General features: G+C 42.8%; 2 protein-coding genes across 3 annotated transcripts; both read left to right on the plus strand.

Moving 5' to 3' along the window:
* The first annotated feature begins 2,763 nt into the window (after nt 1-2,763).
* Nucleotides 2,764-42,643, plus strand: ACSL3 (acyl-CoA synthetase long chain family member 3). 2 transcript variants are annotated; one of them, XM_072344543.1, is made up of 15 exons: nt 2,764-2,903; nt 13,700-14,121; nt 18,958-19,135; nt 23,382-23,491; nt 25,161-25,299; nt 26,903-27,053; nt 27,625-27,748; nt 27,979-28,050; nt 28,858-28,997; nt 29,139-29,311; nt 30,380-30,454; nt 31,397-31,588; nt 33,980-34,094; nt 36,613-36,770; nt 38,618-42,643. In XM_072344543.1, the coding sequence occupies exons 2-15, from the start codon at nt 13,771-13,773 to the stop codon at nt 38,779-38,781; spliced, it is 2,142 nt and encodes a 713-aa protein (XP_072200644.1). In that variant the 5' UTR covers nt 2,764-2,903; nt 13,700-13,770; the 3' UTR covers nt 38,782-42,643. The 2 variants fall into 2 exon arrangements, with proteins under 2 accessions (XP_072200644.1, XP_072200645.1); XM_072344544.1 differs by lacking the exons at nt 36,613-36,770; nt 38,618-42,643 and adding an exon at nt 36,218-36,392.
* A 17,078-nt stretch (nt 42,644-59,721) lies between these two features.
* KCNE4 (potassium voltage-gated channel subfamily E regulatory subunit 4) lies at nt 59,722-62,708 on the plus strand. Its single transcript, XM_072344545.1, has 2 exons — nt 59,722-59,802; nt 60,198-62,708. The coding sequence occupies exon 2, from the start codon at nt 60,224-60,226 to the stop codon at nt 60,713-60,715; it is 492 nt and encodes a 163-aa protein (XP_072200646.1). The 5' UTR covers nt 59,722-59,802; nt 60,198-60,223; the 3' UTR covers nt 60,716-62,708.
* The last annotated feature ends 8,144 nt before the right edge of the window (nt 62,709-70,852 follow it).

Genomic DNA, 70,852 nt, shown 5'->3' on the forward strand with positions numbered 1-70,852 from the left:
GAGGCTGCACCAGGTTGTGGTGTGCCATGGAACTGAGACATGCTGCAGGTGTCAGCTGTCTGCATGCTCACACTGTGTGGCTGACCTCAAATAAGTGCCATGGGCTCAGACCTGGGCTTGGCCAAGTCGATCATTGCTGTTTCTGGAGCTTGTAAGGATCACCTTTTTTCCTGCAGGCTGGAGCCACTGTTAGATGCTTGTGATTCCTCTTGGCTGCCTTGAGTGCTGTCAGCTCAACTGTAAAGTTTCACTGGCCTAGAAAATGACAGGAGGCTTTCGAGCAAGAAAGTTCAAGAGCAGAAATAAAACCTAGTTTTAATCCCGCCTCTATTTTCCGTGGGCGACACAATTTCTCATAGCATGGCTATGTTCCGGAGCACTTGGTGTCACACTGTGCTCCTGGTGGGTTGTTGTGCAGATTTACACGCTTTCCCCCCAGCTGGAAATTTCAGTCTGGAGGAGGTTATCGTATTGCTAATACTTACATGGCACTCTGATTTATTGCAGTAGGTTGGCAATATATATGGAGTAACAGAAAATGTAAGAGAGGCATTTAAAGGAGTACTCGAGCATTAACAAAGCTGAACTGTGTCAAGCGATGATGAATTTTACGCTATAGCCCTGATCACCCTATTATTAATGTCATCCATCTCTCTCTGTGAAAAGTGGCAGTATTTATTAGCTCTGGCTACGACCACAATACCAAGTGTTCTACTAAATAATTAATCATTTGAGGTACGACGCCACGGTTTGCCTCTTTTTAATCTAACTGTATCAACTTACTCATTTGTTCCTTTATTTGGAAACAAAAAGCTTCATGGACCAAAATGAGTCAAATGTACTGGTGTGTACGTGCAGGCTATTCAGCATCGAAATCTCATGCTGTTTCTTTTAGGGTAAAACAAAAAGCCAAAATACAATCCGTCCTTTAAAACAACACCCCCAAATTAATAGTTCTGGGGATGATGATCTTAGGAACACGAGCTGTCCCTGCTGCCACAGCCCCATCCCAGCTGGCATCCCCTGCCTGTGCACCACCAGTTCAATCCTCTCCCTGTTTTAAGAGGGCATCTGGAATGCCACGCTCCTGGGATATCCTTAGAGACAGAGCGCTGCAAAGCCAATGTGGTTGTTTAATTAAGAAAATCAGGGGGTAAATGCCCCCTTGTTAAACTGGTTATCGTTTGTAGCTGACAAAATAGGTTCTAAAAGAAAAACAACAGTTTAAAAACATCATCTTCTTTTTAGTGAAGGTCCATTTAATTTAGAGTAATGGCATATTAATTTGTTGTTCTCAGTTATGCAGTGAGTCATGGAGAAAGATTACTAATTGTAGGGTCAGTTATTTGTCACAAGTTTGAAGGCACACAAAAGAAATATATTCCATCCAGACCGAGAGGTTTGTCCTGCACCCGTCCTTCCCTAATTGTCCCTGCTGTTTCACATAAGAAGCCCGTTTGGTTTTAGTTTCAATGTACGTATCTTCTTGAAGTGCTTAATTTTGTTTGTATCCCTCCAGGGAATTTCAGCTAAAAGCTTCCGCATCTGTTATATCTGTCACACTGTTCTTTCTCCCCTCTGGCTTCTTCCTCGGTATCACCACACAGCAGTCTGTTCATCAAAGATTAATGCCAACCTTCCACATGCATTTACCCATTCATAGACTCTCCCCTTTCAGTGCTGCTCTTTGTTTTTATTAATTCCCACTGGATACGGGTTAGAATTGGCCATATTTAACAAGATAACATTGGTTCTCTGTTCTCCTTCCCGATGAGTCAGTTGACTGCGTTTCCTCATCAGCATTTTCATAAGCAACCTTCCCTGCTAGTTACTGCTTGCTACCCATCCACCGCTGTTGATCCCAACACATGGCAGTGCTCCTTTCCCCTTGACTGGATGCCTGGAACTTTTAGAGGTGAGAACAGCTAACGGGTTTTGCTGACTGGAAATTCAACATAATAAACAAGTGTTCGTGCATACATCAGTGCAATCTGTAGCAGCCATTAGTGATTTTGCAGCTACTCCTTCGCTCTCTGAGTGCTCCGGGCTGACAAAAAAAACTTTTTAATTGCCTTTAATTGTTAGAATTTCCAATTAGAAACGTGGCTTATCGGTCATTCTGTACGTGCTCATTGGGTTGCCATAAATCCCCGAGTTCTTTACTTTTCCTATAGGATATTCTGCATGAAGCTGAACAAGTGTAAAACACCCATTGCACTGATATCCTCCCAACCCTCCCCATCTTTCTGTACCAAGCCGTTTCAGTTACAAGGTATGATGCAATCAGTGAAATCAAGTGTTTTTTGCTGTTATTTGACTGTCTGGGTTGTATTAAGCCGGTTGAATTAAAGCCTTCTATTCCGAAGGGCCATTTGCAGGATCTGCAGGCGTCCATGCGGACGGGTCTTCAGTAATGGCCGTCAGGAGCCGAGCCCCGACCAAAGCCCGCTCTGTCGGTCACGGCACGGTGACAGCCGATGTCAGGCAGCCTCCTACGCCACACGTCATAAGCCAGCAGCGCCTCGGAGCGACCCTTCAGGCAGCGCTGCCGTCCCGCGAGCGGCTCCATCCGTGCCGTTAACAGCGCCCACCCGCCGCCCCCAAACCCCCTCCGCTCCAGGCCGCGGCGGGACGAGCCCGCGGCGCATGCGCAGCGCGAAGCCCCGCCCCTCCAGCTGTCCGGCCCCGCCCAGCGCCGCGCCGCGCCTGACCTGTAGTAACCCCTCTCCGCCTCGACCCCCCCCGCCGCCATTCCTGCGGAGCCCGGCCCCGCGCGCCACCGCCCGGCGGCCAATCGGGAGGCGCCCAGCCGCATACGGGATGAGCGCGCCCGGCGGCGGGCGGCCGAGCCGGAGCTGAGCCGAGGGGAACGGCGGGACCCTCTGTCTGCGGGCAGCGGAGCGGTGAGTGAGTGCCGGCCGTCCTCGTAGCGCACAACGGAGCGGGCGGTGCCGGCCGGGCCCGTCGCGGCCCCCGGCGGGGTGACCTCGCGGCGGCCATCCGGCCCGGAGTGGTGCTGAACGTGTTGGGGCCGCGCGGCGGGCGGTGGAGCGGCGGGTCGGGTCGGGTCGGGCAGCGCTCCTCCCGGGGCGGCGTGCGCTGCGCTTTGTGCGGGGCGCCCGGAGCGGCAGCGGGGCCGGGTCGAGGCAGGTGCCGGTTCGGGGCCGGCTGTGCCAGCGTGGCGGGCGGCGGGCTCCGGCTGCGGCGGCCCCCGGGCCGGTGCTGCCCGCTGGGAGCGCGTCGCGCGCGGGCTTCGTTGTTTGGTTCGGAACGGGCCGGCTGCGGGAGCACAGCGGCTGAGGGCGGTGCTGCCTTCGCGTTCCGAAGCGCTCCGTGCCGCTGCTTTCGGCCGAGGTGTGCGGACAGGAGCGCGTTCCGGGGTCGCGGCCGTCGCCGTGAGCAGTGCCGGGCTCGGGTCGTGCGAGCTGGGCACAGAGCTTGTACAGTCAGGAAGCAGAAACCTCCGGGAAAATTAGAACCGTGGGCTGCATGAAAGCTGGAAGGAAACATTGCTGGGTCGTTTTCTGAGCTTCTTGAAGTACCCCCCCAAAAAAGTCCCACCGCTATGTAACTTATGTGTAATGACATATAACAGCTGGAATGCAACAAAAAAGCAAAACACTGCAGTTTGTTTAAAAGCTCGTGGTTCTCAAACGTATCTTCTGGCCTATCGATTGGATTTGCTAGCACCGAACATGACGATCTTGTGTGTAAATTGACGCGCGCTTTTAACTTTCAAAAAGTGCTGTTATCAATCCAGAATTTGTGCAAAAAAGGACAAAACCAGTGGGGAATGTTCTTAGTTTCAAAAGTCACTGGGCATTGTGGTATGGCTTTGCTCCTGGTGACTGCTCAGAGCAGCTGGCTCCAGTGCCACTGGAAGAGCAGCAAACTTGCCACACACATAAAATAGCCTATTTGACCCGCAGTGAGCTGTCACTTGTTTCTGAAAGTTGTGCTGTCTCCAGGCATCCCGTTCTGCTCAGAGTAATTGTGAGAAGGATGAACCCTGAGCCTTAACAAACAGTGACATCAGCAGACACAGGATATTTTGCAGTGTTGCATCTTGCTGGTGTGCTGTGATGTTTTCAGAGAGCTGGCTTCGGGCTGGGGCAGGATCATGAATTGTGTCCTGAATTGTTTAGAAATCTGCATTCTGTGTAAAAGTACTTTTTTCTTTTCCTTTTTTCCAGTGGAAGGGCAGCAAAATCAAAATTCCTTGACAAACTGCTGCTTCCTGCCACACTGATGAGGCCAAAGGAGTAACGCAGCCTGATGTGCTGCTGGGCCTTACAGAGCAACTTCAGGTGGCTGCAATTGCACCGAAGCCACTTTTCTCAGACCATGAAAAAATCCTGTTGCTTTTGGAGAGCAATTCAGAGAATTTACGTAAGATGCTGAATGGGGAGCTGACTGAAAGCCAGCTAATAAGAAATAGGAGGCAGAAGGATTTATGTGGAATTTAGGCCATCTGAATATGGCCCTAAGATGCGACTTAGTACTACTAAGTAAGGTGTATTAACACTAAGAAGACTTGGCTTTGATTTCTATCCATTTCGCGTGCTGCTGGTTACTAAGCAAACTCAGCCTTCGCAGGGCTGTCCTGGTGGATTGCTGGGCCTCACCTAGTGACCCTGATGACCATGATGTGCCCTGCAGCAGCAAATCGTCCCCTTCCTCTCAGGGCTCACCAGGCTACCTCCAGAGTGTTGCTGTCCCATCTCCTTCCTTGGAGTTCTCAAGATGTAATTGCACAAAGCCCTTGGAAGGGAGGTCTCCTCCCCTGGGTCACCCTGCTTTGAGCTGAAGGTAGAAATGGAGACCCCTGCGGTCCCTTCCCCTCAGAGTCACCCTGTATCTCCAGGTAGCTGCTGCCCGTGTAGTGTAAGTCTCTGAGCCAGCTTATTGAGAGCTGTGTGCTGTCTGGCAGTGCAAGTTTATTTCTCATGCTTGGAGGAATATTGCAAGCACTTCAGGCAATCTTAAGAACCTCTCGAATGGCAAGGCGTTATTTGTTTAATTTTGCTGTTAGAGTTGAAAGAATTGCTCTCCATTCTGAGATCCTGATCTACATGGTGGTTTGCAGTGTAATTAGGCCTGAAGGGCCCTTGAAGATTTCAGTACTCTGCTTCTAGGTGCAATTTTGAAGATGTTGAAGGAAATAACCAGGACGGGCCGTACCCCAGCTGCCCCTCCTGCATGACCATTATTAAATCCAGAGCTACAGGTGAAACAAAAGTTGAAATCTGTGAAGAAAGCACAAATCTGACTCAGTGTTAGCTTCTAAATCAACTAGGGAAATACTGTTCAAAACTCATGAGTTGTTTTGCAGCTGTCTCCATTGATTCCAGGAAGGAATTGCCCTCACAAGTGTTTCTGTGTCCCTTGAGCAAGTCTCCAGCTCATGGGAAGTCATTGTGCTGCTCAGTGTATGTAATCCCACAGGAGGAGGCTGCAATTTGTCAGCACGTGTGGTTGTTTGTGATTGTTGTCAATTAGCAAGGCGTGCTAGCTCATTACAACACCTGGTGTGGGACAGACTGGCTTTCAGTTTCATTAGCTTCTTGAAAAGCAGGGAAGATAATGCAAGGTTTATCAAAGTTACTGAATTGCAGATTTTCACAGTCAAAAGCAGCAATAAGTGCAAGCCTTTCCCCATTTCACTTAAGAATTGGAAGTGTGATACTCTGTTATTGCATGAGTACTGCGTAAGCATCATCCTTACTTGGGATGCTTATATCCACTAGGTGAAAGCAGTGACCTGGACGGGGAGAAGAGATGACTTCATGTTGATTAATAAGTGTAATAGCAGTAGTGCTGCAAATCCCAGGTCCTGTCCCACATCTGTTTGCTGCTTTACATTCCTATCTCTGGAAGACAAGTCTTTCTCCTGTGGTAAACCCAAAGGACACTGTGAATGGGAAGTGGAAATACTATCTAGCAACAACTTGTCTGCATCTTCAGAGAGAAAAGTGTTCTTTTCTCCTCTTGCTCTCCAGGGCAGGATATAGAACTTGCTGTGTTTTGTGCAGGTTGACAGCACATGAGACATGTGGGAAACCTCAGTGTCCGTGGGGAGGCTATACTTGGGTTCCTTGCTTCTTGAGCAGACATAGAGCAGTTAGTGCAGTGATGTGCACCTGTGGGTGTGATGGCAAGTTTATTGGACCAAGCCTGTGGTGTGACTTCTGAAAAGCAAAGTTTTAAGGTGCGGTATGTTCTGTGAAATGAAGGAGCATGCCCTGCAGTTGTTAAACCAAACTTAACTAAAAATCAAAATGCATGGACTCACTGTCTGAGAACTTAAACAAACAAAAAAGTGAGAAAGCAGAACATGTCTGGTGAGTTGTTAACACTTTGGTATGCCTGCAGTTTGTGTTTGGTAAAAAGGCTGTCTGTTATCTGTGTTAAATGTGTTGGTGTATGTGAAAGGTAGAAGGGAACAGGGAAGAAAACAGAGGTTGAGAAGGCTTTGTGGAAGGGTAGGTGTGGTGTACACGAAGATCTATAATGCTTCTGCTTTTTGTGTCTCCAGACTTCATGAGGACTGAGGAGGAGAGGGGGACGGTAAGGCAGCAGGCATAGGAAGAAGGCAGCAGGCTCAGCAGTGCTGTGATAGGGAGCTTGCTTGCATGTGTGGGAAGAAGTGAGTTGCATCTGCTCTGCTGTCATAAAGTTCACAAATGATTTCAGAAGTTCTGTCACCAGAGCTTGTCATGCATTTATAGCTGAGGTGTTTAATGGCTCTGATGAGCCAGAGAATCATTGAATGGCTTGGATTGGAAGTGACCTTAGGGATCATCAAGTTCCAACCTCATGCCACAGGCAGGGATCTGAGGGTGTTTTCCCTGAATAGAGAAACAGAATTCCCTTCTGCCAGAGGCTCTTTACCTATATGATATTTGTATTCTAAGGACTTGAATTAACCTCTGGGAGTAGTTAATTACCTCCTCAGCTTTATTCGCTCTGGCCCCAGCAGTGGGTACTGGATGTAGTCCTTTGACTTCCAGCACTTGAGTTTGTAAATTTATTTTTGCAAGGTGATGAATAAGGAGCTGAAGCTGGGGATGGTGCTTGTAGTGCTTATCATTGCTCTTAGAATGAAAAGACATCTAATTTAATGAGTCCTTGTTTTGCCTTTGTTTTGTATTCTGGGATCATCAGGCATGCTCACTGCTGGTCCTGCCTACCTTTGCTTACAGAAATGGGAGGGGATTATAAAAAGAGAGAAAATGGTATTCACTCTGTTGCAGCTAAGGAAAAAGGTAGTCCTCATGTCCTCTTACGTCTTGGGTTAGAAAATAGTGTGATCTTTCAAGTGAGCATGTTAGGCATCCTGATACTTAAATGAATTTCAGGTTCTCCCCACTTCTTCTAGAGAATAAGAGCATGCAAGTGCTGCAGCAAAGCAGCCTGCTTGTCTGTATTTTAAGCTTCTCTGCAGCAGCCCTGTGTTGCCTTTACACACTTCTTGAGTGCAAAGAGTGCTGTCTGCTGCGGAGTTACCTGGATGCAGGGCATGGGAGGGATGGAGGGCAGAGTGGAGCAGCTGAGGCAGCCTGCTGTGGAGCCCTGCCTGGCCTTCTGAATGTGCTTAGCTCAGGGAGCTTTTTAGCCAGCTGAGATGTTGCAGAGAACAGTGTGGTACATCTGTGACAAAGCTAGAGCTAGCTAGTGACTAGTGACCTAGTGTCATGCATGACCTGCTGTCACGCTTCTGCACATGGGACACATCCAACTGACACTTGTGCAAATAACTGAGTTGTGCAGTATTCCAGTGAGTATAAGTTATGGTTTAGTTTGTGCCTGCGTGAAAACTGGAGTTGAATAAGCCATGTAAGAATGTATTATTAGGTTCTGAGGAGAAAAGCAGTGTCTGCGCATTGTTGCTCAAGTGGATTATATGTTTGGATATGACTTAGAGTATTTCTGAGGAAATGCAGCTTGGGAGTCCTGGGCAATTGTCAGTAAAGTTCTGTTTGGAGATAGGATTTCACAGGTATTAATGTAAACAGTCTAAAATGAACAGCTGATGAAACTGGGATGTTCAGTCTGGATGTTCAGAGGAGACTTCATTGCTCTCTATGACTGCCTGGAGGGAGGTGGTGTGAGTTGGGGTTGGTCTCTGCTCCCAGCTAACAGCGATAGGCTGAGAGGGAATGGCCTCAGGTTGTGCTGGGGCATGTTCAGGTTGGCTATTAGGAAGAATTTCTTCTTAGGAAGAGTGGTGAATCATTGGCACAGGCTGCCCAGGGAGGTGGTGGGGTCACCATTCTTGGAGGTGGTCAAAGAAGAGGTAGACGTGTTCTTGGGATGTGGCTCAGTGGGCCTGGTGGTGGTGGTGGTAGGTGAGTGGTTGGATTGGATGATTTTGGAGGTCTTTTTCAACTTTAATGATTCTGTGATTACAGAAAGCATACTTGGGTATTCCATATTCACAGAACTTAGGATTTATATATTGTCCTTTTTATTTGTGCTCAGGAAAATCTCCACATGTTGTGTTCTGTATTTGTATGGTTGCTGAAGTACCACTCCTCATATGTCTTGCTTAGCCCTTGTGAGAGGCTCTCTGTGTGAGATACCAAATACGCAGAGACTTCTGTTCAAGTGTTGTCCTACAGCATTGCTTCCTGCATCAGTGACTTTCCAGTCTGTGTGTTAGCTCAGGAGCACTGTGGTTGTCAGGGGTGTATCTTCCATACATGAGTGACTGTTACAAAATGCAGCCTGAAACACACAGGTGGGCTTTGGATCAGAAATCCTTCACTGAAGTGTGATGGTTCTGTCTGGGAACCTCACAGCAACTATTGCTGCCAGAGGAGGGAGCTTCCCCTGGTCTGGAGGTGCAGTCACTGCAGCAGAAAGTGGGGGGAGAAGAGCTGATGTTCCTGGGGAGTAAATTCATTACCTTTTTTTTGCTGGTAAATTCTTGTAGCTGGCTGGATGCAATTATGTTGCAAACAAGAACAAAACAAAGGAATTAGAGCCTGAATATGTATTTGTTCTTCAAAATAAAAAGCGTATTTAAAATGTCAGCAGCTCAGCCCATCCATTTAAGTGGTGAAATGTGCCACTTCATCAGTCTGATGTCTTTGATTGTGCTGTGGATGTCCTTATCCCTTTAAAATGGGTTCAGCTCTTGAAAGTGTAGTTCATCTGGCTGGTACTTTTCTTGTAAAGAACTTCTTTAGAGAGTTAGAATGAATCTTTAATTTTTCTTCAGAAGCCTGTAACATCATTTTGTCTCTGCTTTGTTGATTGACTTAAGCGTGTTTTGTCTGCTGCTTGCTCTTTAAAGAGGTTCTGGATTAAAGTTATCTGTAGCAGAAGCCCATAAAGTCAAAAAGAAATGTTAAGGAAGACATTGGTGTAAAAATACAGGGTTTGACCTGACTTTAGAGCTGGCCATATGGGCTTTTTGTTTGTTAGTTTGTTTTTTTTAAGGGAATATAGTATAGACTAACAAATAATGTTTACCATCACATTATAGGAAAGCAGCTCATCTAAAAGTAAATCTCTGTGCATGCTAGAAATTTCTGATATTACATTAGTCACGTTTGGCCGATAAGAAATATTATGCAATGCACAGACTGAGGATACAGAAATGGAACACTGATTTCTATTTTGATTGTTTTTTGATTGTTTTTCATCAATACCTCCCTCCCCCCGCACCCCAAAACAAGCCTGTTTCATGGCTTGGCATTTCAGCTTTCCCAGAAATAAGAGGAGTGAACTCGGGCTGTGTTTTGTAGTAGAAAACGCATATCACACCATTCTGGTCTTTTCTTTCCATTCATATTGAAAGCAGAGTCTGCCTCCCAGTGGACGTACTTAGCAGGATTGTGTTAAACAATAGGAAAATGGCAGTAAGTCGAAACTTAAAGGATGAAGTGGCAGTGATGACTGGGCTGTGTCTCCCCTTCTCCAGTAGCTAGAGTTGGGGATAATGTTGAAGCTTCCATTTAATTCTTGATGCAGAGTTCTCGCATGCTTGTATATGTAGCAGTGTTGGTGTCCTTGTTTAACTGTTCTTTGATTTATGATTCATAGCTGTGGTTTAAAAACCTAATAGTGTACTTGGGAATTTGGTGTTTACTTCTTTTTGATGTTTAATATGTAGATACCTAATTTACTCTGACATCTTCAGTTGTAGTAAGGTACTTTGTCCATCAAATTCGCTATTTTAATTACTCTTATTAGTAGAAGATGGATTAGCCAATCCATAAACGTTTCATCAGACTTATTTAAGTTAAAAGCTTAAGGAAAATACATTTTAAAACAATCTGAATAGGAAGGTTGCTATGATCAGAATTGCAGGGAAGGCTGTTTGTTCAACTGATGTTAGTATCTCCAAAGGATGTTTATGTGCCACAGGTGACGGTAGGTTCAGGTTTAGGTGTCTGTAGCATTGCTTTTTTTTAGTTTCCTGCAATGATACGCTAGGCTCCAGGAAGGGCCAGAGTTGATACAAACTTAGGTCCATGCTTCTGGCCTGGCAAGAAGGTTTAAAGTAGATCAGCGAGCTAATCGGACTTGTTTCTAGCCACACAGGCACTAAAGTGGTGGGACAATGGAATGGAAGGGCTGGATTTTGCAAACAAATGCTCTGTTTTTATTAGCAGCCCAGCATTAAATGTGCTGGAGCCACGTGGGAACTGCTGCTGTGGCTGGCTGCACAGCACTGTCACACGCTGCCCTGTTGCTGCCTCTCCCCAGTGGCTGTGTGTCCAGATGTGCCTTGTGTATGGGAAGGCCCAAGCTGCCAACAGGACTAGGACTCTCTGGATCACAGTCCTAGTGTTGGCTGGGCTGTGGGGCTCCCGGTCAGCTGGGCCATTGGGCTCTGTGTTTGACTTTGCCATTTTTATGCAGGTGAATGTGTGAACGTTTAAAAATAAGGAACAGCAACTTCTAGAACTCTTCCTTTTGTAAAATAGATATCAGCAAAGAAACACTTAAAGTCCAGATGTTAACTAGCAGAAGCTAATGATGTGAAGTTTGCAAACAGCACAGAGTTCTGTACGATGTGTTTTGCTATGTTGTCTTTGTTTTCTTCATCAAGATACCAGAATATCTACACATATTGTCTGATATTTTGTCCAATGAAGCCAAGCCTATTAACTTTTCTACAAATAATAACAAATTTGCAGCATTCACTGGTGTAAGAAATTTACAGTTTGAGGTCTCAAGTACGTGCATATCAGTGTTTTTGAGTGGGTGTTCTGAACTCCTTGGGTTAGAGTTCGGTCATGTTTAGTTGCTGTGTTTGACAGAAGATGGATGGAAGTACCTTGATACTTAACCTCTGACTGGCCAGCCACCAAAACGGTCTTGTGGAAGAGATAATCTGCCTGAGCAGTGAATGGCTTTGTAAATTAGAGTGTTTGCAGTCAAGGAATAGGTAGGAAGTGTTACCTGTGCTGCATATTTTAAATTGGAGTTGCTGGTATGCATTTTAAGTATGACTTATTTCCCCCAAAGGGTGATAAATAAAGCCTTTTGTCTATAGTAGATTGCAGTTGATTTTTGTGATTATTGTTTTATGTAGTCTTGTTAATCCAGGGCTATTTATTACTCTTGCTGAAGTCTATTCCATGCACAGATAGATAGGCAAGGCTGTGTATACATATATTTTTTTTCACCCCCAAATGCTGGAACTGATGGTCTGAGCTGCTGAGACTGACTGCTGCAGCACCTTGGTTGTGCTGTGCTTAGGCATAGTCCAGGACCATCCTGCTGCACATTGTAACATGGTTTGTCTTAATATCATGGGCCTGGACTCTCCAAGGTGATACAATGCAATGGTACGTGAGCAAAAGACTTGTTTGTTTATTTGTGTATGTTACAAAACACCAGTGAAGGAGCAGGGAATATCTTTTGTAATTGACATATGTAATTGGGATTTTCCACTTTTAGATCTTGCAGTTGCCTGTAACAGCTCCTGTTGAGTAAACTGAGACAGAGCATCTTGTATCAGCTGATGTACCCATACCCGCCATAATAAAAAGTTGCATAAGGTTTCTTTTTCTTATTAATTTATGCTTCTATTGTAGTGCAATTGCTATAAGCAGATCAATTAGTAAACACATTCCTGTAAGGATTTTATTTCTCATTTAACAAAAGTTTGCTTCTAAACCAAAAGGGTGTGACAGCATTAGTGTAAGAAGTCTATCAGGCCAAATCACTGCTTACGCGCTAAGCGGGATCAGTGCTGAGCACTGCCGGTGTGCTGCCCCCAGCTCAGCAGTGGGTGTGCTGGTTGCCTCTTCTTGCCTGTTGAATGAAGTGAATGTTTCTGGGCAGCTTGCTTGTTTTTCAGACAGGGACTCAATCTGGAGAAGAATTTTCCAAAAGGTATTAAGTCAGTTGTCTTTATTTCTTGCTTGTCACACAGTTTGGGTAAATTCCTTTTTTACTGCGTTAGCCACAAATAAGTTTTTCAGCTTTATAAGGAAAAAGTGTCTTCTCCCCTCTGCCCTGAGCTGGGCCAGACACAATTCCCGTGGGGTGTTACTTCCTGAAAAACGGGCTAACTTCTTTCTGCTGAACTCAGAATTCAGTATGAAAACAGCAGCTTATTGTCTGGCATGTGGTTATTTCCATGTACGTATCCTTCAGTGACAGTGTAAGAACATAAGTCTCTTCAAACGATTACTGAATTTGCCCTTTAGCCTACTTAAGATTTTTATTTTTTTTTTAAACATTTCTTGTTTTGCCTTTGATCTTAAAAATAATATGTATACACTGTTCCGTTTTAGGCTCCTTTCCCCCTCTGCTGCTGGCTCCAGTTAGTACCTACGAGGAAGGGCTCTTGTGCTTGCATTAATATTGGTCTCTGGGTGCTTTGCAGAAATACTTTTGCTTGGAGTTCAAAGAAAGTGAATATTTTGGAGATGGACGGAATTAATCTCATCCCACACACTCAATTACAAAAGGATGTTCAAATGTAATGCTTGTGATAAAGTGAGGTTTCTTTCCATTACTATTATATATTGCGATATAAACTTCTTTTTTTCTACGAACATTTCTTTTTATTTGGGTTTTTGAGGTTGGTGGATGTTGTGAGACATCAGCAAAACTGATATGGGATTGGCATTGTAGCCTGTAATGGGAACTTAGTTCATTTAGTAAGAACAGTCAAATGTGTGCATCTCGTGCATGCATCAGTGTTAGTTTTCTGACTGATGATATTGTTCGTCACGTAGTTGTATCAATACATTTGAAGAGTTAGCTGAATGATATGTAATTATAGTTAGACCGTTTTGCTTTTATGATACATGATATATACATGCAGGTGTTGCGATGTGATCCAAGGGAATCTTTTGAAACTGTGGGTGAGTTGTGTTTGTCCTGAAGTGTTATGTGGTTATATGTGTAATTCATTAAAAAAACCCCACCAGGTCCTGAATTCCCTAACAGTTCTGTGTTTGTACTGTTCAACCTCCAAAGAAATGCAAATACCAACAGCACTGCAGCCTGTTAAATGCAGTGGAAGAGTGTTTACTCAGTATGGGTGGCTTGTGGTGTTTGTGTTGGGGATTAAGGCTTCTGGCCTGATTTCTGCGTGGAGAGGCCTACTTCTTTCTGCATGGAGAGGCCTACTTCTGATGCGTTAAGTATTGTAACGCGTGTTTGAAAGCATTCTCAAGTACAGTTCACTGTTAACTTTTCGTTTCTCTTCGTTTCTCGTTTTTTGCAGATCTTTCTGGATCCCTGTCTGATTGCTCCATGGTCTCAAACTCTCCCCCGTAACTGTCGCAAGGAGCCAAAATGAAGTTGAAGCATAACATCAACCCCATTCTTCTGCAGTTTATAAACTTTATTATCTTGGTGTACACGGTTTTAACATACATTCCTTGGTACATATTTTCAGGCTCAAGGCAGGCTATAGCAAAATCCAAGCAGGTTAAGGCTAGACCTGTGAATAACAGGCCTGGGAGTGCCTACAGGTCTGTTAACAGTCTGCACTGCTTAGCTTCAGTTCTGTATCCTGGCTGTGATACACTTGACAAAGTTTTTAAGTATGCTAAAACTAAATATAAGGACAAAAAGCTCTTAGGAACGCGGGAAATCCTGAAGGAGGAAGATGAAATCCAGCCATCAGGAAAGGTTTTCAAAAAGGTAAGGGTTTTTGCAATCTGCCTTTCGAGCTTTTCATTCCATGTGTTTTACTTGTAACATTTCTAGTCCAGCAGAGCAAGTTGGGAGGGAAGAAAAGAAAGCTGCTACCTTTTATTTATTTACTTTAAGTATTTGGATGGTGTAAGTGGCTTAAAGTTCTTATTTTAGGCAAGCAAAAATATTTCCCTTTGTCTTTCTCTATAATTATAAGTAATAAACAAAAGTAGTCGATGCCTACTCAGAAGTGCCTTTTCAGTGAAATTAACTGTAAATTAAGATTTTATGGTTTTGCCCTGCATGTTTGGGTCTTTAATAGAATTTTCACTTGGGAAAGGATTGCCCAGGCTTTAATTGGAGAACCTTTATTCTCTCGGTCTCCATTAAGGTGATCTTTTTGGCTAATATGTGTTTGTCGTGCAAAGAGGGAGGTTTAATTTCAGTATGAAACTTCTGGTTGAAGAGGCTGATGTTTTTGTAGTCTTCAGAGATCAGGGCTTGTGTTGTTAGTTACTGTTTTTTTTTTTTTGTTTGTTTGTTTTTTTTTTTTAAATTTTGTATTTTTGAAGAGAAAAGGGCATATAGAATCTTTTTGCATTCATGCTTTGATGCCCTGTAAAGAAACAGAGGAGCTGACAGAGAGGAGTTGGTGTTGTGCAAAGTTAAGGCTTCTGGGCACAGGTCAGAATTTTGTCTGCCTGTGATCAGTGCTCTGTTCTTCAAATATAATTGGTAGCATAAGGCTTAAGATCTTAAGAGTTTTGGCTTTTCCTATTATGCAAACAACTTGCTCTGAATACTGGAAGGTTGAGGAATGTTGATGTTGACCTACTTAAATTACTTATGTTTTCAGTCTTTAGACTTAGAAATTACCTAAGCTAGGTAATTCCATCTAAGCTTGACACAACAGTCCATTATGGTGGTTGATTGCCATGCTTGCCCTGATGCTATTCAGTTCCGAGTTGTGGAATTAACAAGTAGCCTTACTCTATTTTTTTCTCCATTAGGAAGTTAATATTTCTTATTAGCTCATAGCATGTTTTAGCAAGGGAGTAAATGTTAAAATGGCACAAGGTGCCTTTGACTCTGAATGTCAGGGTTCTTCTTTGATTTTGGTCTTTCATACCATGCACTTCTTCACTGCCCAGATACTCTTAGTGAAAGTTAACCATGAGGTTTATTTGGTACAGCTTTTTAAATAGGTACATGGCAGTTCTCAGTTCTTGTGTGTAGTGCATATTATTAATGTACCTAGTGGGAGCTGCAAAGCTTATTTCCCTTTCAGAAGTTGAATGGAGTGATGGGAATGGTTTATGTGTTTATCTGAGGTCACCTGTATGTCAGTGGCAAATCTGAATGTAGATCGTGGATCTGTGTACTGAATTGCATTACCTTTTAGAAGATGGCTTTCTGATGTGCAAATTGCACTGGGCTAGATTAGCCCAATTAATTTGAGTAAATAATTATCACCTCAAATTAAAATAAAGCTTCCGATTCTTAACAGAGCTAATGTATGTCCACTTCAAGCTGAAATTATTTGAAGCTAGGTTTTGTACATCTTTAAGTTTGTATATGATCTTAATTTAGAGAGCAGTGATATCCAAGATTACCTGTATTGTTTTTGGAACTTTCTATTATTGTTTGAAAGATCTATTCCTGTGTAGTGGCCAAAGAAGCCATAGACTTGAAATAAAAACAAACAGCAGAACAATGAAGACAGGAGTTTATCTATCAATGAAGATGTGAGTTTAGATCTTGGGTCATTATGGTGGCAGGAGTTTGATGATACAGAATCTGTGCTCTTCCTCACTTTGTTAAAGAGATAATAAAAAAGGAGGCAAGAGAGATGAGCAGTGAGGTACAAGAAAAGCCTTTCCTTGCAAAAGGGGAGTGCTGAAGTGATAAGGGTGCCTGGTGCAGAAACCTGGGGGCTGCAGGAAGGTTCTGGCTGTGATGGGCAGAACAAAGGTTGCTTGTGATGATGAAAAATGCCATAGGTGCTCCTCAGTAAACAGTATTGTAGGGACTGTGTGGTTCTTCATGTTTATTGTTGTTTCCAAAATCATTAAGCTTCAAATTGTAGTTGAGATTCTTTGAGGCTTCTGAACTGTTTGTCAGCAGGCTGCAAACGGTCAGTGAGGTCGGGCAGTTCTATGACTGTGTGTGCCTGTGTGCCTGCTCTTCCTTTCAGAACATTTTATGGCGCCTTCATGCTAAAAAATATGTATATATTGAACACAGCTGCCCTACAATTGAGGTTAAAAAGTGCCCACCAGGCAGCAAATACTTATTCTTTAGTAATTTGATAAATTTCCCAATGTTATTGCAGTACTGGTATTAAAAGGACAAGATTGAAGAATTTTTACTAACTTGCAGTTTAAATGTGGTTAAAAACTGATGCACTAGAGGGCAGTGTCTTTCTACTCACACACTATTTCTAAGGAATCATTGAGAGGTGCTGTCTGCTGATTTCATGTTTGGTTTTACTTGTCTGTGTAATCAGCTCTGAATAATCTCGGCTCCATGGCCTTTCTCTTGCAACCCCTCAGACAGTTACTTTCTTGGCATGTGTCGGTTATGAGAGCAGGGAGAGGTTTTGAAAGCTGCAAAGTAAAGCATGTGGGTGAACGTTCAAAAGATTATGGCACTTACCATAGGCTTTAGCAGCTCTTTACAGTAGAAATTTTACACAAAAATGGCCAAGGAGGGAGATGTGTTTGAAGATGGGTACTCAAACATCAGGAAAGGGAGAAAGAATCCCAAGTGTTATTCAGAAAGATCAGTTTTTTGACTGTTTGATTTATTATTTCAGCTTTGGCAAGTTACAACATGAATGGTGAAAGAGGCCAAAGACTGTTGATTTACTAGTTGGCAAAGCTACCAGAAGCGGTAATATGAACCTGCTGCTTTTTCCTGCTCTTATTTAAGAGCAGCATTCTGATACCCTTCTGTAATTGGAGATTGGTGATAGAAAGGGTGTTGCTTTAAATTGCTTTCAACTGGTGAGTTTTGTTGAGACTTTCCAAGGTGTTTAGGGGGAGAAACTTCCTCAAACTGAAATTAAAAATTGAGATAATTGAAGTTTTAATGGATAGGAAGATGTGCAGGGTTTTTTGTTTGTTTTTGAAACAAAAAAGTGTTCCCATACCAGAAGCACTTTGGTGTGTTAAAGTGGCTGGTGTGCCAGGTCCCTGTCATTGACATGTGAGCAGCTAGTCAGTGCCTGGGCACTGAGCCCAGGGGTTGCCAGCAGCCATGCATGACCAGGCAGCATCCTGCAGTGGTTCTCTGCCAGGACGGCAGGGGAGTTGCTGGTGTTCTTCCTTCAGTAAGGGTTTTGGTTCTTGGGCAGCCTGCTTGTCTGTGAGGCTTATTTGCAGAAGTAAATAAGACACGGAATCCTGAGCAGATGTGTGTGTGAGATGTTTATTTCTTGGTGGTAGCGCTGTTGTTGGCAAGTATTGGTTTTTGGTTTTGATAAATGATATTTTCTAATGAAAACGCTTTTGAAATTTCCAAGTGTCTTTCCATGTCTGTCCTGAGTTAAGGAAGTATTGCCTTCCTAAATGTAGGCATTAATGAGCAGTATGGATTAAGGCTGCAGTGGGTTCGACTCAGCAGTAAACTTCAGCAGCTTGAAAAGTATGTTATAAAAGAAACATATTGGAATATTTTTTCTTTCTGTTAAAATTCATTTTGCAAGCACGTCTGGAAATACATCCTTGTTAGAAATGTAGTTACACATCCAGGTTAGGTGTTTGTAACTTTGAAACTTAGTTAAATTTGATAAATCTGAAAAACAGAATAGGGCAATGGGGAAAACATTTGCTTATCTGCCTTTGTTTTGTAGTGTTTGTGTGCATTTATAATTAATGCTCTCTAGTCAAAGGAAAGGTCTAAAATATTTGACCAATGAAAGTGATGGTGTTTAAAATTCTCAGGGTGTTTGTAGCTAGACAAGAAAGGCAAATAATTTAGACTGAAAATTCAGCACAGAATGTCTTTGCATTGCATCTGCATGTGAACAGTTCTAAGATATCCCCTAAGTAACCTGTCACTTGGTGGGAAAATGGCACCGAAAGGTGCAAGCATACACATAGGAACCTGCTAGATACTGAACTGTAAATTCAAATCCAGTTTTACTGTGCACCAGCTTTCCACACAGAAGGAAAGTGAAGTTGCTTAACTTTTTCCACCCGGCTTCTCAGTGCTGAGGTTTGCCAGCAGTTTCCCGTCTTCTGTCCCACTTGTGTTTGGCAGTAAAACATGGCAATAAGATTGCTCCTCTTCCCCCTGACATTTGTTTCAGAACAAACACAGGGAATGGAATTCCATATTTCTGTCAGAACCCACAGATACGGTGCTTTCTGGATTCCAGTTTCTTAGTCTTGCATAAGATCAAACACCTATGTGTCATATTTGTGTAGGAGAATCTTAGTCCACATGTCTAAGAAAGCAAATGCACAGAAAGACTTGCATTAGCCAGAACTTATCGCAATCTATTTGAGGGAAAAAAAGCTTTGTAAAACCAAAGGCATATGGGTCAGATAATCACAGCTTTTCTTAGGGTTTCTGAACTGCAAAGTACAGTGGGATTTGTGTGTTTTTGTATTGTGAAAACCAAAACAGAGGTGACAATGTGCATGGAGATGTTGCAGTATTTGTGTTGGACCTTCCACAGCTGCTGTAATTTTTGGCAAGAATATTTTCATTATTAATAAACCGGTGTTACAGTTTAAACAGCTTCAGACATCTGCAGCTTATTCACACGGATAAGGTTGCAGTAGGGCATATGTTAAGGCTTTTTGTTTTTTAAACTGAATTTATTGTTCTTGTTAGGTCATCCTTGGCAAGTACACCTGGCTTTCATATGAAGATGTATACATCAAAGCTGTTAATTTTGGAAATGGCTTAGCAGTGTTGGGTCAGCAACCAAAGACAAACATTGCTATCTTCTGTGAGACTAGAGCTGAGTGGATGATTGCAGCACAAGCCTGCTTTATGTGCAACTACCAGCGTAAGTATGAGTCTTTCCTAAAGCTTCAGTTTCTTTTGATCTAAGAGGACAATATGAAATTAAACCTTTCTTCACTGTACACATTAAGAGCAGTTTATATGGGACACTAAAGATTTTTTTTTTCCCCCTTTAAAAAGTAATAATAATGCTGCATAAGATAGAGACTGTAATCTGTAGTTACTGAGTTGAGAAACCTGCAGTGTTTGCAGCTGGGTTATAGTTTCAGTAAATATGTCTTGCTCAGTGGATTTCTGAGAGAGGTTCGTTTTCTTCTAATCTTAAACTTTAATCTGTGCAAGTTTTATTTTGCTGGATATTTTGTCAGTTCTTCAACTGTGATTCCAGTTTATTGTATTGTTATCTCTCGATGTGAAAATGAATGGGTGTTTTGAACTTATTTTGGAGAGCTCTTTCTAATTAAAAAGCTTCTTAGTAACTTCTCTTCCAATGTATAAGCTACTCCTCAGTTCAAACATTAAGCTGAGCTTAATATATTCAGTATACTTTCTCATTTTGCTTTCTGTTCTCTCTCAACTTTCTCCTAGTCCATTCTGTCGTTTAGTGCATTCTAATTTAACTGGAATGCTTATCTGAGACTTTACTCAAGAGCAGCCTTGTGTCTTGCTTTTACTGTTCTCCCATGTTTAGTTTTGGCAAACTGTTTGAAGTCAGTCTTTCTCTCACTGATAGCATCTGCATTAATAACCCCCTGGTTCCTGATCCATTAGTCCTCTGCTGTTTCATCGCTGGGACCACTAACAGTGGGCAAAGCGGAGTCTGTTCAGGGAGGAAGAGGCAGAATAGGACAGACTGGCTGGAGCTGTCCTTGCACTGCTTCACTTTGCAGTACTGTACAAAGAGGGATGTGAAAGGCCACAGCAGTGTCTGAGTTCCACCAATGGCAGAAAGCCTGCTGTATGCTGTAACCTAGCCTGAGCCTCAGCACAGGGTTTTGTGTGGGACCATTGAGTTTGTTTTTAAGAAATCTATTAATGCTGAACTTGGCTTGGTATGTGGATTATTGGTCATTTCATCACCGTGACTTAATGTGTCCTTCATCTAACTGTAAGCCTGTGGTGGGGCCATCCTCAGGGGAGCATTCCTTATTTTCACATAGGATGCTCTAAAAGTTCCTTGTGGGCTTGGGCCTCATCTTGTCCGTGCCATGTTTGTTCTTCCTTTATAAGAATCAAGCCAGATGTGCATAAACCTCTGGCTTAGTACCTAGTTACAGTGTATCACAGAATTCTCTCAGGTTTTGGAAGCAAACCTAACAAAATTATATCTAAAATGATCCCTCTCTGCTATAAATATCAGTTTGTTTATTTGATTAAGCCACAGAGTTTTGAATACATAGCAGTTCTCACGTGGTTCTGTGTGGTTACCTCCTGTGTTGAAATACCCAAATGAGTCCAGTGGAGGGCTGTCAAGATGATGGAGTGGTTGGAAAACGTGGCGTAGGAGGAGCTGCTGATAGAAAGACATTTGTTCAGCATTTTATCCCATTTTACTGCTCAGTTCCTTTTATCGCTTTTGGGATCTGGTGGATTCCTCGTGGCCGTCCTGGGAATAAAATACAAAGGCTCGTAGCAGTTATCTTCACGTTGGAAGTGAAGTATGCTTACAAATACTAGGAAGATTTTGTAATCTGGAAAAAAAGAAATCTGAGACAGTCAGTGGATGGATGCCGTGTGTAGAATGTTATGCACATGGTTTTGATTTGGTTGAATTAGTGTTTTAAATTCCCATGTTGAGACGTGCTTCAGCACACTGTCTGATGTGATATTTAGCATCTGAGCTATGTGTCATCTTACGTGAACTTGGCTGACTTTTGTATTGGCAGATGATACTATCGTGCAGTATTCACGTAATCATTTTGCTCCATTTGAATGAATTATAGAATTTGGTTGTTGTTGAAGTTATAGTATGGCACGGCATTACTAAATTACTCAAATTAACGCTTGTTAGTTTTCAGATACCACATTGGATAACTGCAACTGCTCTGGTAGTGTTGTGGCGCTCTTTGAGTGTGAAATGTGTTAAATCATATGTAGGTGCACAGCATTCACACCAACAGACCAGGTTCATGTGGTTCGTACATGGCATTAGAGAGGAGCCTTTTGTACTTTAGAATTAGAGGGATTCATTCTTACGTATTGCCCATACAAGTGGCTTGATGATAAGAAATACTGTATGTTCTTGATTGTCATATTTACATCCTTTTGAAACTATGTAAGTCTTGTATTTGCCAGAGTAGAGTGGGTTTGGTAATTGAAAAATAGGGGGGGGGAAATAGTTTTCTTCCAGTGTATCCTCTCTTTGTCTGTGAAGAGTTGTTCAGTGGTATGAGCAGATGCAACACCTGGGTGTGTATAATCAAATAAAGGAGTAAATAGGAAAGGTTATGGTTTTGTTTTTCAGTCATACTTTCCTGAAACTTGAGCAAAAGTGTTTCTATCAGCACTGGTTTTGCTGAAGCTTGTAAAGGTATACTTTGCTTTTTCTTTCAGAGGTGTGATGGGTTCAGCAGTCTGGTTATGTTGAAATAAATGATGAAAAAGATCCTGTTGCTTTAGGACAAGATTCTGTATAATTAGCTGGCAAACGTAGTGTTACTGCTTTATTTTCCTTTTTCATTTTAGATCAATTTCTGTAGCAGAAATTGAAAGATCCATTTTGCATTTAATACTCAATTTTATTACTGTATATGTAAAGATGAACACAAAGGGTAATCCCGTCTTGGTCTGTCTTCAAGGGAAAACCCAGGAGGGATAGGAAGGGAATATTGGAACCACTTTCAGATATGCCTGAAAATGTTTTAGGTGCCAGTGTGGAGAAATGACTCAGACAGCACTTGGTTTGTTTCTCCTCGTGACATCAGTACTCTGTCTTATAAGTAGTGTATCTCTCTTTTTTTTTTCCCCTTGATGAATTTATTTTGTGGATGAGTAATTATGTAAATGGTTATTTCAGAGATCGTACTTTTCTTTCCAAGCAGCACGGCATCTCGGTTGTGCTTGTTGGCTTGGGGAGGCTGAATTTCTGTGAGATGTTTATATAACAGGGGTCACCGAAGTAAGGAGGGAGAGCTCGTGGGAACTAGTGGAGGCACTCTTCTGGACTTTGCTCCCACCAAATTAAAGAAAACACAGTGCATGTGCATTTGCCCTGCAACAGTTCTGAACTATGATAGACTGTTTGAACAAGGAAAAAATAAATAGGGGTCAACTATTTACTTCTCTGTGTAAGAAATGTCTGATTTTGAGTTCTTCCTCACTGTGCCGTACTGACTGACTCCATACAAAAGAAATACAAAAGAAAATCAGATACTTATAAGACTTAGTGCACTGATGTTGTTGTTATTAATAGCTGTGGTATCTGATCCTATAACATTTTTGAAACATGAGCTATACTAAATTGTTACACCTCAGTTTAGCGTTATACTTGGGGAAAAAAAAAGACATTACCTTGTTTGCTTGAGAGCAGTCCTTCCCTTTCAGAGCTGCCTTTCCTCCCAAATCTCTTCCTTCCTTGTATCGTGCAGTTCCCGAAAGAGTGGCAGGAAATGAAATTGGGTTTTTTGAAATGGTCAGTGTGAAACAACTGTGGTTTAATGCTCTGTCACTGAGCTGCCCTTACGTACAGGGAACAGTTTTTCCAATAGTCAATTTCCAAAGTATTTAATTTTCTAGCCATTCTGTCATGATGTCAGTTCAGTGTCCAGTGACTGTGGCGGTTAAATCCTTATTAGATTGGTAGAAGAATTTGATGGTCTCAGACTTGATGCTGAATGTGAGTATTCATTTGTTGTTAATTTCTTATTAGCAGTCGGTAGGGGCTTGTGACAACACTTCTGAAGAGAGGAGTCAAGTAAATATTTGCTGTTTCTTTCCTGTGTTTAAACAGTGGATTTAATGAGTACAGATGTGTGATTAAAAACCATGAAGACACGACTAGAATAAGATAATATGGTTTTAATATATATAACTAGAGCTTGAGAAGTAATGAAGTCACATATGCAGTACTTGTTCTTTATTCCTAGTCTAGTTGAAAAGTATGCTGTATTTAAATCGTGTAATACGTAATGTGTATTTTTAAAGCACAACACTGTACCATCTTCCTAATAGCTGACAAATATTTTGACTGTTTGCCTAACTGGGAGCAGGTTAATCTCAGCCCCTTGTTGTAAACTGTACTTGAAAGTGTAAAGTAAAATTCACCTGTTTCTTTTATTTTGTTGTTTCAGTTGTTACTCTGTATGCTACCCTAGGAGGTGCAGCGATAGTACATGGGCTAAATGAAACAGAGGTGACCACCATCATCACTAGTAAAGAATTGATGCAAACAAAATTGAAGGTCAGAAAGTGTTATTTATATCTTTTTTTTCAGTATATCTGTTCATTATTGTCAAAAGGTTTGGCAGCTGTATGAAATGATGAATTGCCTTTCTGTAGTGCAAAGACTTCTTATAGAACGAGGTCTTTGTATCTGTCTTTATATACATAAAAAATGATAGCCTTGGATTTCAGCTCCAGGATGACTTCTGAGGGCAGGATGAACCGTTTGTGTTATTGAAGAGCTGCAATCCTGTCTAAAACAGCACCTCCTCAAGAACTGCTGTGGTTTCTGGGTGGATTTGGAGCCTATAAACTAAACTGTTAAAGGAAATGGGAGGAACAGAAAAATGTATAAACTGTATATGAGTAACTAAATGTGATTATACTCCTGGTTTATTCTTGGATGCTTTCCCAGCAGAGAATTAATGTCTTACATCTCAAGATTGGTGCTTGAAGAGTCAGAGCTGTTTTCTTGTGCAGAGAAAACTTATGAAATATATATATATAAGTCCCTCAAAATGTATTTTGTATTTAACTTCATAATTTCATTTAAACCAATAAATCCCTGAGATCCAGTAAGAATAGTTCAGAGTTGTAATGTCAGGCCTTAACCAGCAGTGGTTCTAGGTGTCTTGTTTCAAACTCCAGTGTGCTGGAACTGATCTGTTCCTTGGCTGTTTTCATAAGGAGGACTTCTAAGACTTGGTTGTTCCTTTCTCTGCAAGCTTTGATTTTGGAGGTATGACTGAGTCAGTGTCAGCTACTTACTGTGGCATGTCAGTGGCCAACTGCTGTGGAATCTACAGGCCAGCAGCACTCAGAGCTTAGGTAACTTATCCCTCTGTTACTGCCAAGCCAAGAGGTGTATGAAACAAACATCACGTGGTAACTTTGTGATGGTTTGTTTATTTGGCAAAGCCCTGAGTGCAGTATACTGAGACCTTACTGACCCAGGTAGGATGGGCAGGTGGAACTATGATTCTGTATGAGTTAAGCTACAGTGTGTATGAGGAAATAGATCTCTCACGCAGGGGACTTGTTTAATTAAGAATGCATTATTGCTCTTTTTGAATGAGAATTTTCCAAACTTTATATTTCTTTCCCTTAAATTACTGGAATGATACCGTATATAGCACAAGGTGACATAAATAATCATTGTAAGAAAGTGAATTACTTCTGCTAGAGAATCCTGTCTTCTTTCTTTAGAACTTTGATAGCTGTTTTACAATTCAAGAGTTTGCTTGGAATTTTTAACTGGTACTTAAGTAATTATTTTATGTATTTTTTGCTTGGTGTTGGTTATTTCAGATAGTGTAGTAATCAAGTAATGACCTAAGCATTATTGTGAGCTCCATGATTTCCAGACCCTTTTCTTCTCAGTGTTCTGTGATAGTAGATAGTAATCTCTGTTAATCTTCATAGTCTTAAGCGTGTGCTTCTTTTGAAATAGACTCTGATTAATAAATAGTTGGAGAAATGTTTGGACTTATAAATGGAAAGGTTAATTAGTCCTACAAATCTAAATGTGGAAAGCTTCAAGCTTTGTAGCCATGTGAGCTCGACAAGTTTATGCTCTGTATTTTAAATCCTCAAATATTTTATGTCTCTTTTTTTCCTTAATGTGTGCACTAGATAACTTTTTTCTCTTGTTAGCCCAAACCTCACGATTGATGTTTGAATTTCTACAGGAAATTGTTTCTCAAATTCCACGGCTGCGACATATTATAACAGTGGATGGCAAACCGACAACATGGTCAGAATTTCCCAAGGGTGTCATTGTTCACACTATGGCTTCTGTGCAAGCTATGGGAGCCAAGGCAGATAGTGGTAGGTTACCTCTTCTTTCTGTTTGGTTCATCTGTCCTAATTTGATCTAACTTGATTTACCATTAAGTAAACTTGGAGAAATTGCAGGTCTCAGAAAACTAAGCAGTTAGTGAAATGCTTTTAATAAAAACGGTCTTTTCCACAAGCAAGCACTGCACATGCTGAAGAAAAACAGTAAAGATAAGCATTTAGGCCAGGGCAGAAACTTAAAGCACATTCGTATGATCAGTTGTATTTGAAAATAGGTTATTTAAACCACACAGAGAAAATTATTCTGCATTTTATAGAAAAAGCATCAGTAAATCGCCATCATTAAGTTTTGTTAGGTTCACAAATAAGAAAATGTAAAATAGTTACCAAAACCTGACAGAACTTGGTCACTTTTATTATATTTCTGGAAGTATCAATCTATGGTGTTGATTTCTTGAGACCTATTTCTAACCCTTGCAGCACTTTTAAAATTAGAAGATGGAACTTAAGGTGTTTTAACTCACTTCTCATAGTGCAGTTTTTATTCAGTTCTGAGGAGTAGGAGTATCTTGAGGTATCTCAAGATTTCATGGTATTCAATACGTTTTGTAATTTTTTTCTGTGTTTTCAGTGTATTTTAACCACTGAGAGCACGTGAATGTTGGGATGAATTGTGTTTTAGGATTGTTATGGGTGATTAGTCCATCTGCTGCTGAAGTTTAGGGGAATGTCAGGTTTGCTGCTGACATGGTGGCCCCTCAATTGTTGTAAAAAGCAATCTTATCTTTTTTTCTCCAGCCTTTTGAACAGTGTATGCTGTAAACTATAATAAAAGGACATTACCTTTATTGAGTTAGCCACTCATCAATTATGGAATACTGCAAGTAGTTATGTTCTGCTCTCATGATATTCAGTAAATGCACTTATTTTTATGTTGTTTCCTCTGTGTTGGTCATTGTGCAGGATGGACAGGGTTCAGTAAGCGTAAACTTTTAAATATGCTTTCACTGTTCTCATGGAGTATACACGTTGTGCTGCATGTGTTGCGCATTATGCAGCATTTCCTTTGAGTATCCAGTTTGCTTTCATATTTTCTTGTTTTCAGTGCAAGTATTTGAAAACACTTTAATCCTATTAAAGCTGTTGAATTTAAATGTTTATGGAAACTGGAGCTCACGTTGGCCCAGCAGAACCATGCTCTGACTGCTACAGATGATGCACCACATTGTCAGTTTACAGGGAAGCATATGGCAAAGTAGATTTGTAACTAGGGATTTACCTTGTACCTGCATGGAACCAGTGTGGCATACTTTTATAAGCTTACAAAGCTGAGAGGCATTTTGAAGAAGTGAAGATCTACCCATTTCTCTTCTCTTTTGGAAGATAAAACATTGTTTCAGCAGGCTGGAGCGATCACTGGATGTATTACTCATACAAAGAAGTTCCCTCCCTTTGTGAAGGCCGTTAAGCGTGACCATAGTCTTTTCAAATGAAAGCAAAATGTAGTAGTAGTAGTCATGAGTATTATATTAGAACAATTGCTGTAGTGTGTTAGCTTGTAAGGCCTACCCATCTGATAGGCTTTCCATGCAGTCTATATTCTTTTTTTTTCTTTTTTTAATGAAAATTGCAGGAAACAAACAGCAAGCCAGGCCTGTACCCTCTGATATCGCAGTGATCATGTACACAAGTGGATCCACAGGAATTCCCAAAGGAGTTATGATCTCCCACTGCAACATAATTGCTGGTATAACTGGAATGGCTGAAAGGATTCCAAATCTGGGGTATGTGCCAGCTCTTACCCAAAGGTGTATGTGGGCAGCCACATAGAATTATAGTGTAAAATTTAAGAAGTGCTATATTTCTCTGTCTTTGACCCATTGCATCACGCACTGATGTCTGAGCATCTTACAGTACTGTGTTGAATGACATGAGTGTTCCATGTGCTGTCTTTCTCATCATCTGTACACTGGCAAGATTGGGCTGCAAAGCCTGTGAGACCATCTTGCAGCAGAGTGGTTGAAATCTGCCTTAAGCAGCATTTCTTTAGCTAGTGTTACATTCTGTGGGTTGTTTCGGCTTGGTGCAGATTTTAATATCATCTGCAGAGTTGCCTGTGCAGCTCTAGCCCAGTTAATGGTCTTGGGATGTGTAAACATGGCACTTCATTCATGCTATAAACCTACAGTTCCCACTTAGGTAATTCTTGAGACATGGCCCATCATATTTGAAATACATTCATAAGCTCATAGGCATTCTTCTACTTACAGTTCTTCTGAAAGCTTCGAGTAAATTTAGCTTAGTGACTGACTTTAATGGTGTGGCATAAACCTCTCTCTTAACAATTCTTTTCAGGGAAAAAGACATTTATGTTGGCTATTTGCCTCTTGCCCATGTTCTGGAGCTGAGTGCTGAACTTGTGTGCCTGTCTCATGGATGCCGCATTGGTTACTCTTCACCTCAGACGTTAGCTGACCAGGTACATTGTTGATGTAAGCCCATATGGAGAGAGGGGAAAAAAATTACTCATGTCAGTTCTTGGTCATAGATCCCAAGAAACAGGATCTCAGCAGTTATGACTGGTATGCTGAGGTAGTTTAATTGTTGACAAGAGAGTTAAAACAGTCATTTGGAAGATGTGCTATGCCATTTTGTTTCTTAAGCGACAAGTCTTGAAATGTTTGCTAATGAACTTGTTCTTCGTTTTAGTCCTCTAAAATCAAGAAAGGAAGCAAAGGTGATGTTACTATACTTAAACCAACCCTGATGGCAGCTGTCCCGGTAAGTTGCTGAAGGATGTAACAATGTTAAAAATGTGATTCATAGTTTAAACTTTATCATCAAAATAAATGCAGAGATTGTTTAAAAAATAAAAGCTAGAATCTTGGATATTAAGGTAGCATAAAATAATGTTATTGGTATTTATCTATATATGATGGTGTTTATTCTCAATATAAGTGTCATAAACTTAGAAAAAGTTTAAATAGCTGTAGGGATTACACTGTCATCTTAGTTCTCTACTCATAATATGCTCTATGTGTGTATACACGTACCACGTATTTACATATCAGTGGGTATATACTTTCTTCACAAAGGCTGTTTTAAAATCACATGTATATGATATATAAAAACATAGAACTACACATGTAATAATACGTACATGATTTGAAAACAGCCTCCATGTGATGGAAATAGCCCTTGACAAAGATTAAAGCCTTCCTGGGAAGAGACTGTATTTCTACCTTGTAACCTGTTAAGGATGGTGTTTCCTGGTTTAGCCATGTGCTAGGTTTCACACTGATTTGTGATGTGCAAGATGGTGGTGAAGAGAGAAATGGACTCTGTCTTGTGTAATGCTTCATAGGATGAGGGTGGTTGACAGCAGGCAGGCTGGGATTGAACAGTAATCCTGTTCGGATTTTTGCTCTCCTCATTTAATTTTAGTGCTTTGTTATGATTTACTAATGGAAGAGGAAACAGCTGGGAGTGGTTGATTGTCTGAGCTATATTAGGATTTCTAGATAAGTCCCTTTTTCTTGTATTGATTGCATGATTTCTTTTACTTTGAGTTGGTCTTTCTTTAACTAGGAAATTATGGATCGAATCTACAAAAATGTCATGAATAAGGTAAATGAAATGACGAGTTTCCAGCGAAATCTCTTTATATTGGCCTACAATTACAAAATGGAACAGATTTCCAAAGGTTACACGACCCCACTCTGCGATAGGTAATTTTAAATTTATTTTTAATGGCATCAAAAAATATGTCTCAAGTCTTACCACATGAAACACATATAAATCAAATACAAAATCAGATACTGCCTTGTTTTACTTTTAAGCAATAAATATTGCTTATCTTTGTGTTTTAGCCTTATTTTCCGGAAAGTACGAATGCTGTTAGGTGGAAAAATCCGCATCCTGCTTTGTGGAGGAGCTCCGCTCTCTGCTGCTACTCAGCGATTTATGAACATCTGCTTCTGTTGCCCTGTAGGGCAGGGGTATGGGCTCACTGAATCAGCTGGAGCTGGAACAATCACAGAAGGTTGGTGTTGGCGTGTCCTGCAGGGTGCTGTGATCCACGCTGCGTGCTCTGCATTGATAATTTCTGATAGTGCCTTTGTTTGGTGTGTGCCTTAAAATATAATTGGGTAATGCTGGGAATTTCTCTTCATCAAAAAATTAATGAAACATTTTTAATGTTGACACTTGTGGTAGCCTCCATACAGAATCTGTGTTCTCACTCATGATGGAGAAACCTGTGATAGTGTGAATGGGATCTTGACAGTGTTCTATTTACTGGCTGAAGTGAATAAATTTGATCTTATTTTGGTGAGCGTATAGAAACATTAGGAAGATAATAGCAGTTAAAAAAAAGAATGCAAAAACTTGTGCTGGACTTAAACTTCATTTAACTTCATGGTTCCATATGCCCAAAAATTTCTATTGGTCCTAAAATTACACCCATGTTCTGTGGTGGCAAAACCACTCAGAGCTCCTGGTTTTTTTGACAGTGGTGATGGTGTACCTAGGAGTCAGATAGAGATATCTAAGGCTCATTGCTAGATTGTGCTGGACTGTGGAACGTGTGTTATGTTCCTTGTTGACTACAGATTACTGGTATGTTCTTGTTGTTCTAAGAAGTTTTGGTAATAGTTTCTTCAGAAGATTAGGGAAAGTAATAGTGGAATTGTAATATGAGTGATGCCCTCTCCAGTAATTCTGTCTGTGAGGTGGCTCAGGTGCAGAACTGTTGGGGACTGAAACCAGGAAAGTGGATCAAAAAATAGAATCTTCAGATTTGGATGAGATGTAATTGCTTGTCATTTCTAAGTCAGGCAAGTACTGTTAAAAGTTGTGATGCTTTCTGCAGTGTGATCCGTGTGGGCAGCTTATCATCAGAGCTTTGTTGTGCCTGGAACTGCCTCTAAATACAGACATCTGTTCTCTTGCAGGATAGGAGTTTTACCTTGCTTGTTTGTTTTGTTTTTGTTGTATATGTTAAACTTCAGGAGTATGAATAAAGTAAACAAAGTATGTGAGAACATAAATTTTTTCTACTCTTTTTTTCTTTTTTTTCTAATCTGGAAAATTCTTTTTTTTAATATTGTAGTTTGGGACTACACTACAGGGAGAGTGGGAGCACCTTTGGTTTGCTGCGAAATCAAGTTATTGAACTGGGAAGAAGGTGAGAAGTTCTATATGTGATTAAATGATCATGTATTTGCAAGAGCCTTAAGCTGGTTTCTGTTGGACTTTGCTTGGTAGTACTAACTAGAAGACTGTTTTTCCTAATCCCTACTTTTACCTATGTACGTATGATCTTCAGGGAGAGCAAAACCAGTTTCTGTGTTTGAAGCCATGTTTCTATATTAAAAAGACATCTAGACAAGCTATCAACACATGAATAGTGTTTTGACTAGGTTACATTTTGGCTTTTATTCCAGTCACGGTAAATGCAATTTGGAGAAGCCATCTGTACAGGAGAGGGTACAAGTCTTGTGTTGTATCTTGGAGCTGTTGGATTCAGTAGGGTCTAACTAAAGTATGTGCATGATATCTTCTGTTGCCATTAATAAGTTTTAAAATGGTCTTCCTAATATTATTAATAAAAGACATAAAACAGTGATGTATAGAAGGGTAGCTTACTGGATGCTATATAAAGTACACTTAATGACATTTGAAGTGTGTTTAGACCACTTCCTCTGAGGTAGGCTCTTATGTATTGTAGAATATACCTACATTATACTTAAGGGAATTTAGGGATAATGTAAAACCTCAGATTTTGGTGGGTTTTGTTCCTAAAATATGAAGTGAATGTTTTCTTTTCTTGATGTGATCCTGAAGGAGCCGATGGTGTGTGCCAGTCCTGGCAAAAAATGAACATAAAATTGCATGGACGTGGCATTTTCCTCCACATTGAGTTTCACTGTTTGTAAGCATGCCTGTTAAATAGTTGTTTATATGCTGGAAGGGATTAGAACAAGGTGTTCTCTTACCGAACTGCTTAGACTGAGTTTTCAAGTGGTAGCTTTGGCTTACTGAATTTATTAGTATTTGAATACAAAAGTAATAGGGATTCTTGCCTTGGAATGTATTTTTAATACTTGTTAACTGGAACAATTCTCAGGTGGATATTACAACACTGATAAGCCATATCCTAGAGGTGAGATTCTTATTGGAGGGCAAAATGTGACTGTGGGCTACTATAAAAATGAAGGACGAACCAGAAAAGATTTCACTGTTGATGAGAATGGGCAGAGGTGGCTCCATACTGGAGATATTGGAGAGTTTCATCAAGACGGATGTCTAAAAATTATTGGTGAGTTCTTAAATTCAGGTAAACGTATGTGTGTGTGTGTGTGTGTGTGTGTGTGTGTGTGTGTGTGTGTGTGTATGTGTGTGTGTATGTGTGTGTGTATGTGTGTGTGTATGTGTGTGTGTATGTGTGTGTGTATGTGTGTGTGTATGTGTGTGTGTATGTGTGTGTGTATGTGTGTGTGTATGTGTGTGTGTATGTGTGTGTGTATGTGTGTGTGTATGTGTGTGTGTATGTGTGTGTGTATGTGTGTGTGTATGTGTGTGTGTATGTGTGTGTGTGTGTGTGTGTGTGTGTGTGTGTGTGTGTGTGTGTGTGTGTGTGTGTGTGTGTGTGTGTGTGTGTGTGTGTGTGTGTGTGTGTGTGTGTATGTGTGTGTGTATGTGTGTGTGTATGTGTGTGTGTATGTGTGTGTGTATGTGTGTGTGTATGTGTGTGTGTATGTGTGTGTGTATGTGTGTGTGTATGTGTGTGTGTATGTGTGTGTGTATGTGTGTGTGTATGTGTGTGTGTATGTGTGTGTGTATGTGTGTGTGTATGTGTGTGTGTATGTGTGTGTGTATGTGTGTGTGTATGTGTGTGTGTATGTGTGTGTGTATGTGTGTGTGTATGTGTGTGTGTATGTGTGTGTGTATGTGTGTGTGTATGTGTGTGTGTATGTGTGTGTGTATGTGTGTGTGTATGTGTGTGTGTATGTGTGTGTGTATGTGTGTGTGTATGTGTGTGTGTATGTGTGTGTGTATGTGTGTGTGTATGTGTGTGTGTATGTGTGTGTGTATGTGTGTGTGTATGTGTGTGTGTATGTGTGTGTGTATGTGTGTGTGTATGTGTGTGTGTATGTGTGTGTGTATGTGTGTGTGTATGTGTGTGTGTATGTGTGTGTGTATGTGTGTGTGTATGTGTGTGTGTATGTGTGTGTGTATGTGTGTGTGTATGTGTGTGTGTATGTGTGTGTGTATGTGTGTGTGTATGTGTGTGTGTATGTGTGTGTGTATGTGTGTGTGTATGTGTGTGTGTATGTGTGTGTGTATGTGTGTGTGTATGTGTGTGTGTATGTGTGTGTGTATGTGTGTGTGTATGTGTGTGTGTATGTGTGTGTGTATGTGTGTGTGTATGTGTGTGTGTATGTGTGTGTGTATGTGTGTGTGTGCACATCTGTTTTTCAGGGTTGCATCTTGCTGTAGTTAACAAAAAATCTTCATCTCTTGTCATACATTTTGAAGTCTTAACCCAAGAAAATGCTGATACTGTAACAGACTCAATTGTGTGCTTTTAAAAATCATTTTCAAAATAGTTTCCTGTCAAAATAATCCTAATATTGACTCCACTCTGTTAGTTTGACTGAGTAGTAAGTAGCTAAATATAGGCTGATTTGAGCCAAATAAGTTGTCGTAGATCTTGTAATTTTATTTTATATTTTTTTAAAGTGTGGAGTCTGATTCAGTAAGAAGAGTTGTCTGGCAGTGTGTTCTCAGCAATTCAATAAGTTGGTTTTAGGTTTTTTTAGTCTTAGCACTCTTTAGAAATGAGGAATAAGAATATTCCTTTATTCTAAAGGAGCTAGTGGAAGACTATACTAAGATAAAGGTAATACGCATAAGCCTGTGATAGGCTTCTAATTCTTTGACATCTACAGGTTCCAAAATAGATGCCCTATAAACTACCAGTTATCTTTCTTGAAGTTAGAGGGTGATTCAGGCTGCTCTTTAGTCCTGGAAACTAAGCTTATGTGTTTTACTATATGAATGAAAGCTTAGGTCCCATTGCAACTGCCTTTCACTGGTCAAACTGGTAAAAGCTACAGAACTTTGCCTGGCTATGAAAAGAAGCATACAGGTATAACAAAGAGGTTGTCTTGGCTACCATTGTAGCCAGGTGGGTCTGGCCCTCCACCTTTGGCCTTCTTTGGGCTGCAAACAATAAGCTCGTGTAATTTGGGCTTAATTTTCAGTTTCAATTGTTGTCATGTTTCATATAACAGACAGTCACTACTTAAATATGTATTTAGTCTAGGAATAAATAGCAAAATATCACCAAATGCTGTACCCCTCCTGCCTCAGACATCTGTATGTCTAACAGCAATGTGTGTTTCTAGCCAGATGCTGGCTTTTCTGTAATTCTAGTTATCTTCCCTTCACATGCTAGTGCTGTGATATAGGAAGTGCTGGTTTACAGGCAGAAAATCTGTGCAGCTGAAATGTGGTTCATGTTTTAGTGAGGGATAGGTTAATAAAATTGAAGCCTGTAAATGTGACATTAAATGCTTCCAGAACGTATTCCAAACATGAGTCAGTTTGCTTTCTGATGTGTATACATACATCTCAGAGAAGTATAAAATCAATGTCAAACTTCTGTGTTGCATAACTAACATTAGATTTCGTTCTTTGTCAATAGATCGTAAAAAAGACCTTGTAAAACTGCAAGCAGGAGAATATGTTTCTCTTGGCAAAGTCGAAGCAGCTCTGAAGAATCTTCCGCTGGTAGATAACATTTGTGCATATGCAAGCAGGTGAGAAGCAGCTGGTGTTTTGTTATTGCTGTATTCTTTTTCTGTTTTTCTGAAGCTATAAGCAAAATGTTTTGTGTGGATATTTTCAACTCTTATTTAAAATATGATGGAATAGCGTTCTTTGTGAAAACTAAAACATCTGAATGGTATCTTTTTCTTTTCCCATCATTTTTTTGGAGTCTCTTTCATTTCCTTCTTTTCCAGTCAGAAAAACAACTGAGCTCTAACTGCTTTTGTAACAGATGTTAATCAAGCACTTTAGAGTTATTACTTATACAAGCCCTAGCACATCTTGCTCTTTGCTGTATTTAGCTGTGATCTGTTCTTCAGAGGAAGGGGGAAGTAAAAACAAAACCAATAGCCCACAAGCTGACTTGTACCCCTGCAGAACACTCACAGGAACCCCAAAGCTTGAAAGCACTGTGAATACTATGCAGACTCACCGCTAACAAATAGTGATAAATGTGCTTTCAATTTTCTTTGTAACTGTACTACTAAATTAGACATATAAGGGCTCAGACATATCTTGAGTTTCTATTTCTAGAATTTCTTATCTATACGTAGTATAGACTTAAATGTGTAAACATACTTCAGATGGTCTTGTTTTCCTGTTGTCATTTTGGAGCTTCTGAATGATCCAGAATACTCTATTCAGCATGGCCCCTGTAATTCCACTTAACTTTGAAGGAAGCTGGAGCAGACAGCAGAGAATTGCTCTGTAGTGGTAGATTGAAAAGTGAACTTCTGGTTTGTTCACCTGGTTCTGTGTTATCTCATAACTAGTAGTCATGGTGTAACATCAGTTTTGATAGATTTGGAAAAATAGGCATTAGAGATAACACTGCTGAGAAGCTTTCATGATATTAAGCTTTCATTGTGGATTTCACCCAATGGGCACATCTCAGATTTGGCTGCATGAAGTTACATGCACGTTCTGAGTGCTCTCTGTAATTGATGGCTGTAGTCTTCTACAGATGGTGATTTCTGCAGTGCTAGGTTTGGAGTTCATTGTCAGAAGTGCACTGTCAATTGGTTTTGCTAATTTTTTAAGATAAATGTGACATCTGCAGTGTACTAGAATACTTGTAAAAGGCCTGTAAATTTCAGTAATTCTCTTGCAATTGATGCATCTAATATGTAATACTTCACATGCATTCACAGATGTTTTGTGGAGTAATGGTAACTATATTTTGTAATAGTCAAGTATAAGAATATCTGAAACAGATTTGTCTGGTCAGTCTGAAGCATTCCTTAAGTAGAAGAGCTATCTGTTCTATCGCTCAATCTAGCGAAGCATACTTATTCATTTTGTTGGTAATTTCTTTGTCATTGACCTAATTTTTATTGCAGTGTAAGATCACTATAGTCAAAGAGTACTGTTGTTATCTTTTTTTTTGTATGGATGTTAAAAAACCACCCCACCAGCTGGTAGTAGTTGAGTAGGAATTGATATTGATCACCAAATGCCATGCTGTTGCACACAGGTAAATACATGGCATAATCAAATGTGTAACCAACCAGATGCACAGTAATCTTTTTGCTTTACTAAGTGTTAGAGGATTTTAGTTCTGGGCACAACACTTCAGAAAAGGTGGACCACCTATAAAGAATCCAGAAGAAAACTGGGAACAGCATCTGCTTGGAGCTCAGTGAGGCACCAACAATAAGGAAGGGACATTGCTTCAACTCCCAAAGAAATTTAAGAGGGGAAAAGAGACAAGAAAGCTGAGAAATCAAAACAAAACAACCAAAAACAGTTGCAATTCATGATAAATGGCTTTTGTGGAAAGGAGAGAAATGGGTTATGTAGCAACTTTATATGTAAGGTTCTGTTCACATTTTCCTTAAGCTTCTCACCATCTCAGAAATCTTGATTTCTTGCTTCAGGGATAATGGTTTCATTGTTTTCCAAAGACTTTAAGATAATGGCTTTGTATGTTCTAGACATATCAGAAGTAGACAAAGATTGCCACCAGTAGAGAGCGTGTGGAGAACCACTTGAAAGAGAAAGAGAAGTTACTTCCCCTACAGAAGCAGGCGTTCTTTGAGATGTGTTGTGCATATGCTTATTCCACAATCTGCTCTCCAACCCCTCTTCACTGCAGTCCTCTGCTCCTCTACAGTAACTGGATTTCTGCAGTTGAGAGGAAACTGAGGTAGGGAAGCTGCACACCTGTCTTCATACCAAGATGCAAAGCATGAGGAGAGGCAGGGCGCATTGACATCGTATGGGTTCTGCTTCCCCAAAGCTTTGAGCATGAGGCACAGTGGAATATGCATATGGACAGCACACCTTGAAGCAATCCAGTTGTGGTAAGGTAAGTAGCTTCTCTTTCTACTTACTTTTAAGCAGGCTAAGGTGATTTGCATACTACTTCAGAAAGATAATCAGGTGAACAAAACTCAGTTGTGAAGAGCCATATCCCTGTATGAATTGCAATTTCCTCATCTTGTAATGTTATTGTTGAAGAGTCATTAACTTCACAAAATTCATACTAAAATACATTATACTTCTCAGTTTCCATTCTTACGTCATTGGATTTGTTGTGCCAAATCAAAAGGAGCTTGTAGAACTTGCTCGGAAGAAAGGATTTAAAGGAACCTGGGAAGAAATCTGTAACAGTTCAGAGATGGAAAAAGAGGTACTGAAGGTGCTAGCCGAGGCTGCCATGGCAGGTGAGTAGCTGGATAACTGTGGGCAGTAAGTGTCTGTGAAAAGGACAGGCATATGCCCTAAAAATATTTCCTTGTGCATATGGATTTTGTTATATATTCATAGAGCATACATGGAGTGAGATTTCCATACAAAAGTAAGCAACAAAGCGTGAGTGGGTCAGAGAACCAAGTTAGTTCTCGTTCATGTTGTCTTGTAACTTCTTTTTTTATTTCTAATGTGGCCGGTTCCCAAGTAAAGAATATACCAACAGAACAAATGCATCAAGCGGTTTGGTTGCTTATGTCTTTGTGTCTAATGCTGTTTAGGATTTCCTATAATATCATCTTAGCCTTCTGCCTCTAGTCCAGAAGTGGGTCTCCTATAGACTGGTAATACATCTGTGCTGAGTACTAGACAGTCTCGTGCTACATACTTAGATGTAGGTGACTGAAACAAGCCCACAGTGTTGTGGGTTCTCCCAGTCTCTGTTGTCTCATATCTGAAGGAATTCCTAAACATAAAGCTGTGCCTCGTGGCTTTAAGAAGCCTTCTTCTGATTTAACATTTAACTCATATTTTAAAGTTATACATTTATCAGTATCCATACTGTCTTGTGGCAGAGTTGCTCGGTTCAGTGATTAACTAGAGGTGAAGAAATGCCTCTTGTGTGTTTTATCCCTGCGGTCTGCAAGGGTCATTTGGTTCTGCTGAGCTCTTGTGTTGGAAGAGGCAGTGAATGGTCACAATGGCAGTCAGGGATTTTTTCAGTGTCTATTATACTTCCCTCTCAGCTGTGTCTTTATCATGCTAATTGCTTGTAATCTACTTAGCTGTTCTGGTGTGGAATTATTCAGTGGCACAGTGATATTTTGTTTCTTCTTATGTAACAATTTCTGCCTTTTTTTTTTCTTATTTTGACCTTTTCTAAGAGCTGAACTTTTGTCACATAACTGTTAATGCCACAGAATGTTTCTTAAATAGTCACTGCGGAGGTTCAATTTGTTTTTCTCATGCATCATCTTCTATGTCTTTCTGCAGTGAGTGTTCTCCCCTGTTGTGTTGTGCAGTCATTCAGTATTGTGATGGTTTTCAGTAGCTCTTTGCAACTTGCCTTCATCTTTTCCACCCTGGATAATTCCATACTTCCAACAGTCTGTCCTGTTAGCCTTCACCTCTCCTTCATATTACTTGTGTATACCGTAAGCTATGTGAGTAGCGTATTTGCACATTTGTGATGCTGGAATATAATCTTAAGATGAATACATACTCAGTAGAGCAATACACTTTTATCTTCACGTTCACATCTCTAGTTCCTTCCTTCAAGGCACAGAGCATACTGGGAAGTTCTTTCTGAGGAGCTGCTGGGATGTACAACATTGCCTATTTTGAGTAGCACTGTGACTGTTCGAAGAGGATTCTATTGTTGCAACTACTTCATTAAAATGGATGAAACAGAATATTTGATTTAATCCTTAGGCACTTTTTACATACTCTTTTGTACTATTTTATATGGTTTTGTTTTTCCCTTTGGTATTGTAGGCTTTAAAGTAAGCACTGAGGCTTTTCTGAAGCTAGGGAACAGCTCAGGCAGCCCAACATCTGAGCCTTATCCCAGTATTTCTGTGGGAACTGGAGAATAACACTGGTAGATCTTGCAGCTGTGTGTGTGATCACTCTGGGGTTTTCAGAGCCTGACTATAGGGTATTTGTGGAGCGCTTCTTCAGTGATTTCCTATGCTTCTCTGTGTGAGAACATGGATCCTCATTATTTTTTTTCCTTTTAATTAATTGTATGAAAATGCTTGTGTTACGTTTTGTATTGTAAAAACGGTTGTGTGATTTTGATTTATTTCTTTATTATTTGTAGCTAATCTGGAGAAGTTTGAGATACCAGTCAAAATCCGTTTGAGCCCTGATCCTTGGACCCCTGAGACTGGCCTAGTGACAGATGCGTTCAAACTAAAGCGCAAGGAGCTCACGGCCTACTATCAGATGGACATCGATCGGATGTACGGAACAAATGTAAAATAAGTATTTTTCTGCACCACTTTGCTACAGTGAGCTCGGATCAAATAGGAAATACTTGAATTGCCTGTCTCAGCACCTGAGATCAAACACCAAACCACCGTTCCTCATTTGGAGCCTAAACTGTTATTTCTGATAACATCACCCCGATGACCAGCGAGTTTAGTAAATTCTTAAGGCAGCAAACTCGTGTCTGTCTCCTTTTTTCCCAGTTTTCTACCTTGTCAGTTCTTGGATTCTCCTGACTGTTCTTGGGAAACCATGATTCTGAAGCCTCAAGTTTTTAAACATTTATAAATCCTGTATAATGTTTTATTTGTATCTTTAACATTTGGATGTATATAGGGAGAACTTGGCTATGTAAGAAATGGTAATACTGGGGGCCTTTTTTTACCTAACTATTTATAGATAAGGTACTGATGTTGTGACGTTATGTAAATTAAAAATGCTTATAATGAGATCACTGTTGAACAGAGGACCAGGTTATTTGCTGCTGTGGTATTTTTCTGTGTGAATCTGAGGGAGAAAATGTTTGACGTTACAGCTTGTTTAAAACACCTTTAATATGTGCCTAATGGTTACTTCTATTTTTGTCTGAAAGTGAAAAGGTGGTCACGGCACAGCTCTGCATTAAGGTGGGTAACTGTGCAGGTGTTAGTGAGCATCTTTTGTATTAAATAACTTACTAACCCAGCAGAAATGAAATGGAAGAATAATCTCTTGAATACAGAAGCCCCTTGAAGTAGCTCATGACCATTCCATACAGTAGTTGAACTGTGCAGAGCTAATAAGAACTCTTGGAATGAATTTCAATTAATGCTTTATAAGTTTAACAGTGTCTGTTTAGCATAGGGACTGCGACAAATCCCGTTCTGTCTTCTTGTTAGGTTTGGTCAACACAGTGGGTTTACTGTTTGGGTTGTACAAGTACGATTACAGCCCTGTTCTGTGCTAGCTGCAATCCAAATCTTACTGTGGAGGGGGGAACCTAAAGTCCTAATAGCAGTTATGTTCTCAGTTCACACAGTGCCTAGCTGCCCTTTGTGCCATTACAAATCTCCCTTTTAATGTTGTGTTCTTCTATTCAGAGGTTTGGGGTTTTTAGTTTTTATTTTTCCTTTTAAAAACAGATATTTGAGGTATTTGTCAGTCAGAGCTGTATTTGTGTTACTTGTCTAATCGTTACACCCAAATTCTTACTTTGGGAAGGAGCCTCAGTTTCTGTTTTGCTGTAGATATGTGAATATTGTTTGAAAAGTTACCGGAGATCTCTTTATCATTTAGATTTGTTTCAGCTTTGAGTTTTCATCTCAAAATATTTCTAGAAAGAATAATCACAGTTCCGTCAGAATGTGAAAGAACCATCCATCCCTCAGCTTTGTGATGGAGCAAATAGGTGTTCATTTGGAGACGATTCCTGTGTGTATCATACCGGCAGTGCTAAAAGTTGAGGTCTTGCTGCTCACTTAGTAGTACGTTATGGTAGCGTATGGCAGTTCTGAACAGCAGAAGGTTTGACTGGGGAAGGGAATTCCTGCTGCTAGCACTCGGAGTGTTGATGTGGCAGTTGTGGAAGATGTTCGATGTGTGAATTCCCTTTAAAAAGTATTCTGAAATATTATTTCAATTAACACTTTCCACTGCTTACAGAAAGCAGTTTCAGAGCAGTTGAATGTAATCAAGTAGGTTTGAGTCTTGGAAAAAGGCTGAGAAGGTTTGTGCTGTTATTTGTTAGGTTATCGCAGATTCTCTCTTCTGCAGTCTATAAAAGACTGCTGTGTTTGTGGTGTAACAGGTGAAATGGAAGTGCAGAAAACAAGCAAAAAGCAGAACTGCTTTTCTAAGAGTAATGCCTTCAGGTACGTAGATAATAAATGATAGGTAAAGATTCATGTTGGAAATGAACTGTCAGGATGTGGAAGTTGCCAGGACCGCAGGGCAGTGTGGCGCTGTGTCTGTCCTCCATCAGCAGGTTCTTAAGGTGTTTGCACTCAGCACAGGGCATGCATTGCTCAAGTGGTTTTTGATGATTCTGGTTAATAAATTGCTCAAGTACTGTTGCTGTGTATATCACCTGGTGCTTCGTGCAGCGGATTTGATTAATTTGGTAAATTCAGAAGGAATTGGAAATTGCTATTCCAGAGTTTACATGCAGTTTTGGGTGAATTGTGTAAATGAAATTGAAATCATTTGGTATTAGTAGTTCTCTTTTCTTTTTTTTCTCTCTGATTGGGTTGCAGTCTGTATTTGATGATGATGATTATTATTTTCAGTTCAGGTTTTTTATGTTTAATGTTTATATCAGTATAAATAGCTCTTCCTCCTTCAGGAATCAGATTCATGCGGATCTTTTCTTACATGGGATGTGAAGTTGAAGTGGTTCATCAATTTCAGCTTCGGTGTTGAAGTTCTGAAAGACTTATAAAATATTTGGATGGGCTTAAAGAAAAACTTGTGGTGAGCATGGTAATGTAATGCTGCTCGGCTCTGCCTTCTTCCAGCTCCCATTGAGGCCAGTGAGTGCTGTGACTGGTAGGGATTTGGGGCTGCCACCACATTGGCACCATGTGCACTGCTGAGCAGAAAGACAACTGGAAGGGGTTTGAAATGCTAGTGGTACTGGTGTAGATGTACAATGCATTACTCACAATGCCAGCAGTTTGCCTGGTATCTTTCCATTTCCTTTTTTCAGTCTTCCTATGCCCAGTGTAGAAACAAACAACAGAACCACCTGAGGGGATGTATTGCACGCGTCCCGAATGCTGTAGGCAGCTGTGGAGTGAGCTATGAGAAGTGCTTGGTTAGCAGCAGCAGCCTTCATCCTGTGGGGAACTTTGCAACGAGAAGGGCTGTGACTTTTGAACAATCTACCTGAGTTCACATTGAGAACAAAGGGTTTATACCTCACCTGAGGGGCCACAAAAGGGGGTGGGATTTCTACAGATTTTTAACAGAGCTTTTGTATATACAAGCCTTGCAGAATTTTGGACCATTTTGGACCATTGGGAATGGTAACTACTTTCTCTGCTGTGAGAATTTATGTAGCATAAAAATGTATTTCATTTATTAAAAATAATGACTGTCCAAGAAATTCCAAGGATGCTGTGAATGTCCTATAACAAATCCCATAACTACTTAAAAATATATCAGGACTTTAGACTAAATTCAATCTAGACATGATAAATGTTCTTTGTGGAGAATATTGATTCGTGGAGCAGGTCAGGAAATTAACAAATAGCGTCAGCAGAGACCTTGTGAGTTTACCAATGCTGCTGTTACTGCAGTTTGCACATGCAAGAACCATACCTCAGTGGGAAGCTGTAGCTCAGCAGTGAAGTATTTGGCCGAAATGAAAGCAACGAACAACGTGGAACTGAAGGTAAGAACATAATGCGTATCCTCGTGCTGCTGGCTTGATGTGGAGGTGGAAGGGGTTGTCTGGTTGAAACCATGGGCAAAAACATCCTGTAAAGCTTGGAAGTCTGTGTGCGGAAATTGCTGTGGGATGAACCTGTATCCTGCTAGAATGCACAAGCTTTCTGTACTAAAGCTACGTGTAGGCCACGCGATGCAGCCTCTTTCTTCATGTGGTGCAGTAACTACTTTGGAGTAGGTGTTAATTTGTGTACATCTGTTTCTGATCAGAGGAACTATTTTCAACTCGTGTACACCTTGGGCTGGGCTGAGAAATCAATTGAACGACCAGTTGTATATTTCTGTCATGGGTTAATTAATTTAAACTCCTTTTCAATGTGATCTTGGTTGTTACTAGGACCTGCCTGAACGTCGTGTATCCTAATTGAGTTATATTGTATGGATTATTTATTTGTAATTGGATATCATGTTTCAAAAATAAAATTAATTTCACAAATCGGGCGCCATATGTCCAGTTTTTAAAGCAGCTTTTCGTTTTTATCAGTCTAGTTGTAAATCGGTGACTTGACTAACAAATGAGAATGTGCCAATTGATGGATGGGAGTGAATTAGTTGAAAGCACATTCAAAACATTGACTTCCAGGGGAAGTCTTGGCTGGGATGTTTGCTCTCCCTGCACTGCTCCTGTGTGATGTTTGTGTGCTTTTCTGTGTCAGTGGCCATGCCCTTGTGTTGGCAGATGGGGAAGATTCTGGTTGACTGCTCAGTTGTTGGCGATATGCATGTGTTGGCAATTTATTTTTCTGCATGTTAGGACTGGAGCTGGTTTCTCTCTCTGGACAAGGTAACAGTTGCCCTGATGCACAGGGCTTGCCATCTCAGTTATAAAGCAGGGACTTGCAATACGCTTCCACTTCTGAAGAGCACCAGCATGTTAAAACCGTGCAGCTGGAAGATGCTGACAGTTCTTAGTCTCCAGGTTTGTTAGCACCTCCGTTTGGTGTGTTCAAGTTCTGAGTTTGTGGGTCACATTGTGAAGTGATGCTTAATGTTTGCAAGTGGATTTCTGAAGGTCTTGAGCAGATAGAGCAAAGAGTGTGGGTTTGATTTCCCAGACTGTTGCTGGTAATTCAACCTGGAGGCAACTCAACTTTTAATGACTCTTCTTTGTATTTTTCTCTTTCCTCACAAGCTCCTTGGATGCATGGAGTCATAGTGCTGGCTGAATGTTGAGCCTTCTCTGCTGGGTTGCTGATCTTTGGTCTGTTTAACCAGCCATGGAGGGGGGGAGCTCCAGCTTCCTCCTGGGTTTCAGTTCTCATCAAAGTTATCGGTTTCTTTCCTTCAAATGACTTCTTTTAATGTTGAATTCATTTAGGGTAATATAACCCATTTAATGTTCCCTCCCCCCTTTAAGCACCCACAGCTAATAAAATGCCTTTAGGAGGATCTTTTTAAATAACATAAACCACCCAAGACTGTTGTAGTAGGTAATTTATGATAGCGAATGATTTCAGAAAGGATAAGTATGTCACCATTTAAGGAGCTCTACTTGTCAGGGGAAAAAGATCTGTTAAGGAAATACTGGAAAGATATAAGATTCAAAATCACTGATACAATAACATTGTCTGAAAATATCCTGAACTGCTGAACTGTTACTGCTTTCTACAGGAGAAAAATCCAGGGAGATAGGAGGGAATGGGAGCACCTGAATGGCTGAAAGGCCCTTTAGTCAGCTGTCCTGAGCTGTGAAAGGAATAAGAACTCTCTTTCAAGGCTTAGGAATAATGTGTTTTTTAGTATTTCTATGTATCAGGGCTGGAAGGGACCTCTGGGGATCAAGTCCAACCCCTGCAAAGCAGGTTCCCTGTGTGTGTATATATGCTTTCTCTTTTGGCTGTAGAAGTTAAACAAAGACTAACAGCTGTGCTTTATGCGTACAGCTATACCTGTGCTTGTGTACCATGTCGTGTGAGCAGCTGGGATGCTGCCTTCAGTTCAGTGTGCAGCAGGCTGCAGCTGGGTGGATGACCACGTGGCCAGAGGAGGAAGGGAGGTGGAAGGTGGTCTTCCTGCTATCCAATCCAAAAGCTCTCTGGCAGGCAGGAGCTGGAGAAAGGCAAATGGCATGGAAAATTGCCACTGTTTTCCCCAGAAATTGTGCCTGAGAAATGGCTGTTAGAAAAGAAAACATCGTTTCCTGTTGTGTGTATCGGCTGTGTTTTCTGTGATCGTGCATCTCTTCAAGGGTGACGCAGCCACTGGTACTATTCCATGTGAGTAACAGGAATGGCTTGATTTAGGCTTTGGGGTCATGCAGTGCAGCTGAGCACAAGAGCAGGAAAATAACCACATGCCTTGGTTTCACCTCTAGCCCGTTAATGTAGTCTGCAAATACAAAGTCTTTGAATTGAATGGGCTAAGATAGCTCACACCTATATAAAAGAACACCCAACAAAACAGTGGAAGAACAAAATGGCCCAAGGTGTATAGATAGCACTTCGGGCTGCAGGAAGGAAGAGCAACCAAAAAAGCCTTTTCTCTTTTGAAATGTTTCTGATGCACCTTTTCTCACTTTATTAGAACAAGCTTTGGTTTTTTTCTCTACATCTGCAATACTTTCTGTTAGCAGTGGTAAGGAGTTAGTGATCATTTGCAGCTAGTTGAGAAGCAACTTGATAAATGTAAATGGTTTTGATGGAAAAGTTTGTGTTACTTTCCATGTGTGGCCCCTGGTGACTGTTCTTCACAGGCTTGGTAAATGGTGTCTTGAATCCTTCAGAAATGGCAAGTTATTGGTGCAGATCGAGTGCTTGCTTTTTGAGGCACGTAGAGAGGGTGAGAAGGAAAACAGCATCGTTTTGGAGTATAAAAACATGATCAGCAAAAGAGGGTGGCTATTGTGGCAAACAGCCATGAAATTCATTGCATGTCAGCCTAGAAAAGAGGCCTGGATGGGTCACTAGTTAAATGTAGGCTTTGTTTCAAGGTTTACCTTCGTGTGGTCAGATACAGTTAAGTCTTTTCTAAATAAGATTTACATCAGAAATTTTTGCTGCAAAGACACAATTTTGATGCTGTTCCTGGTATGCTGTGTATCTGTTGGCTTAAAAGCTTAAACATGTAACGCATTTGACTCGAGAATTACTCAAAAAGCATCATCCAGTGTCTTTTTCCATTACTTGATGCAGTTGGAAGTTATGTTGTAGATGCTTAGCAAGCTGTAAGGAAGCTGGTTGTTAAAAGGCACTGAGAATTTTATGTCTAAACAGTTCACTTCTCTGGAATCTCACCCACATTTACTGAGCAGCACTGCCAATGTTCTTGGAAATGAAATGTGTTTGCTTGATTCTGTTGCAAGTCATGGCTTAGTCTGTTCCTTCTTGGGCTGTGTAACAAAGGAAGGCTGAGAGAACCAGTGAGCAATCTGACCTATTCAGCAATCGCATCCTTTCTTTCCCCAACAGCCAAGGTTGTGTAAGAGGCATACAACAATAGAGAAAAAGGTCTGTTTTTTTCCCCAATACTTTCTGTACCAGAAGGGACTGATAAATCTGTGATCTATTGTGATTCCACTAAGATACGTGCATATGCATTCACACACCTGGAGCTCTCCCAGCTAATGCTGTGTAGGTGGTTTGCAGCAGGCAAGAAAACCTTGGTTTGTCTCTATCTGATGCAGACCCTTGTGGACCTTGTGGGGGGATAGGAGCTGGAGAGGTGGCAGGGGCTACCTGCCTGTTCTGCCTCTGCTCCCTGTCTTGCCAGGGATGCCATAAGCAAAACATAGTACGCCTCTTCCAGAAGTGTTTTGCTTGTTCGATGCCCTAACAAATGGGTTCCTGTGAAAACCTCTCCTGGTGGGATGGTACGGCCCCTCTTTGCTCCCTGTTGGCTGCCAGGGGCTTCTGGCCTGCCTTTCTCTGCTGCTCGCTTTGCTGCAGGTGGGCTTCCTGCCTTCCTAGCACCCTCCCCACTCCTGCTGCTTCCAGGCATCTGTTGCAGCCCACCCCATGCACAGCTGCCTTTCTTAGCTAGTCCCCTAAACTGAGCTTCCCCAGAGCTGCTTGCTTTTGCTGTATTCAGTTGCAACAGCAAATTCGGTGCTGCAGGGAGCGAACCCCAGCGGCACATCCCCCGTGCGCGTTGCTGTCAAATATGCAAGTAGGGGTACAGCAAGTAGAGGGCAGTCTAACGTTATCACTTCGCACGCAGCGGGCAATTAGCAGCGCTATGGAACAGCGGGCTGCGAGGGAGGGCAGCGCCTCCAGTCCCGCGGTTCCTGGACGTCACCCAAAGCGCGGAGCGACTGGATTTAAGTCTTACATCTCTTCCTCCCCCTCATCCCCGTGTACACCTGTGCTGCTACAACAGCCACAGCAGCCCGAGGCCTTGTGCAGTGCAGGGAATCCCTGCAGGTCTGCCTCCTCCCTTTGGCCCCGAGTGCTCAGTGCTGTGATGGCCGGCGCAGGGCACAGGAGTTGGAGCAATGCTGCTGCCACTGTCAGCTATCGCACAGATGACTCTACAGATGTGTTGGTTTAGCAGGAAACTGAAAAAAACACCCCAACCCCATTGTGGTGCCCACCAAGTGACAGCAGCTGCAACCAGCTGCCCTTGGCTGCCAGGCTGGCATCCCACCCTGTGTGCCCAGGGGTCACCCCTCAGCAGCTGTGGCTTTGGGGAGGTGCCCCACAGAGACTGCTGCTTAGCAACAAGGAGGAGTGTCAGTGAAAAAGGCATGCACTTCTATTCTTATTATTAGCCCTTTTTTAAAAAGTTACTATCTCTTTCACCATTTGGTACAGGTGGGGGTGGGATAACTGTGTGATGCTCCACAGGGCCAGGCCAGAAGGAACAACCTTTGGGAGCTGCAGCAGTAGCTGCTGTGGCACCTGGCCCTGCTCCATCCTCTCAAGCTGAGCTGGTTTGTGTCCTGCAGCCTGGACCCCCGGCACCTGCCTGCCCCACACCTGCCCAGCCCCAGAGTACATGCTGGAGGCAGGCTGGTGTGCAGGGTAGGTTCTGTGCTGCAGAACAGGGCGCTGCTCTTTTGGCTCTGGGGACTCACGCCTGCTTGGGCCAGCAGTGATTTTCCTCTCCTTTTGTGGTTTTAGATGCTTGAAGCATCTTTTTTTACGGCCTAAAGCGATCTGGGATAATCAAAATCTACTGCTAGGGCTGCAGGCATTCAGATTCTAATGACTTCCATCTGCTTTGCTTTTGTTTATTTACTTTTTCTGAAAAGCTGCAGTAGTGCTGAGGGCAGCTCTGTCATGCGGGCAGCTTCCAGCCGGCTGCAGACCCAGCACCACGAAGGAACAGCCAGCCCCCAGCGCACGGCCACCCTACTGGGCACTCCCCCTCCCTGCAGTGTGTGTCTGGGCTTCTCGAGATCTTCGCGTAGCTCAGGTTTATCATCAAGCATTCCGTTGCGTCTCCTCTTTGCTCTTATGCTTAAATCTGCTGCCTCTCCAGGTTTCACGTGGTGTTCCCCGTGTGCTTTGGGTCTGAGCTGCTGCTGACCGCCGCTGGGACTCTGGCTGAGCGATCTCCCCAGAGCCTCTCTCCTTCGGAAGCCTGGCCACGTATCCCAGCTTCTCCGTCACTATGAGAGTGGCCGCAGGCGGAGTTGCTGATCTCCGGGCTGAGAGCACGGGGCTGCCGCGTGCTTTCCCATAGCAGTGCCACGGCGCTCGTCACCACGTGCAGCCAGCTGCTGAGCAAGGGCTTGAGCCGGAGCCCATTAAGGCAAAGGGGAATTTTCCTCCTGACATCGGGAGACCGTGGATGGAGCTCTGTAAGGGCTCATTATCCGTAAACAGTGACTTCATTCAGCTAACGAGGCTGACGGGTAAGCTTTAGAGGAGGCTTCGGGGCAGCCTCCACCATTAAGTATTCCAGATTTGATTTTCATCCCAGTCCCACTTGAGAAACTCATCAGTATCTTGTTTGCTGTACTTCTTTCTTACTGTGATCTTGTTGTTTTTGCCTTTGTTGCTAAGACCCCAAACTCCAAAGACTGATAGTCTGCTCAAATGCTCCTATCCTGTCCACACCTGATGAATTACTCCAAATTGGGAAGCACCTGTGGACTCCAGTGAAGCTGACCCACACTGACTGAGCATGCAGGACTCTTCCCCACGATGTTCACACGTGCAACATGTGCCAGGCTGCAGAAGTGCTGCCCAGCAGTAGAGTGATATCACAGGTTCTTCTCTGATCCCAGGCCTACCCGAGGTAACTCTGACATCTGCTGTCAGCTCTGCAGCGCTTGGTACTGCTGCCCCTCACCCTCCTCCCTGCCTGCGCTTCCTTGGCCAGCAGTGCTCAGCCCTGCAGCCTGGGATTCCTCTTCTGGTGGCTTCCTCTGCCAAGCACACACGTTGATACACCAGGTATAGTCAAACAATGCTAGGCTTCTTGTTATTTATTAAATACGTAATTTTTTGTTTTGCATTCATATGAAAGAAGGATAATGATGCCACACTCCTCAGGAGGCCGAGGACATGGGCACTGCTGTAGGTGAAGTTCCTGGTATATGTGTTGTGCAGCTTTGTGGGTGAGCAAACATCTCGTGGGGCCGAGCAGCTCTTGGGGGAGGGCAGTGCTGCAGCAAAGGGAGTCGGTAACACAGTCCGTCTCGGGCTGGGGTAATTAACTGGATTTCCTGTGCATTGAAGCACTGGTATTTTCAAAGCTCGCTATTTCTACTGATTTCCTCTGCTCATCCATGTGACAGTCTCAAGTGGGAGTTGTGTGAATATCCTAGGGCACATCTGAGCATGTTTATACCCTGAAGCCGGAGATTAAGAAAACACAGATGTTAAGTATGAAAGATGGCAACAAATGTTCATGCTATTTAAACATCCTCTAAGTGGTGTTTGCCCACAGAGATGCTGTTGTGCTGCTTTCCTCACACCATGCTCCCCCCCAGCCTTGGCAGTGTGAACAGAGTTGAGTGCAGTGGCTGAAGCCCTGTGTTGTTGCAGTGCTGGAACTCACCTTTCTGGTTGGCCCACTCTGGTTGTTCATATATAAGGACTGGGCCTGGCTTGCCTTGCTGGCAGCCATTGCAGAGCAGCAGTGCTGCTTCATTGCAGATCAGCAGTGAGGGCTGCAAGGGTGGAACAGTACACAGCGTCCAGGCAGCGCCAGTGGCCCTCAGGGTGCCAGGTGCCATCGGGATGGCTGCTGCTGCATGCAGCATGTTCCGGGGTGTGTGTCTGAGCGCTGCATGCCCCAAATGTGGGGTCCCCAGGGATGCAGGTGGCTGCTTGCTCACTGCTCAGCGCTGCTTCTGCTGTAACTGCCTCCTGGGAAGCTGCTGCCCTTCTCCCTTTGAGAAGGCAGTGATATGTCCTTAATAGGGATGCAGGAGATTCTCATTTGCTTTTTGTCTATAATTAATGCGTACAATTTGTTTCCAGTTTATTATTATACGAATGCAAATCTACTGTATCTCTCTGTAAATCTCTTTCGTTAACAAGGTCCTTCATTTTGCCATTCATTTTCAAAGCTACGTTAAAGCTCACCTGTTTAACCAAAACGCTCCCAAGGCAGCACACACGTGAGGGGCTGTGGCACATTCCTCATGAATTAAGGCGCTACCCAGCACTGGGAGCTCGCTCCCTGCTCTGAGCAGCATCTCGCTGGCTGCGGTGCCATGGCAATCTCATCTCCCAAGTAGTGCCGGCTGCCCAGCCTCCCTCGTAGCCACAGCAACGCGTGGGACGATGGCACCGGGTTGGGACACGGCAGCTCCACAGCAGCTGTGGCTGCTCAGCACGGCGCATGCTGCACGTGGGCTCCTCCATGTGCCGATGGCCTGACCTGCTGCAGGGCTGACCTGCTCTGAAGCGAGAGGATGAGTAAGATAACAGAAATGAAAGCCTGAATAAATGAGAGGGTGAAGCCTTGGTTCGCTTTACTCACTAAAACCTTTAATTTAGTAAATTGATTGCTTTCCTGAGCTAAATTAGAGAGGGCAGTTTAGTTAAAGTATATGAGAACTGGGCACCTAACTCCGTGCCTGCATTATTTATTTATTTAGAGCTTAATCAGACCCTGAAAACATTCAGTAGAAAAAAGATCCCTACAAGGATGACTTGTCACACTGACAGCATCCCAGGCTTCCTCTTGTTGTCTGTGTGGGCAGAGCAGAGGGTGTGTGGGCTGTGCAGGAGGGGTAGGGCAGCGACCAGCAAGCACTGAACATGAGCTCTGGAGGGGCTGCAGAGATGTCTGCTGTGGGGGCAGATCTGCAGTGTTGCTTTGGAGCACCACATCATAACATTAACTGGATGTGATGTTATGAGGCTGGCAACTTGCAGAGTTGAATTAGTGCAAATTTCATATGTGGTGGGGTTTAGGTATTAAGCCCAAGGGGCACAATATGATTCACCTTAGAGAAAAACAAGCAAACCTCACCTTTAGTGGAAACAGCCTCTGGGAGATCTTGCTGTATTCAAAGGAAATGAGAAGTACTCAGGCTGAGCTTGTGCTTTCTGACTGGCTACATCACAGCAGATATCCTCTGTCCTCAGAAGTGGAGTGCAGTGGCAGTGGGTGAAGGGCTCTCCCAGGGCCATGGGCCCAGCACCCCACAAGGCACACCAGCCCCATCTGCTCAGGATCATGGAGATGGCTTGGAGTGGTTCTGCAGTTGCCTTTTATCCTTTTCATAACCAAAAGGTATGGATCTTCTTTGTTATGGTCTGGTTCTCTGCCATGTCCTGCAGAAGGTTTGAGCGAGGTCCCTCCGTCCCTGCAGCCTGCATTCCAGCACAGCCCATCGTCCTGTGCTGCTGCTCTGTGGTGCTCCTCTGTGTGGCCCTCATGGAACCAGCCGGATGGGCTTTGTGATAGACCAAAACACTGATGGGAATTTGCATAGCTGTGTCTTGTTGGTTCCTGGCATTAGGAAAACTAACGAGGGGCTGGTTTTATTTCAGATGTGTTGGTTGGTTCAGGAGCAATTTGTTGAACATAGTCATCAACTCTCCTTTACCCAGCAAGGTGATTTCTTAGTTTTGTTTTCATCACTTATGCTGGTAGCTAATCCTAATGCCAAGATACACCCACTGCAACTACATCTGCATCCAGTTGTTTTTATTTGAAGCTGTTGTTAACAAACAGATGATCTCAGACAAACCTTCTCTATGTCTGGACTCCATTCCCATTGAGGGGTACCAGGCAGCAGGGACTGAGAACCTTCCAGGACCCCCTTCCAGCCCCTGTCTTTGCTCCAGAATGAGCAACCTTTTGGGCAAACCTTTCAGAGAAAAACTGGCCCTGTAATCTGATGTGGCATGGGAAGTACTTCCATAAGTGAGAATGAGCTATAAGGTGCACGGACAAGTAATATGAATGGGTGCTGCTGAGCAGTGTGTGCATGTGGCTGGGTACTTCTCGTGTCTTGTAGTGTTATCTAGATTATCTTTAAATCCTTCCCAGCTCCCTTCCCTCTCACAACTAAAGGCAAGCTGCTGTTTATTTCAAGGGCTCTGAAGAACCAGCTTCAACAACCCGGTTTGTGAAGGATGTTGATAGTGAAAATGGGAAAACATGGGAGAAACCAAAGGAGAGGATCAGGAGGCATGGGTAGAAAAGGTGGTGAGAAGTGGGAGGACCTTTAATGTTGGAGGAGATGAGCCTTGCTGGGTACATATGGGCTGCATGTGGCCATTCATTTGAAAATGGGCATCAGCATGTCAGAAGTCCTCGTTGTTTGGGATCCTTGCTGCAGGAAGCTGCAAACAGACTCCTTGTCTGCAGTGCAAAGGGAACAAAGCCCCGCTGTGCTGAGCCCTTTCATCTGTGAGCTCTGCGTTTCCTCCCCATGAGGGAGATTTATGGGAGCAGCCACTGCACACCATGAGCTGTGTTTACCAATAACGTGCCGTTATGTCACCTTCAGGAACTTTTCAGTGTTTCATTTGAAAAACTGACCATTAGTCCCCCGACACTTAAATATTTGTACGTTTGTGAATGCCAAGGAATTTTGTGAATACAGCTGCGTCAAAATTCTTTAGTCGTGTAGCCTGTAGGAGCATTAATTACTTCTGTGTGCCTAGAGATGTTTCCATGCATTTTCCATCAGGAATGGCAGTGTTATTTGCCCAACCATGTGGCTTTTCTAGAGCTTGCAAAGAAAATGCAGCATCTCTGGTGTCTGTGCCGAATTCTCCACTTCCTGTTGCTTCTCAGATTCAAGTGAAATACCAGCTTAATACGGAGAGCAGAAAGACCACACAAGACCGCATGGTGTTTACTTTGGGCTGATTATTCACATGTTAGGAGCAGCCAAGAGAGGAGACTGTTTTCCCTTCATTCTAAAAGCATAATTCCATCCAACTAATGGCAGGCTTCACTTCAGCAAGCGCAGTCAGGAAGGGATGAGGTCTCCCCACTGAGATCCCCTTCTTTCCCTCCCTTACCTTGCAGAAGCCTTCCTGTCTGAGCAGACGTGTGTGTTGCTGTTGTCTCCTTTGTCGGCTTTCTTTCCTCTTTGCTTTACACCTGAATTTCATCCAGCTGGTGCCACTTAGACCCTGACCTGCTGTTTGGAGCCTTTGGTTGTGCTTTCCAAAGCAGACTTTTGGAATTAGAATGCAGATAGCTCTTTTGAGTATGTTATGTTGTAAAAGTGCAGTCAACAGATGCCAGGCTGCAGTAAATCAAACCAAAGTTGCTTTGCTGCTGCAGGAAAAGGCAGCGCTGAATGCATTTGCTGTCCCACGAAGATTCAGGTCAGCAGGGCAGAGAGTGAAAATGAATGGGCTGTGGCATTTGTTGTAATAGCTACAGTGCATGTGGAGGCTTCACAACAAATACTTGAAGGCAGCATTATAAATGTAGGCAATGGTCAGTGTCTGATGGTGTATGAAGCCTGAGGGCCCTGAGCATGAGAGGCAGAGCACTTCACATCTGCTGTCCATGTGAAAGTGGAAGATCTGGTGCATGCTGAAGGTCGCAGTGACCTGGGACACTGCACTGATGTGGCTGTGAAGCAGCATGGGCTGCCTTGTGCTTTGTGAACTGGTTTTCCAGGGCTAGAAAAAATAGCAATAAAGAGGAGCAATGTGGCTTTCTCCTCTCAGGCCTTGCAAGCCTTTAGCTGGGCCATGTGAGCACTCCTGAGAGGGCACTGTGTACCCCCTTCATATCTGCTGTGCACGCAGTGCTGTGGGAGCACTGACCTCACCTCTGCATGCCTCAGAAGAGATGGACAATTACTGAGACACTCCTTGTTGTGTGCAGCTCTGAGCTTCTAAAGGAGCAGAATTGCTTTTGGAGTGTGTGTGTTCTCTCCCTCCCTTTTTGACCAAGCTGCATTCAAACCTGCCCTCAAGGACAGTGCTAATGGAGATTGATATGTAATTTCTCTTGTATACTGGCAGGAACTTTAATCTCCAGGTAGAAATCGAGACAGAGCCCACGTGGGAGGCCAGCCTGCTGCCTTGCTCCATGTTAGCAGTTGTTCACACCCAGCAAGTCCTGCTGCATTCAGTGGGAGTTCAGGGCATGTATCCGAAGCGGGGCTTATTTGTCTCTGCGTTGGGCTCCTTACCATTTTTGATATCTAAAAATTGAAATGCTATGTTTTAGTAAGAACATCTCACTCTCCTGTCTTCTCAGTATCTGTGCCTGACTTTGGGAAAAGCCCAACCTGAAGTGATGGGGAATAGCAGGGGTTAGTGGGAGCTGCTGGGTGCAAATCCCAGCTGAAGTGAATGCTACTTAAAGGATATCTCCTGGCATGGAGGAATGCATGTTTTCCTATGTGAGATTCAGTGTTGTATAGCTGGATGGCTAGATGTTTGTCAGTGTCTCTAAAAGCTTTCCCTCTATATTGTGCAAACATCTCAGCTCTTCCCAAGTTCCTTTAACGTCTGGTCTGTAGTCAGGAGATGGCTCAAGCCAAGCAGTTGAATGCTTTCAGTGCTTCTTTCCGCTTTATTTCCTATGCTTCTCAATGGCACATGCTGAATATCTCATGGAGAATCTTGAAATGAGCAGAAGAAAATATGGAATTGTTTTAGAAGGCTTCAGAATAAATTGAAGGTGCTAATTTTGAGCAGGCTGGAGTCAAGGGCAGCTCAGAGAGAGGGTGAATGTGATCGTATTGTCAGTGAATTTGTTCAAACAACTGTTTGTCAAATGTAGAGGGGTTTGAGTTATTTTTAACGGTGTCCAAAACTTGGTAGGCTGCTGTTTTAAATCCCAAATGCAGCTGATCACGTACAGTGCAACCAAATCTGGTATTTGAGACTCTGGACGAAGAAAGCTTCTGTGTTTAAAATATATATTTTGAAGTCATACATACCTACTTCTTCTGTGCTGCATCAAAGGAAAAATGTAAAGTAGCAGGTGGTGTGTATTTCTTCCATTGTTTGGAAACATTTACTGATAAAATAACTTTGCAAATTGTGTCAGCTACAGAAAAGAGAACTGAGAATGTGATGACTTTGGACTCGGGTTCTTGTATCAGCCACTGAAAATTCTGTTTCTTCCTATATAATTTCTTGTTATTGCTATGATGAAGAGTTATCCATCTTCACTCTGTTTCTGGTCACTTGTAGCTAAATTGAGTCTATGGGTTGAAAAATGGCTGTCTCCACACTGTACAGATCCTACAACTGATGCCTTACAGTAAATGCTAACCTTAGCGTAAGCTGTCATTCCAGACAACTCTGAGGTTTTTCTTCTGCTTATGATCTCTCAGGATCAGAAGCCAATTTGCCTTAGAGGTCTCTGTTGTGTGCTTGGAGGGCAATTGCAAAACTCCAGATGTGATGTTTGGGTAATCCCTTGCCATGCAAGTGTTGCAAGCAGTAGGGCAAGCTGCCACCTTGGCTGAGAAGTTCTTCCTAAAAGCTGTATTTGCTGTTACTGATAAAAAATGAGAGCTGCTTCTGTTCTGGGTGCAGGGAATACCAGCAAAACTTGAAGTTCTGTGATATGGGAGTGTGCTATGAATTTTAAGTAAAACTTGAATTAAGCAAACTAAGCATGGAAGCTGGTGAGAAGGCTGATTTGTGCATCTGAACTTATGCTTGCATGTTGCTATCAGTGAAGATTGCAAGGTACCAAAGCAGAATGGCAGCACTGCATTAAATTTTCCACAGTTAATATCTATGCAGAATTGTTTCACATTATCACAGAATTGCTGGGGTTGGACCTCAAGAAATCAGCCCACAGGAGACTTCACCACCCATCTGGGCAGCCTGTTCCAGTCTCTGTCACTCTTACCATAAAGAAGATCTTCTGCATGTTAATATGGAACTTTCTGTGTACAAAGTTTTAGGCCATTACTCCTTGTCCTATTGCTGCACACCAGAGAGAAAAGCCTGGCCTCATACATTTGCCTCCCATCTCCCTTCAGATATTTATAAACATTAATCAGATGTCCTCTCAATCATCTTTTCCCCAGGTTACTCAGCCTTAAGTTTCCATTTGGAATCCCGCTGGTATCTCAGTGTATTGTGGATTACACTAAAGATTGCCACCTTCCTCTGTAAATGACTTGCATGAAGTATATCAAAGTGTCATCTATTTCTGTAATGTGAGAAACAAGGAAGAGTGATGGAGAATGACACTGAACCCAGCGCCGTGTAAGAACTGCTGAGATGCCAGGCCAGCTGTGTGTAATACTGTTGTGCTTACACACACTACAGTTATTACCTTCTCAGGTAGTGATTGGCAAATGCATTACAATGCTCTACCCTCACAGCATGTGTAATTTGTATGTATTATTAAATCCATTTTGCAAGTGGGTGAACTGAGGCGTGGAGGCTTGTTACTGAGGACACATGTGGCTTGTGTCAGGCTGCTATGTCCTTCTCTCAGAAAGAGAACACGACTAGCTGTTTTTAAACTAGTTATTTTATTCCAAAACATTCATAAGCTTCACAGAAAATTGAGTCTGAGTTGCATGGAACTTGAAAGAAGCAGTTGTTGTGCCATTACCTCCAATAAAAGTCCACACGCAGGTGGAAAAAAAACCAGTCCATCTGTCCTTCCCCTTTCTATTTTCTTTCCATGCTGTTGAACTCTGGATGATTATTTCCAAGAAGGCACGTGCTCAAAAACTCTTTGTTGTCATACCGTTGACTTACCAAATGGGCTCTGCTTCCCGTAGGAACTAGCTCTCTAATGGTTGTATCTTGTATCTTTAGTCTTATTGACTCAGTAAGTGGAAAAAGCAAGATAAATGCAGCATCAGACCATGGATTATGACCGTAATGAAGGGTTAGGCTTCTATTTTCCATGGTAGCCTGCAGAGAATCATCTGATTCTCTAAGGACATTTCAAGTTGTCTTGATAATGGGTTCTGTCTTTGTTCCATTTTCTGTCCATCCTCAAATTTTTATTTGGAGAAGAGATTCACATTATGCTGTCCCTTAAGCCATGCTGTGAAGAATTCCTCCCCCATGGGATGCCTTGAGCTTCAACTTCTGCGTCCTTTGGTGACGGAGTTTGCTACCACAGAAGACTCTCTAGGAGCCAGAGACCTTGAGAAAAATAATCTGGCATCGGCAACAATATTGTGACCTTTTCATTAGTGGAGTGCCCAACTGTTCCTCTGCTTAACTCATCCAAATGGTCTCCAAAGGGCAAATCTGGAAGGTGGGAGCAAAAGCCGCAAGGCTTAATCTTAAGTATTATGGCTTGGGTGAGGAGTGATGCAAAATCGGTGAAGAGGAATGCGTGAGAAGCAACTTCTGAAAGAGTAAGAGATCTGAAAGGAAAAACTGGGGGGAAATTCTGTGAGCTTTGGAAAAAGTAAATTTGATCTAAAAGGAAGAAGGGAAACCTCCAACAGGACACAGATAGTAAAGACTAGAGAAATAAATTACTTCAAATTAAGCAAGTTTATTTTCCCATGATCGACAGCTTTACATTGTGCAGTGCGTAACGTAATTTGCAACAAAAGTCATTTAGAAACGCAGAGTAAAAAGGTCTCCATTTTCAACTTTAGGTCTCTCTCTTTTTTTTCTTTTTAAAGATAAAGAAGTGTATTTTCTGAAAAATACAGACTGAGAAAGCTGACGGGGCACCAGTGTACAAGTGACATATGTTTTTCAGATGATTATTCCCCAATGTCTTCCTATCCCTCCTCTCTGTCTGTATAAGAAGGCTGATGGGTTCCTTCTAGGTCTTTTTAGAATTAAAATGCTTTTCAGTATCTTGGGCTAACAGATGGACAGCAGTTGTTGTCATCAGCTAGCCAAAGTAAATACAGTTGCAAAGAGTTCTCAGCAATAACTGTGCATAATTATGCAATTAAATCTCTCTGCTAGACTTCAGGGGACTGTATAGATGTACCTGACAAGTACTGCTGTTGAATGCTTCATTTCTTCTTGTGTAGAGCCTCAACTGCAAGAAGAATCTGCAGCCTCGGAGCAAACACAGGACATACAGAAGAATGGATTGGCCTGCTGCTCTGCTCTGGGAACTCTGCAGTGTTAGTGCCTTGGCAAGTCATACTGCTGCTCATGTTCAGGTGGGTGATGGCTTATATTATAACACTAGCACTGAAACAGGCTCGAGGACTTCTTGTTCTCAGGATGAAGCAGCTTCAGAGGTGGTCTACAGCGGTGTTATAGGCACAGAAAGATTGTTTCTCCTAATGCTGAGAGAAATTCTATCGTCCCACCTGTCCTGGGTGCTTTCTCACTGTTTTGTGAGTGTCCTTTGTAAAAGGCTGCTGGTAGAATCTGATGCACCGTCTTTCATTTTTCAAATTCCAAATTTCTGGAGCTGAACAAGGGAGTAAATGGCCAACATATTGTTTGGGAAAGTAGCTGCCACGTGGAGCTGAGAAAGATGTGAAATAAAAATTCCCAAAGTTAGCCAGAAACTTCAGAGACTTTCTGAGCCTCAGCCTACAGATCGTGTGCTCTTACTGCCTGCTCGGTAATTTGTTGGAAACAAGGGGGGAAGAATCCAGACTTGGCAAGCTGGTTCTGCAGACAGAGTTTGTCAGATGAAATCCCAGCAGACGTTAGTCCAACATCAACAGCTCCTGAGCTATCACATGGGAATGTGCAGGGAGATAAAGCCAACATCCTAAAGGGTGGATCCTGTATTTTAAGGGGTAGAGAGGGGAATCTGGCTAGTGTAATTTATTTTTTTTTTCATTTCTTTGTGAAGTACAGAGAAACAATGGAAAATGCTGGTTTCAACAGAGTTCTGCCTTCTCTTGAACTCTTAACTTCATTTAAATGTTGCTTAACTGTTCTCTCTTGCCTTTTCCTGCATGTGAAGAGAGCTTAATCCTATTTGCCTTTACCTCAGAGGGGCTGTGAGGACAGAGTTTTGGAAAAAAAACTTGCCATCTATGCAAAGAATTCATGAGTGACTGCACGGTAAAGGGAAAAAAAAAGCCAGCCCCACAAACCAGACCTTCCATTGGGAAAATCCAGCACCAGGCAACTGTTTTCTGGAAGTGGAGTGTCCTGTTACATAAACATCCTTGAAGCTTTGCAGAAGGGGTGACATTCACATCACATATGTGGGGCCTGACTAATTGGGTTTTGTGTGTGAAGAATGGGGATGGCAAGGGATAAGGAAGTGAAATCCCCAAGGTGCAAGCAGGGCCTCCTTCTTCCCATGGCCTATACTGATGCTTACGTGTTGTAGGGGGTCTCAGAGCCTCCTGTGCCACTGAGCCCATGACTGGGAACTCATCACATCCTCACACTCTGGGGAGTGCAAGGCGTCCCACCCAGCCCAGCACCGGCTGCAGGGCCAGCAGTGTGTGCGTGACTCAGAGCCCCCTGCCCAGAGGGGTTAGCCTCCATCACACTGCAGCCCATGTTAACTCAGTGGTGCTGATCAGTTCAAGCACGAATAGCATGCAGAATGTGCAGCTCTGAGCACAGGGAGAAGGGAAGTGCCAACCTGAGCTTGTTCTGGAGGAGGCTGCATCTTTACATTGACCTTGGCAGGAACCAAAGTCCCATCATTGCTGCTTTGATGCTTGAAGTGTGACTGCGTTGGCAGCCCTCCATCCAAGATTCATCCCTGACCCAGAGCTTGGTTCTCCACAGCCCTGCACCTTGTGGCTATGAGGGCAGGAGCTCAGTCTCCACTTTGCTCTGTATGTACTTCGTGAGGCTTTGTCACCAGTCCTGGGCAAAGAAAATAGCATTTCCTCTCTCGTCCCTTCAGAGAATACAGTGTGCATAGCAGCACATAATTAACAGAACCCACTATAAAACCCAAATGCATATTTTCCATATTATATGACAAGCACAGGATAATGGCTTGCTGCTTTGTCATGCTGCACAGCAGCTCCCAATGTAGCAGCTCAGATGTAGCCATTGGGGTGGCAGTGAAACAGAGCAGATCCAGAGGTGAAGGAGCCACTGCTGAGCTGGGAAGGAAAGAGTAAAATCTGAGTTCCCAAATCTTTTTCTTTTCACAGCTGTTAAGAGTTCAGTGGGTTGAACTGCAATCCTTCAAGTTCATCTGTTGACTCCAACACAAAACTATTATAAACTGTGCCTCTAAAACACGTGATGAAACATTTCTTGAGGGCTATTTATTCCAACTGCAGCAGAGGAAAGTTTTCAGAGCGCCCGGCGTTTGGGAGAGGGAAGGTCTCTTGAGCTTTGTGCAGGGAAGGATTATTTGCATACCGACGTAAGTTGCTTTTTGTTTTTTTTCCTATGAAGCTTTTCCCCCTTTTGGAAATGTGGTCAACTAGCACAGATCTATGTTTTAGTGCCTAGCTGAATATTTCTGTGCACTTTTCTTTCTTTATTTACTTGGCTTGGGGGTTCCGTACTGCAGAATATCACTCGCTGTGATTTAATATTAAGTATCTTTTCCTCTAATGTTCTCTGTATCTGGGTAACAGCACATTCAGCTACAGTATTATTGCAGAGGCATGGCAGACAGAGAGCTTCAATCAGATGTGTCCCGTGAGCCTACAATTACAAGTGATAAAGGATAGCTTGGGGATATATCCCTTTACATGTTTCTTTAAATCTTTGATCAGAGGTTTGATCTTTGTCCCCACACCAATTCTCCCTCAGGCTTTTGCTGTGGTAGTACAGTTTCCATGCTGAAGATGGACCATGCAAACATCACCCAAGCCATGCTGAACGCGGAGTCCCGCAGCACGGAGAAGAATAACGGCAATGAGTATTTTTACATCCTGATTGTCATGTCTTTCTATGGGATCTTCCTGATAGGGATCATGCTGGGCTACATGAAATCTAAAAGGAAAGAGAAGACATCCAATTTGCTTCTGCTCTACAAAGATGAGGAGAGAGAATGGGGGGAAGCTGTGAAGCCTCTACCAACCATATCAGGGCTGAAGTCTGTCCAGATCCCCATGATGCTGAACATGCTGCAGGAGAGCATGGTGCCATCCCTGTCCTGTGCCATCTGCTCGATGGAAGGCAGCAGCGTCAGCTCAGAATCCTCATCCCCAGATGTGCACTTCACCATCCAGGAGGAGGTGCTGGACGCTGAGATGGGAGAAGTGTCAGAAACGCTCCTCAATGAGAGCAGCGAGGGCTCTGTGGAGAACATCCACAAGAACTCCTAGCACCTGCCGGGCTCCCCTGGGTGCAGCTGGAGCATGAGTGGAGCTCCCACTGACAACTGGTGGTTCTACCTTCCTGCTCGCCTGTGAACTTTCCACCAGCATCTGTGCCCTGGGGCCCACGATATTCTTGAGAAGTGGCAGCACAAGGAAGCGATGGTACCAAGCTCCAACACCTAACTTGCACATAATTGGGATGCTTCATTTTATTTTTACCATTATTATTTCTCACCGTAAGAGCTAAGAACAAGGGGAATACGTGTATATATTCTAATGAGGTAACTATTACTGGCATGTCTCTGCATGTTGCGCGATCCTGCAGATAGCACAAGAACCTGTCTGTTAAAGCTGACTGGTGATGCTCATTCACACAAAGCTGTGATAGACTAGAAGTGCTTCCACTGTGTTTTTTCTTATAACAAACTACAGCCAACAGCAGATTTGCTCAGTGAGACCTCAAAGGCCAAACCTTTGTGGATGGTGGTGTTGGAGGGAGATTGCAGCATGGCTGGAGGCTGACCTTAGGCACAGAGAGAATGAAAGATGGAAACAAAAAGCAAAAGGAGGCCCTGTATTTCCAGGAGGTTTGTACAGATGGGTTCAGATCCGTGTTGCTACATTTGTCTTTGCTGAAGTTGTACCTGTGCTGGTTGGGTCGTGTGTGCCAACTGCTGCTGCAATCCAGCCTTTGGCTGAACTAACAGTAGGAAAAGTGCTCTTGGGCTTTGCTTTTGTATTCTTCAATGACGTGTATTTTTGATCACTGAAAGCAAAGATCTGTAAGTTAAAAAAGCACCTGAAAGGTCTTTGTTACAAAGTGCAAGATATAGGAAGGCTTGAACAAATGCTGCTCTGTTACGCCCCTTGAAAATGGGTGAAACTCAGAATGAATTTCACCTAGCAAAGGTGAGATCCTGGCCTCACTGAAGTCACCAGCAGAGCCCTGTAGTCTTCAGGTAACTGGCACAAGAAGTTGTGCTTCTTTGCTGGAATCATATTCTCCATTTGAGTCCAGTAAAAACTGTATCCATTTACATCACTACATAATCCGGCCTTTCTGCTCTATTTAAGCCAGTGTAGATAAACGTTGCATTACGTCTGTATTTTTTTTTCCAGCTCGCATGTAACGCATGCATTAGGCATTAGTAGCTAGATTTTAAAACCACCACGAGCAGCCCCCCTCTAATTTAATAGTACCGTGGTTTTTTCAAATGCTCATTAACTTAGTTACTAAGTCATTGCACTGTTAAAAGGAGTAATGTTGATGTTGTGGCAATGTATGATTATTTCAATCATACCTTATATTTTATAGTAACTTATTACAATGGCTAGAATAGTTCTGAAGCATGAGGGCTAGAGAGCCTGAGACTTCAGCATTGCACAGCAAAATGCTTGCAAAACATCTCCGCATATTTCCCTTGTTAAAATAGCTCTGTGATATATCCACTGGCATTACAGTTTGAGGGACAGCTTGAGAAATAGGAGTGCAGAACAGTGGGAAGGAGCCGGCTTTGGGAGGCTGCTGCTGTCTGGAGCAGAGCAGCATGCAGGGCTGGGGTGGAGATGCTGCAGCCCAGAGGTGTCCCAGGCAGCGGAACAATGGCTGCTTTGTGCTCCGCGGGGTCCTGCTCCAGTTCAACCTGAAGGCAGAGGGAGTTTTTCCATTGACTTCAGTGAACTTTGGATCAGACCATATAAAGCTTTTTGGTAGATTTACTCCAAAAGGGGTTGTTTTAAGTTTGAAAGAAGCCAAATTCAGTTTGGCACTTTGCCTGGAATCACTTGAATCCTGAAACTTTCCAAATGAGACTGACATGCGTGAGTTGTCACATTTTCCATTGCTTTCTCTTTTGTCCTACTTCGGTCTCAATGTATTTGTATCTGTAAAAACCTGATGTATATAATTCCTGATGTTGAGTTGTATATAATTGTCTCACATATTTAAAGTTTATTGTTTCTACTGGCACTCATTTTTATTTAAATAAAGAAACACGTTTCCTGGAAATGTTTCCGTGTTTGTTCACTGTCTCAAATAGATTTCAAGGAATGGGACCCAGCAAAGTGGCTACAGGAGCTTTTCCTCAGTTCCTTTGGGAGGACCCACGTGTCCAGCAGTGCTGCAGCACCGCAGGCCATTTGCACCTGGGCAGTGTGCGGGGCCCACACCGTGCTCTGGCTGCTGCCAAGTCCTCCTGCAGGGGCAAGTTGCTGTGAGAGCTTTTTTCTTGGCCACCAGTCTGCGTCGTGGGATTTGGTTTTAAGCTGCAGCAAATCGCATGGGCTAGGGTTGAGGTTAGTGCAAGTATCTGACACAGGTTCCCACTGGATTTCCAGCACTTGGCCGTGGTACGTAGCTGGCTTTGTTACAGGCTATGTGTGACCCCGGGTGTCAATGCTGCACTGTCATTTCCAGCAGCAGGGACAGGAGGCTGCAGGGTTCTGGCTTCCAACGAAGGGAGGAAGTGTTCAGAGGCAACTTTGCACTTCCGCAGCTCCTTCAAGCTGTGACGGTATGTACAGGGTCATGGGCACTGCCTGAGACCTACTTGCACGCGGGTAATTCTAGATTGCTTCAAAAATCAGGTTGTGTAAGGTTATGTCTGTTTGCTTTCCCACAAAACCTGTTCCCTTGTGCTCTGTTCTCTTCACTCCCTCCCTCTTTAAATAACTCTGGGGCCTGTTCTGTGGACCAAGAGCTACCCAGCAGCTATGTAAGCAGCAGTGTAATCTCCTGGGACACCCGCGGTGTCCTGGAAGAGCGGGTCAGTAATGCTGCATCTTCCACACGCACCCGTGTTGCTGCCTCAGTGTTTCCATTGCCACAATAATGAATCAAGAGACTCCTGACAATGCTGGCGATAAGAAGAAAAAAACAGAACAAGATGTAAGTCACAACTCTGCTTTGTGGATCAAAAATCTGTCTTATTCCAACAGTCTCTTGTGTTAAACTGAGCTGCTGTAAAGGGAGATGCTGTGCTTTGAGCTCTAAAGTGAGCTGATAAGCATGAAATTGTGACCGCCTTCTTGCGGCCAGCTGTGAAGCTCTCTTGGCCTGTGGGGCTCAGAGGGTTTGCATGATAGTCTGGCACACATTCATTTACTAGGGCAGTTCTCTTTGTCCAGATTAGTAATTTAATAGTACTAGGGGTGAAAAAAGAGCAGCTAAAACATACATTGGCTTTAAAAGATAGTTGCGTGTGCAACTGAAAGCAATGATCACAGATCAGCTTGGGTTGGAAGGGACCTTAAAGATTATCTGGCTCCAGTCCCCTGCTGTGAACAGGGTCACCACCCTCCAGATAAGGCTGCCCTGATGCCTTGAAGACAGGCTGCTGTCCCAGGACTACAAACAGTTGTTTTTCCAAACTATAAGAGATGTTGCTAGCCTTGAAAAGCCATGGATGGAGGGAGGAAAACTGCTTCCATTAAGCACAGTTCAAAGTCCTTTTGACAGCCGTGGAGAAGAAGGTGGAAATAGTCTCCTTTTTCTCCCAGAATGGTAGATGTTTCCAGTGTGCTTCAGTAAGTTAAATCAGAATCACAGCCAACAGATCTAGTTTTGAAAACAGTGATAATTGATTGTAACTGAACTGAATGGAGAAGTTTTTCTTTTTACAAATGAACTCTGCCTTGAAAGAACACAGCAATTGAGCTCCCACCTCCTGGCGGTGCTATACCTCATACATCTGTTGGATTTACTAACACATATCTTCTTTGATAGAACAGGAAACGTTAGCCACATGTGGCATGCATAGCTCCAGGACCTACTGTAAATATAAACACCAGCTCTCAAGATAATCAGTCTGGGGTCTGTGGCAGCACCTGGCTGATTCTCAGTCTGAAAACTCTGCCAGTGGATTGCATACAGGTGAGTTACTCATTCAACAGCTTGAACCTGCAGAATAATTGAAATGAAAATGCAGAAAACACCCAAGACTGCACGCTCTGGTCCAGGAAAAGAGCCAGCTGGGGAGGGGAGGCTAACAAAGATGAAGGACTTCGCTTTCCCAGATAGTGGTAAGTAAGGCCAGGAACCCCATAGCTTCCACTCAACACAAAACCTTTCCCCTGCTTGGCCCTCTCACAGTGGGTTCTCCTCAATCTGTCTCTTTTTTCATCCGTGTCCCCATACCCACCCAAATAATCCAATTGATTCTCTAAGGGTTAGAAAGGAAGGAAACAGGTAAGTCATTACTGCCATTTCTAAGACCCTAGTGACTGGTATAGGACAATGATAGGTGTATCACTCAAGGGCAGAGGGCACACAAGTCCCCGAACATGAGTGTAAATCTCATTTAGCCTATCTCTCATTCAGGAGAAGATGAAATCATCTACCTTAAATTTTCATTTCAGGATTTCAGAACATTGCAAAGAAAGGATGAAGGAGCCCCACCACATGGTAGATAAGCATTGTCAGGGGGTGGTCAGTGGGTTGAAGAACACTGTGCTTGATCACAACACAGGTACGATTGTGCTCTCCTGTGGCTGTGGACCTACTGAGCTTGGGTTATAATCTTTCTGGACCTGATTGTTTTAGTGAGAAAATTATATCTCTCTGAGTTCGTGGTTGTATTTTAGATTTAGAACACAGTTTTTTGATCTGAGAGGCATGGAAAATTAATAAAATTGTTTAAGCTATTGCTTTTTTATGCACTGATCATATTTGCCTCTGTGCATTTGGTGTTTTGCTTTCATATTCTTTCAATTTTCACACATCTCTACAGTTCCTTCTGCACGCAGCCAAAAATAGCTGCAAGATGAGCCCTTTTCTTATTATATTGACACTTCTGTATCCATTTCAACAAGGGGAAAAAGTGGAAAATTATACAAAATCAATGAGGACTGGAGCTTTTCAAAGGTTTTTTTGGTTTAGTTTGGCCTTGGGCAGAGTTTTAGTTCATATGATGCCAGGGTAGACTGAGGCTTTTTGCTGTCATAACAAGTGACTAAGAGAAGGATAATAAAGGCTGTTGAAAGGTGTACCACAATCTGTGTTCCCATCTCTCTTCCTGGGTGATCTGTTTAATTGTCTCATGCTTCACTGGTTTATCAGATGCTGCTGCTTACACTCCTGGCGGTGAGAATATGTTGTATCCTTGACAGACATGAAATGCTTGTGATTTTCAGGTGGAAGATACAGTGTAAAGAAAGAAATCTACCTACCTAGGAACAGTGAACTTTTTTACCCTCCTTGATGCTATTAGATGCCAGGGCAACCATAGGCAACAAATGACACTTGCTAACATCTGTGGTTGTCTGGAAGAGCACAGCTCATCCTGCCAGATCTCCTGGATGAACAGCAGCCTCAAGGCTGCCTCAGTCCTTCCCCTGCTCCAGGTTCACTCTGATACTCTGGAAAATTACTCACTTTGGCTGAGATTCTCCTTTATAAACTTTAAAGAATAGCCCATCTCTGCTGCCTACAGTGGATGTGAGAATAACTGTGTTGCAAACCTCAGGGTGCTGAGCCTCTGACAGAAAGCGAGACGAGACAGATGAGCTGTTACTCTTTGTGCTTGGAGAAGGAAACCCAGAACACAAAGAGCTTCTTCTGTTATGAGCTCTGGTGCCCAGTAGGGCCAGCAGCCGATGCCTCCATCCTGCTGCTTACCATCCAGGGCAGAGCTGGTCCCCAGCTCAGCCCTCCCCAGGACAGCTGTGTCTCATTCCAGCAGTGATAGTGTGAGAGCAGGCAGGAGGATGTGCAGTGTTTGCAAGGAATTGTGAATTCCGTCCTAGACAATAACAAAAGACCAACCTTTTTTTTTTTCTCTGCAGGAAGAAATGTAAGCTGTGTGCCTCTCTGGATGGATACCTCCGTTCCCTCTCCACAGAACGTGGTGATGTGGTGAAGCCAGGCTTCCTGTAAAAGGGAAGGGAGGAGTAGAGAGGAACAGACTGCTGCCACTATTTTTAATGAGGTATGGAGCTTTGGAGCAGCAGATACATTACCTTTCAGTTGTAGCCAATGTAGTATCACCTCACCCTTTTCCCCCCCAACACAAAATGCCTGTGCACATATCCTCTATGTGGGCATTAATTTTTGTCAGCTGCATAGCATTTCAAGCCAAAGGATGCTGATAACGACCTTTGTGTTGCTGTTGACTTTGTTTAAATAGGTGAGAGGTGACGGTGAAACTCATGGGTGAGGCAATGATGGCATCTACCCATACTTACTGAGGAACTGCTCATTGTGCCTGCACTAAATGGCTCTGTCATGTTCCCTCTCATGGCGTCTAGCTGATGGGAGTTAAACAGAACTAACTTCAGTCACATCTAATGAGCTGCTCCTTGGACAAGGTGTGTACCACAGAGAGGTAATTTTTTTGCTTATTTTCATTAAAAAAAACAACATGAATGAAAAACTGGATGAAAAGGACTGTGCAGCTTAACTGCTGGTGGGAGTCATCGCTGGTGAGATGGAGATGGCCACTGGCAGAGTCACTGTGCTGCAGCGGCATGCAAAAACATTGCCTTCAATCTGGCTGCTCGAGGTTTGCTGCTCCAGGTGAGCTGCAGGGGCGTTGTTCAGTGTTTGGCTGATAGCTGTGTTCTTTGTTATGCATTACCATTACTATTGTATTAAGACTCAAGAAGGACCTTCAAAATATCACAGGATTTCATTTGGTAAGGAAAATATTTTTTTTTTTTTCCAAAGCTTCTCTCCCATGATTTGTGGTTTGTCTTGTGAAGAACTATCAGAAAAACAAGACTTTAATATTCACATGGAGTGGGTAGGTTAAACATTGGGGATTAGAAGTGTCTGTATAGGAATATGTGTGAGATACACCTCTGCCTCTGTGAGACTGGCACCCTCAGAATGCTGCAAGGAAGTGGTTCAAAGACAAAGAAATGACATTTGATGGACCTTGCTCTCATGAATGCTACCTGCACAGCAGCATCAGTGTTCAGTGAGGGAAGGAAGGGCAAGCTCCAGGTAGGATATGGGGTAGATAACCTTGTGTGCCCCTTAGACCCTACAAGCCAGGAAGTTCTTTTAAAAGCAGTGTCACTCCCTTTCACTTTTTTTTGTTGCTGTTCCCTCTGGGCTCTGGAAACACGCACTTTATTGCTCCACAGTAACTTCCCTGAACTCTATCTGGAAGATTAATGGCTTATTGAAGAACAGGCAGGATTTAGATTGTCATCGAGAGACCCATAAAGTAAGCATGTAAAAAGTGTTATGGAAACAGAGTGCGACCCCTTGGTGCTTTCAGGGATGGAAGCTGGGCTACACACATGTCCCGCATCCAGCTCTGTGCCCCTTTGCTGGGCACAGGAGGAATGGCAGTGGGAGTCATTTTTTGTCCTGAGAATTAATGGGTCCCTGGTGATGTCATTTACTCTAAGTGCACCTTTGCACACAAGCTGATATTTTTCCAGGCTAGCTGCTGGTCTGTGTGTGTGTGTGTGTGTGTGTGTGTGTCATACGTCACTGGGAGCACATTAATGGCAGTGAGGAACATTTCTTTTGGAATCCTTACAGATATCCCTAGTGATCCAATTTGAAACACTGCCTGGAAAATGATTAACTCCTCTCTTTGGTCTTACACAAATCTGCTCCGCTGTTTCGGGCCAGGGCCAACGCATTCGTGTAGACATCCTCATGTTCCCCTCCAGGGACCCGTGCTTTTAAGGAGCCTTGCACGTAATCTATTGTTACACTGGAAGGCCAAACTGTTCCATTTAAACCCTGGTCCATAAAAATGACTGTGCAATAAAGCCTTAGGGAAAGACTGGGTTACAAGCAGCCAGCACGACAGTGAAAACAGCACTGTGCTCCAACATCAGCTAACTATTGGCCTTTTTCCCCTCATCTCCCAGTCTTTCCACAAGATTTGCCACCAGTGATACTTTTTGTGTAGAAATAATGAGCTCATGTATACCCTAAGTGTTGTGAGGTTATGTACACAGGAGCTGGATTATTTTGCAAGTACAGTTGCTGTTGCTGCCCCCATGACTTTGAAGATTGCCTGTAGTTCACTTTTTCCGCATGCAGTCATTGGACCTGCATGTTAAAGCATGGTGAGACGAGTTGGAACATGAATGCTGAGCTGTAACGACACAGCTTGCTTGTTTAGGAAGCGTTTTGCTTGGCTAAATGCTTGAAATAGAAGCTCTGAAGTCTTGATAGGGCACGTCATTTTTGCCTATGCAGTCCTTAGAATGATAGAATCATTAAGGTTGTAAAAGACCTCTAAGATCATCTAGTCCAACCATCTGCCTACCACCAGTATTGCCAACTAAACCACGTCCCGAAGTACTACATCTACCCTGCACTTTGGTGTGATCCCCAGATACTTGTGTTTTCTCTCTCAAAGGGCTTTCACACATGTGGTTGGGTACAACCACAGCAGTGCCAAACCTGCACCGTGTTCCTTCCCCACAGGGGGCAGTCAGACAGCTCTCAAGCACCTTAGTATGGCTCCCAACCCAGTGAGAATGAATCTGTTGGGTACTGGAAACTAAGCAGTGCAGAAACAGGGCAGACATCCTGGCCTCACAGTCTCCTTCACACCATGTTTTCCTTGTGGTCCCCTGGGTGCCTTGTTAACAAGTATGGAGCAACTGGAAGTTCTAAAAATCTGTTAGTTACGCCAATAGACTCCCAGAATAAACTGCAAGGCGATAAAAGACATAAAGTGAGAATTAGAGCCTGTAACTGAAGTCTCACTGCTCTGAGAGAAGTTTCATTGCGGGGGTTACTTTGGTGGAATGTGGGCCCAGGGCAGCCCAAGGGCTCTGTCCAGGCATTTCACATCTGGAGTGGCCATATGTCGTGATGGTGGTGGCCTCTTTGTGGGCTGTTGGGAACGTCTGGGCTAGAGTAGAGGGTACTCACTGGCCTGGCCCTCAGCCTCTGTGCCCACAGCATGAGTAATAAACCTGTGATTTTTTTCATAACTAAGTGCAACACTCAGATGCCATTGCTCACAGCTTTATGCTTTTTAACACCGCCTGAGGCACGTTATTACTCCTTAGCAATCATAACATGGCACACTTTATTGCTTAATTACATATCCCCTGTCTGAGTAACATCTCCAGTTGCTGAGCTTGTCAAGCCCTATTTAACTGCTAATATTTGCCTTCCAGCTCTGAAAAGACCAGTGAGAGATGTGCTGAGTTTATTCAGTGTGCATTTTGTCATCACTATATCTTGTACTTTACAAAGCTTCTTTTGTAGGATAAAAAAGAAAGTGGAGAATCTTAGCACACACCTCCCAGTGTTACCCAGGTTGTACTGTCTGGTGGCTATGTCCATGTTCATGGAGCAGGGATACAGCTGGTTTGTGGTGCTGGTCATACCCATGACCTCCAGCACGTGGCAGCTGAAAGCTGTTCTTTCCCACAGATTGAGGTCTGTTTCGACTCTGTCTTGTGTGATATTTGTGATCTTCTAATTAGGCGTCCTTTCGTTTTGCTTTGTGTCAGATGATGATACCATGTCATCCTCTATTCTCGGGAGTTTTGATATTTCCAGTGACTTACAAAAAGGGCAACTCTGCCAGGCATTCTGTGACCTTTAATTTAGGAGAATGTCATTCTTGAGGATGACTGAGGTCATTTAGTCTGCTGCATTATTTCCAGTGATAATTTTGCAATGATGGTCACTCTAGAAAACCGAAGTACAGCTTTACAAGTGTGAACTAATGAATCCCAAAGTGAGTTCCTTTCTGTCCAGGCTGTATAAAAATAGAACTTTGTCTTCTTATGTTTGCTGATATTTATTGTGCACAATGAGGTGCCCCAAATGACCCAACTGACCTTAAAAATTAGGGGGAAAAAAAAACAACAAACCTGGTTGGGAAAATGGTATTTAGGTCATCCTGAAACTATTTATGAATTCAGGTCAGTGTTTGTAACTAGTTACTCTTGGGATTCAGTTTTGTCTTGACAGACGTTGTTCCCTTTTACTTCAGTCAGAGTCTGAAACTGGGAATCCCTGAATCGGTTCCAGTCTGTAGCTGGGTGGAGCTGGATAACCCAATCCCACTGAATTACCAGTGCTTTGGATTGTCTCATGAAGAAAGGGCAGTGCACTCACAATTTCTCCCTTTGGACCTATGTCCTCACAGTACAAATTGTGTTTCTCCTGAGCCAGAGAACAAAAACTGAGAAGTACTCTGTAGCTCAGTGGTT

This window comes from Excalfactoria chinensis, chromosome 9 (assembly GCF_039878825.1).
Source record: "Excalfactoria chinensis isolate bCotChi1 chromosome 9, bCotChi1.hap2, whole genome shotgun sequence".
NCBI classification, from domain to species: domain Eukaryota; kingdom Metazoa; phylum Chordata; class Aves; order Galliformes; family Phasianidae; genus Excalfactoria; species Excalfactoria chinensis.

What these genes read in the sequence shown, in the direction of transcription:
- KCNE4 (XM_072344545.1), top strand. Translation starts at nt 60,224, where the DNA reads ATGCTGAAGATGGACCATGCAAACATCACCCAAGCCATGCTGAACGCG.
- ACSL3 (XM_072344543.1), top strand. Translation starts at nt 13,771, where the DNA reads ATGAAGTTGAAGCATAACATCAACCCCATTCTTCTGCAGTTTATAAAC. An exon ending in CAGGAAAGGTTTTCAAAAAG is followed by an intron (nt 14,122 to 18,957) that starts GTAAGGGTTTTT and finishes TGTTCTTGTTAG; the next exon opens with GTCATCCTTGGCAAGTACAC. An exon ending in CGGATGTCTAAAAATTATTG is followed by an intron (nt 31,589 to 33,979) that starts GTGAGTTCTTAA and finishes CTTTGTCAATAG; the next exon opens with ATCGTAAAAAAGACCTTGTA.